Genomic DNA, 72,089 nt, shown 5'->3' with positions numbered 1-72,089 from the left:
CATCTTGCCTGTCAACCTTTGGAATTCGGCAATCTTCACAGCCTGTGAACAACAGCCCTGCTCTCTGACCTGCCCATCTTGGGTTCACCAGCCCCTGTGGCTACATGCATTAAAAGAAGCCTCTATCCTGACCCACAGACTATGGACATTTCAGCCTCTACAGTCATGTGAGCCATTTCCTTGATATAAATCTTTCTATATATATTTATACGCTTTACTGGCTTAGCTTCTCCAGAAAACCTGGCCTAAGATACCATTCAAACCTGAGATGGTGCATGGTGGCATTTCACTAGAAAATTTCTTTACTTTAAAATTTAGTCCATTTATAAATACTTTCTCTTGGGTTTCTCCAATTTTACTTCTTTTTATAATTGAGGCATAAATTGTGTATTGTGATCTTAAGTGAACATTTTTATCAGCTTTGACAAATGTATACACCCTCATAGTCCACACCCCAATGGACTATGTAACAAAAAGATACAGAACAATTCCTTACTCTAGAAATTTTCCTCTTGCCCTTTCCATCAATTACCCACAATGGGGACAACCTCTACTCTGATTTTTAATCACCATAGATTAGTTTTCCCACTCTTTTGCGTATGTTTCTTTCTCTGCTGATCCTCTTCTGCAGGCCCCTTTTGTGTGTATCTTTGTCTCACGCATAGTCTGCACCTAATGGTTACTTCTTTACGTCAGGAGTCCTAAACTTTGGAGATTTAGTCAGCTTGAGCACTGACTCAAAAATCATTTCAAATATTGAGTTGTGTTGACAGTTGTTTTGAGATTGGTTTTATCAAACATGGCCTACAAAATACTTGGCACTCACTAGTTATTATCTGAGGAATGGTTTCACTTTCAGTCGATATGTTTTCATTCTCCAGTTGATCTCTGAAAGTCTCTCACTTGGCTTGCTGTGGATGGGATTTTGCCCACATTGAGTTACCACATTAATAAAAACAAGGACATAACTGACACCCAGTTAAATCTGAAGTTCTGATAAACAACAAATAATATTTTAGTATAAATTGTCTTTTTTTTTTTTTTTAGTATAACTATGTCTCATATACAGTTCCTACATAATGGAAACAGTTAATATGCTCACTGCTAACCAAAAGCTGGTGGTACAAATCCACACAGAGCACCTCAGAAGAAAGTCTTGGCAATCATAATTCTGAAAGTTCAGCAATTGAGAACCCTATGGAGCCCAGTTCTACTCTGACACACGTGGGGTCGCTATCAGTCTGAAATGACAAGAATACAATGGCTTTTGTTTTTTTTTTAAACATCTCAAATATTGAAAGGTACATGCTTACACTAAAAATATTATTTGTCATTTACTGGAATTTCAAATTCAACTGGGCATCCTGTTTTGTAACAAAAAATCCTATACTTGCATGTGTTTCATTCCATCTACCTTACAATAATAAATAAAACATTATAATCCTTTTGGCAGAAAAAGCAACTTCTCTGAGGGGCACCCAACTGAGAAAAGATTTTTCTGCAGCAGGCTGAATGATAAGGCCATCATACTTGCCATGTGTTATGGATTGAATTACTTTCCCCCAAAATGTGTGTCAATTTGCCTAAATCATGAATCCCAATATTGTGTGGTTGTTCCCCAGTTGGTGATCTTATGTGATTATCCTATGTGTTGTAAATCCTCTATGATGTTAGTGAGGTAGGATGCAACCTACAGGATTAGGCTGTATCTTGAGTCAATGTCTTTTGAGATATAAAAGAGAAGTGAGCAGACAGGGACCTCATTACCACCAAGCAAGAAGAACCAGGAGTGGAGTGTGTCCTTTGGACTAGGTATCCCTGCACTGAGAAGCATCTAGACCAGGGAAGATAGATGACAAGGACTTCCCCCAGAGAAGACATAGAGAAAAACCCTTTCCTTAGAGCTGGCACTCAAATTTGGACTTCTAGCCTCCTAGACTCTGACAGGATAAGTTTCCGTTTGTTAAAGCCATTCATTTGTGGTATTTTTTTATAGCAGCACTAGATAATTAAAACACCATGTAATATGATTAATCATGCAACCTGGCTGTAGAAGATCATTGATTAAGATTTTCGGCTTTGTCATAACCACTGTCATTGATGGAGTTTCATTGTAATGGAGTTATATAGAAAGTGAGTGGCAGTCTAAAACAAAGATCCCCAATTTGGTTGGTGCTCAACAAAGACTTCTTGGGGCAAGAAATATTGAAACATCAGTTCTGTTTCCTTGCTGGTCCACATATTACTACCACCAATACTATTTCTGTGAGTTGCCTCCAGCCCTATGCTCAGTAGTTCAAACCTTGGTTGAATATTGAAATCCACCAGGGAATTTTACAAATCTTAATACCCAGATTATATCCCAGACCAATTAAATCAGAATCTCTGGGGGTGGGCTGAGGCATTGATGTATTTTAAGTTCCCAGGTGATTGTAATTTGTGAACAAGGGTAAGGAAAGGTGCTCTATCTCAACCCAACACCTACATTCCATGTTGCTCCAACTGTCCCCCTCCCCAGTAAGCTATTTAGAGCAATTTCTTAAGATCTTTCTTGTTTCCAATTTGCTTCTTTTCTAACCTTGTCCTCATCTGGCTTCTGAGTCTTGGCTTTACCCCTGATTTTTTCATACGGTGTTTGAATGTGTTCTGTCCAGGATTTCACTCCCGATGATCTCTCAACGGCTTTCCCCATCAGAATACATTGACTAGCATATTTTCTCCTAGTCAGCCCCCCAAGACCCACGTTCGGGTCTGCAGGGAGCTAAGAACATTCAACAACGCAGCCAACATACCCAGTCCCCTGTGCAGGGAGGAAATTTTGTACTTCAATCCCATGAATTCTGTGGTGATAGCCATTCTCTTATTGCTTCCTAAGCACTGATGAAATATTCATTCTGGCTAATTATAGAGAAGATTGATGTCCTGTGTATCCCTCTAAGGACTTCATATCTTAAAATCTCTGGTTCATGGGTACTCAATTTGGGCCATAAAATTACAAATTAAGTCACAAATTATGTAGTGAAAGAGGGGGCCATGACCAAAAAGATAGAGCCAAATATCGTAGTGAAAATGTCGAAGTTTTCCAAATTCTTGTAGATGCTCCATGTGCATGGCTGGCAGATGCAGCATTTCTTCAATTAACAACACAATGTCTACGCTACAGAGACTCAGGAAGGAAAGCTGGCTCTACTCCTGATCACATTCTCTTCCAGTCTGAGTAAATGAAGGGCATCCATTAATTGATATTTGTTATTTACGCCTTAACTGTAAATTTGGGCCTTAAATTCAAAAGAGAATCTACCGTAAGTTAAAAACTTGTAATCAGAAAGTCATAGAAAATCTAGTAATTAAAGTGTAAGTGGACAAGACGGGATAGTTCTACAAGAGAAAGCTATGTTGAGACAGAAAAGTGATTTCTTTAAGTATTTTTCAGGTGGCTTAAGAGGGAAAGAGAACAAGAGTAAACTTGTAGAAGATTGTCTTTTTAACACTTGATTTGGATAACTCATGAAACCCAGGTCTCTCTTAAGTGAATTTTACCTATATGGATTTTTCAATGCACTGACTAATACCTACATTTCTCAGAATTATTCTTGGCATTGAAGTTCTTTAGATAGCACCTTTAAGCCAAAAGAAACATTCACCGTCATATGCCTTCATAGACTTTGTACACAAAAACATTTCAAAAGCACAACATAGTTTTATGTATTAAATGCTATCATACCTGAAAAATCTAAAAAAGTTCGCTTCACCTTACGTTGAAATGTATTTCTCTATAATTTGAAAGAATGTTTCTCCACAGTTAAGAAATAATCTTTATGCCGTGTGTCACTTCCTCTCTAAAGACACTAATGCAAATAATAATAATAATTTTTTAAAAAATCTATTGCCAGTTACTTTACACACATGTATAAAAAGAAAACAGAATGAATGTGAGCTAGAGGCATATCCATATCCTGAAATACCATTAGTCTAAGAATGGAGTGATTTTTGACTATTTATTTTCACCTGTATGGTTAGGAAAACGTAATATTACATGTAAATTTAAACAAAACTTTCTCTATGGTAGACCATGCACATATATATATTCAAGGTTTAATTCAAGGTGTTGACATCATCCTTTACATCACTCCATGGAGTCTGGATCTCGGTTTCCTCAGGGATTACTTCAGCAATAACTAGCAAGATAACTTGGCTCAGGGCACTGGCTCCAGTATTTAACCTGAGAATCCAAGGCTCAAGTGTTTTAAATCAGGTTCTACCAAGGACTCTTACACTTAAAACAAATTATCAGCTTCCTGGTCTTATTTTCTCCAAGGACTGTTCTCTCCTAAATAAAGTATAGAGCTCGGCTGCTGGTCCTAATCTAGGGGAACAGTTACTTATGTACCCTTAATTGAAGGTCTGTGACATACTAGGCAGGCGAATATTTCTGACAGAAGTGTGATATCAAAGACACACCTGGAAAAATGCTGAAGTAGCAAAAATGAGTCTATCCTTCCAGGCAGATCAACACAACTAACTTTTTGAAGATAACATGGCAACAGATATTGTAGGTACACTGTTCTTTATTCTTTTAAAAATATTTACTGAATACCTACAGTGCTAATGTCTGTGCTATGGGCTGGTGACACACCCTGCCTTCCATCTTAAAGCTTTCGGTTTAGTGTACACTCATGTCAGCGGTCACTAAACAGTAAGTCAAAGTTAGCTTTAAAAAATTTGCAAATAACCACATATTTTGCTTAAAAAAGGAGCCCTGGTAGTGCGGTGTGAAGAACTCAGCTGCTAACAAAAGGTCAGCAGTTTGTATCTACAAGCCACTCCTTGGAAGCCCTATGGCGCAATTCTGCTGTGTCCTCTAGGGTTGCTATGGGTTGGAATTGACTTGACAGCAACGGGTTTGGTTTTTTTGTTTGTTTGTTTGCTTAAAATAACAGCCATGGTGTCAACTACCCAGAAGTTCCCTAACACCTTAGGGATCTCTCTCTCTCTGTCTTTTTTTCTCCCTTTTAATTTCAGAATCATACAAACTCAATTAAATGGGAATAGGAGAGTTAAAAGGCTCCTGAAGGAATTGATGCACTAACAAGAAAAATGGGCACCTACCACACCTGTAAATTTAACTATATTGTCTGCATGATACAGTCATCTAGTGAAGAGGGAGATATTTCACTAAAAACATTCTCAAACAAATATGGTTTGGCTTGATATTTTTTGATATAAAACAGTGGTTTTACTCAAACCCTAACTACTGTTTAGCTCATTCCTAAAGATATAATCCAACCCTGGCTGCAAAGATCTTTGGTCAATTTTGGAGAATTGCCACATGGAATACTGCAGGGTGTCAGGGTAATGACATATTTGTAGAGAGTGAGAATTTGATTAATGTTCTGAAATAGCCCTTCAGTTTAACCAGGTTACATCCAATGTTTTTCAAAAGATAAATTGAAACATGGATTACAAGAAGGGATAAAGATTTGAGAGTATCTTGAAATGGGAAGAAAGAATTTTACACACCTCTTAGAATTCCAATAGGCCTAATGCAAGTACAAATTTAGTAGATGATCAGGAAAATTAAAGCTAGTATTGCCACTGAACCAGAATCATCCTTGGATAATTATTCCTCTGACTAAGAGGATTTTTCATACTGCTTCTGCCACTTTGTACACTATGGGTAAAAGCACAAGGTTCCTCTTAAAATTCAGTATTTACGTGGGTAAGGTAACAGTCTCTTCCTGTTGACAGTTGCAGTCAAGTAGATTCCAATTCATGGCGATCCCGTGTGTGCAGAGCAGAACTGCTCCACAGAGTTTTCAAGGCTGGGATTTTTTGAAGCAGATCACCAGGCCTGTCTTCTAAGGCACATCTGGGTAGGTTTGAACCACCAATCTTTTGGCTAATAGTTCAGGACATAACCATTTGCACCACCTAGAAACACCGTAACAGCTCCTTAGAAGAAATGAAGTGGTAGATAAAACTAACACATTTTTCCTGGGGTAAGGAAAGTAGGTGAACAAATCTAGGAGATGCTGTCTAGAATGGCAGATTCAAGAGAAATGACACAGTGGAAGCACTCTGGGAAGCCAGGAGATAAGAAAAGAGAAAGACAAGGAAGACAGATCATGTAAACTGATAGTTTTGTTTAGGGCTGGGGAGAGAAAAAAGAGGAGCCCTGGAGGTGCAGTAGTTAAGCACTCAGTGGCTAAGCAAAAAGTCAGCAGTTGGGACCCACCAGCTTCTCCACAGGAGAGAGATGTGGCAGTCGGCTTCCAAGATTACAGCCTTGGAAACCCTATGGGACAGTTCTACTCTGTCCTATAGGATCACTATGAGCCAGGATTGACTCAATGGCAATGGATTTGGTTTTGTTTTTTTTTTGGTTTTGGTTTTTGGGGAAAAAAAATCCACTTTGCCTAATTCTTTGGGAATTAAGGCCTTCCTAGTGTTATATAGGAGCCCTGGTGGCCGAGTGGTTAAGAGCTCGGCTGCTAATCAAAAGGTCAGCATGAGGAATCCACCAGCTGCTCCTAGGAGACCCTATGGGGCAGTTCCACTCTGCCCTATGGGGTCACTATGAGTTTTAGTGGTATACAACGTGATGCCTTCAGTTCACATTGTTTTTTGCTTTTTTGAAAACTGAACTCAGTATACCACACCTCTCATTTAGTCATTTACTCTGTGACTTGGGTCAAATAGATCCTACTTAGCTACTTTTTATGACTTTAAATGACGTTTATTTTAAAAACAACAACGGTCAAGAGTGTAATAAAGAGCACTGGAATGAGACTCTCAAAGAGGCAAGAAAGAAAGTTCAGCCAACCTTTAGAGTCCATTCCCACAGTTTCCATCTTTATTTTGAGTTTTTCATATTGAGATTACCCCTGCTACCACCAGATACCCTCTTATGCTGAAATGCCATTGTCTTTTAGAAGTTTTGGTCTAAAAAAGAGACCAAAAAGTCCCTTAGGGACTTCAAGATAGACTGGCATTTTCAAAAGTATTTTAATTAAATACTAAGAGCAAAGAAAAACAAATATGGAAGATTTCCTAAGTACCAGTTAAGATCATACAGTAACTGGCATTTATTTTCAAAGAAATGATGGGAACTTCCTGAGACATAGCTTTGAGAATCTCCTGGCCCTCACACTGCTGGTCTGTTTCCCACTAGACAAGAGCTATCGGTCTTCTTGCTGGAACCACTGACTCTCCCCTCAAGCCAAAACCCAAATTCACAGTGTTTGGGCTGTAAGGCATAGTGGACATTTTCCAGTGGTGAATATGAAAGGCTATGGAAATGTTCTCTGTATCTCTGGAATCTACCTGAATGCATTTCTTAAAAGCTATGTTTAAGGAAGCTAAACATTTTGCATTCACTGGGGGTGCTGTTTTCCTTGGAATCCCTTAAAGTGAAAATTGAGGTATCTATCTGGTCAGCAGCCAGTGGTACTGAAGGAAGAGGTCCAAGCTGCTCTGATGGCATTGGCGAAGAACAAGGCTCCAGGAATTGACGGACTATCAATTGAGATGTTTCAACAGACGGATGCAGCGCTGGAGGTGCTCACTCATCTATGCCAAGAAATATGGAAGACAGCTTCCTGGCCAACTGACTGGAAGAGATCCATATTTAGGCCTATTCCCAAGAAGGGTGATCCAACCAAACATGGAAATTATCAAACAACATCATTCATATCACATGCAAGCAAAATTTTGCTGAAGATCATTTAAAAGTGGCTGCAGCAATGTGTGCAGCAATATATCAACAGGGAACTGCCAGAAATTCAGAAGAGGATGTGGAACCAGGGATATCATTGCTGATGTCAGATGGACCCTGGTTGAAAGTAGAGAATACCAGAAGGATGTTTACCTGTGTTTTATTGACTATGCAAAAGCATTTGAGTGTGTGGATCATAACAAATTGTGGATAACATTGCGAAGAATGGGAATTCTGGAACTCTTAATTGTGCTCCTGAGGAACCCTGAATGAGATGGATTGACACATTGGCTGCAACAAGGGGCTCAAGCATAACAACGATTGTGAGGATGGGACAGGACTCTGCAGTGTTTTGTTTTGGGGTACATAGGGTCACTGTGTCAGAACTGACTTGACGGCACCTAACAACAACATATGTTGCCTATATTTTGCTACTAAAGAGACCATTTTGAAAAAAAAAATGTTTTTAAGATGATTCTGACTCATGACAACCCCACCTGTTACAGAATAGAACTTCTCCATAGGGTCCTTTTGGCTGTAATCTTTAGGAAAGCAGACTACCCAGCCTTTCTTTTGTAGCACCATGGGTGGGTTCGAACACCTAACCATTAGGTTAGTGGTAAAGTGCAAACCATTCATGCCACCCAGGGACCTTAAAGAGATCATCGCTTAAGCAATTTCATGTCTTCTCTCAATTTTCCTGCCATAGAATAAGCAGTTAGCACAAATTAATTAAATCCATTCCAATAATCCAAACCAGCAAAAAAAAAAAAAAAAACCAGGATGCTTCTGTTTAGGCTTTATATTATATAAGAATTAAATCCTTCATACCTTTATAATAATATTAGTAATTGCCCAATAATTGTCTATTGCCCAGGGGAAAAAAAAATTGTAGGGACTTTAATGATTATAGGGGAGGCCTGGTGCCCTAGTGGTTAAGAGCTCAGCTGCTAACTAGAAGGTCAGCAATTTGAATCCACCAGCCACTCCTTAGAAACCCTATGGGGCAGTTCTACTCTGTCCTGGAGGGTCGCTGGGGGTTGGAATCGACTTGAAGACAATGAGTAATGTTTTTTGTTTTGTTTTTATTAGCTCATGAAGCATCTAAAACCAATGCCACCGATTTAACAATAGGAAAAAACATAGTTTCACCAATTAACTTTGCAAAACACTTTAAAGAGACAGGTCTATTTTTTTCTTTGGTTAAATAGTGAAGCCTAAAAATGGCTAGAAACTGACTTCCAACCCTTTTCAAAGGGACTTCCTTTTGGAAAGTGAAGTCACCTGTGAACTCACGATGTATATATAGTCAAGTAATCAACTGCCCTCACACTTCCTGTTTCATTCACTGCCTCACAGTCAGGCTATGGAAACCACTCTGTGTATTTCCTTTCATTATTTGCTTTATGCACTGTGAGCTTCCCCTCGATTGTCGTGTTTGCGGCAGGAAACAATGGCGAACATAAAAGTATACCATATTCTGCTCTTTCCTCTTATTCATAACCTTTACACGGAACAATCCTTTTTCAGATTAAATTTCAAGGGTTGGTCTCAATCCAAAGGTAAATTATCTTGGAGAAGTTGAAGAAAATATAACCAGATGTATTTGGTGTACATGATATTTTTTTGATTTAAAAACCATCTAAAGCAGATGAAACTCTGGTATACTGATAGCCTAGCAATGAGTACACGCATTTTCATCAAATTGTGAAGAATTAAAAGTTAAATAGTGCCAAGACAAGAAAAAACTCCTTCCAAAGATGGTGATTTTTTAAGCTGTAAGCAAAATAAGTGGCATAATCCCTGTGCAACCCTCTGGTATTTCAAATTCTGTGTGAGAAAATTAAAGAGCAAATTAAAAGTAAGAAGATGTAATAGAGTTTCCTTGAATAAAGAGCAAATATGCTAACACTTATGAGTATATTGTAATAGCAATGTTTCATTTTATAAATCACTGACCAACTTCAGAAGCTACGATAAAAGAAATTCGGAGAAAACTCTCATAATTGGAAAATATAGATTTGTTCTTCCTCAGATAAAAGTAAAACAAATACTAAAGAATGAGTGCTTGGACATTACAGATGTGTTGTTTTAAATGACCAACATTACACAAGAACCTTACAAATAGCCAAGTCGGTAAAACAATGAAGTCATTTAAAGGAATACACCTTCCTTTATTGAATTTAGACGAGCAGAAATAGAAACGTTTCTCCCCACAAATTTTGTTTTCCTACTTGCTCTTTTTTACTTGGAGTCCTGTTGGTACAAACAACCAACATGCTTGGCTGCTAACCAAAAGGTTGGAGGTTTGAGTCCACCCAGAGGTGCCTTGGAAGAAAGGCCTGGCTATCTTTGTCTGAAAAATCAGCCATTAAAAACGCTATGGAGCACAGGTCTACTATGACACACATGAGGCTGCCATAAATCAGAAGGGATTCAACAGTGAATGGTTGGTTTCTTCTTTGTTAAAAAAAAGGCAGAATAGTGCCTGCTTTAAAAAATAAAATGTGAATGGAAATCTATGTTCTGAATTCTTTTCAATACTATCGACATTTGCTATTGGAGCCCTCGTGGCACAGGGGTTAAGAGCTTGGATGCTAACCAAAAGGTCAGCAGTTTGAATTCACAAGGCACTCCTTAGAAACCGTATGGGGCATCTCTACTATAAGTTTGGAATAGACTCAACAGCAATGGGTTTGGTTTGCTTTGGTTATGTTTGAGATCAGGGATCCCTGATTGGTGCAAATGGTTAAATGCTTGACTACTAGCAGAAAGGTTAGTGGTTCAAACCAACCCAGAGATTCCTCGAAGACAGGCAGGAGATTTGCTCCCAAAGGTCACTGCCTTGAAAACCCTATGGAGCAAAGTTCTACTCTGCACACTTGGGATCACTGTGAGTCAGAGCTGACCGGATGACAACTAACAACATATTTGAGATTCCTTGGTTAAAGAGATAGGAGCTAATCTGTCCTTGGAGTAAATATGTGTATTCATTTTCAGAAGTGAAGCTACATATCTGGAAAAATCATTAATTTTATGTTCCCCTCATATTGCAGTGTTTTCAGGAAAACACAGTGGTATTCATGAAAGTATATCCTATCACACTCTGCTGTTTTCACTTATAACTTTTCCACAAAGAGATCCCTTCCAGATTAACTTTCTAGGCTTGGTTTCAATCCAAAGCTAAATTATCTGGGAAAAACAACATTCTTCCCAAAACCAATTGTTCACTTTAGCAGGTGGATAAGAACAACAAAGATTAAATGCCTATTATATATGCACCACTGGCTTCTTGGACTTAAGCCTCACTCAGCCGAGGGGATAAAATAGAACCATCACCTCTAGAGAAAGCTTTCAGGCCAGGTGGAGTACAAATTTTTCGGTACCAGGAAACAAATCATTTTACTTTAGAAGATGAAGTATGGCACAAAGTTGGTGAGAAGACCCATTACCTCATTTTGCATAAAACCCAAAACTTGGGAGTATTGACTTCTACTGATCAGTCAAGATAGAAGCCCTGGTTGCACAGGCTCTAAGAACTCGGCTGCGAACTAAAAGGTCAGCAGTTCAAATCCATCAGCCAGTCCTTGGAAACCCTACGGGCCAGTTCTACTCTGCCCTATAGGGTTGCTACGAGTCAGAATTGACTCAATGGCAAAAGGTTTGGTTCTAGATCAGTCAGGATAGGTTTGGTTATGCTGTGGTAACAAGTACCCCAAACTAACAACAACAAAGGTTTTTGTTGTTGTTGTTGTAGTTATTTGTTTGTTTGATAGATTGATGGTTTGTTTTTGCTCTTTTGATTTCACTATGTGGTTTACCAGGGACCCCTGCTCCACATCACCTTCCAAGACCCAGGCTGATAGAATGGCTTCTTATAAAGGACGTTGCTTATCGTGGGGTAAAGGAAAGAGGGGTAATTCACAATTTTTAAAGCTTCTCCCACATTTGTTCATACACTTTATTGCTAAAGGAAGTCATGTGGCCAAGCCTTATGTCAATGGGGCAGAAAAATAAAGCTATCTATTCCCCTGGAGAAGTAGTAAATTTTTTTTTTAATTTTGTTTTGTTTTGTTTAAATAATAATAATAATATGTCTACAACAGGAATAGTGCTAAAGTAGACATGGTGAGATACTCTGCAGTGGTATCAAAGGAAACAAAGAGAATCTCCCTTAGAGCCATACAAATGTAGCTCTTGCCCTGACCCTTCTAATGGGGCAAAGAGTTTACAAGGCCAAGAGGCAGTAAATGCTATCTTGGAGTACCTTTTTCCTCCGGCACAGTGGTTAAGAGCTCAGGCTGCTAACCAAAATGTCTGCAGTTGGAATTCATCAGCTGCTCCTTGGAAACACCATGGGGCAGTTCTCCTCCATCCTATAGGGTCGCTATGGTTGGAATTGACTTACAGCAATGGATTTGGTTTGGTCTAGACACTCTTAGATACCCAGGGCCTGACTGACCTGGAACCTATGTCCATGACAAGTGTTGACTTCTCTGGTCTGTCCTCCCAAGTGTGGAATGCATCACCAGTAGGGTGTGAAAAAAGCTCTCTGGAGTTCTCAAACAAATGCGGAAGGTCCCTGAAGTGCAGGATAGAGACAGGGAAGGGAAATTAAGTTTCAGGAAGAGAGGAACAAGTAAGGGCTACTTTCCAGCTCTCCTTTAGCCAGCTTGTTTGAGTACAACAGTATAAGGAGACTGGGAATTCTATATTTGAGCCTGGTTTTCCAGATTTCTCTAAAAGTTTATTTTTCAAGGGACGAAGAAACATTTTTTTGCTCAATTTAACATTTTGCTAGCTTGATTTATAATTTAAATATTTAGAAATATATATGAGCCTATAGTGGTATTACTGTTCTGGATACCAGAGGGAGACCTGAAAACAAACATCAACAGTTGGCAAACAAAGAAGAGGGAAAATAACATAGAGGTTATACATAGTGACTATCACTGATAGATTATTTTCTCAGCAGAGGTGACATGTGATGAACCTCTTTGGGGACCCCCAGAAATATTGTGGAGGGGGAGGATTTTAAGGGTCTGGGGGTTTCACATGGAGCAAGGAAGTCAGTTATAGAAATTTTGGATCACTTATTTGTACCCACGGACTAGGAAGGTCTGGTGAAATTTTAGTTTTATAGCTCCAATGTATAATAGAGACATTAGGAAACAGAATATGTTGTTTTATTAATCAGTCATGAAGTATTAACCGAGTATCCACTGCCTTGAAGAGCCTTAAAGGAATTTTAAATTATTCATTGTTTCATCTGTGTTCCCAAGGATGTTAAAAATCTACATAAAGAGAGAAAACATATATGAATGTAATAATATGTAAGATCATATATGATTTAACATAAAAGATGGTTGCTTATTTATCTAATATGTGCTCAGAAAATATGAGTGGTCTATAATTTCAAACAAGAGAGTAATCCTTTCCAAGAGAGTGACAAGGCGTGTCCTATCACTAGCAGAAAAATCTAGGTAGATCTTGAAAAATAAATGGCATTGTACTAGTACTTATACTAGAAAAAAGAAAGGTAGAAAACCTATAGAAATTAGAGAAAAGGAAAACAAATTAAACCTAGAATAAGGAGAAGGTAGGAACAAATATAAAAGCATAAATGAATGAAATAGAAGCAAACCATAAAGGAAAGTAGAAATGCTAAATGTTGGTTCGAGAGAAAGTTGATTTAAAAAAATTGTAAAACTCCTAGCAAGACTGACCAAGAAAAAAAAAAGAGAGAGAGAGATAAAACACAAAAATATCGGGAATACAAATAAGAAAATGACTATAGATGCTACAGACATTAAAAGGATAATACAGGAATATTATGGCTAACCTTTGTGCTAACTTAGATAAAAAAGGACAGATTCCTTGAAAGACAAAACTTACCACAACTGAAAAGCAAGAAGTAGAATCTCTAAATAAATGAAGATGCGTACCATTTTCATGGATTGAAGATTCAGTTTTAATAAATATCAACTCTTCTCAAATTGATCTTTATAGTCAGTACAATTCCAATCAAAATACCATTAAAAAAAAAAGTTTATTCTAAAATTTATGAAGAAATGCAAAAGATTTGGCCAAAACAAATTTCAGCAAAAAAGAACAAAGTTGGAGGACTCACAAGTCAGACTGATTTCAGGATTTTCCACAAAGTTTTTGTGATCAAAACTGTACGGTATTTGTGTAAGGGTAGACAAATAATAAATGGAACAGAAAAGCAACAGACTAGAATACATATGAAAACATATTCAACTGATTTTCAATTGAGGCACCAAAGATATATTCATCAGGGAAAAAGTCTTCCCCTAGAACAACTAGATAACTATATGTTAATAAATGGATTTTGACCACCTATCTAACATCAATACAAGAAAAAAAAAATTGGTATAGACAATTAATTTAAACTTAAAATCTAAAAAATATAAAGCATCTAGAATACCACATAGTAAAATATATTAATAACATTTGGATAGGCAATGCTTTTTAGAAAAGACACAAAAAGTATTAAACATAATAGGAAAAAATTGAACTGCATGAAAATAAATGTAACATTTATTTTCTACTAAAATGATTAAAATTAAAATAAAAGTGACCATAGTAGAAGTTTTGACATTATGGAGCAATTGGTACTCACATTTTTCTCTGTGGGAGTGTAACATAGTACAACAACTTCACAAGAAGGTTAGGCACATTCTTAAAAAAATTAAAGATATACCTACACTCTGATTCACCAATTCCTCTTCTTTATGTTTTCCAAGAGAAATAAAACTATGTGAACACAAGAAGATATGTACAAGTATGTTCATGTCAGCTCTAGTCATGATACCAAAGAAAAGAAGAAAACCAAACTCATCACTGTGGAGTGCATTCCCCCTCTAGCAACCCTAAAGGGCAGAGTAGAACTGCCCCGTAGGGTTTTCAAGGAGTGCCTGGTAGATTCAAACTGCCGATCTTTTGGTTAGCAGCTGTAGTTCTTAACCACTACACCACCAGGGTTTCCCTATTCATGAGAGCAACAACTAAAAAATAAAAGCTAATCAACAAAAGAATGGAAAATCAAATTGTGGCATAATAAACCAATGAAACTTTGGTGGCATAGAGGTTAAGTACTGTGGCAGCTAACCAAGAGGCCGGCAGGTCAAATCCACCAGGCACCCCTTGGAGACTCTATGGGGCAATTTCTACTTTGTCCTATAGGGTTGCCATGAGTCTGTTCACTTCATTGTATAAATTTTACCTCAATACACCACGCACACACACACACACGCTTCTCAGGTTTATATAGAACAGTCTTCAAGGAGGACCATATGTTAGGCCATAAAAAGCCTCAAATTTAATTTTAAAATGAAATCATACAATTTTTTTTCTCTAACCACAATGGAATTAAATTAGAAATCAACAGTAAAAATAAATTTGGAAAAATCATGAATATTAAACAACACTCTATTAAATAACGAACAAGTCAAAGAAAAAAAATCACAGGGAAATAAGAAAATATTTTGAGATGGACGAAAATGAAGATACAACATAAATTTGAAGAAGTACTTAGAAGGAAATTTATACCTGTAAATATCTGTACTAAAATGAAGATCTCAAATCAATAACCTAACCCATCACCTTAAGATACTGGAAAAAAGAAGAGCAAACTGAATCTCAAGCAAACAAAAGGAAGAAAATCATAAAGATTAGAGTGGAAATTAATGAAAAAGAGAATAGGAAAATAATAGAGAAAAACGAACAAAGTCATAAGCTTGTTCTTTGAAAAGATTTTTAAAAGTTGATAAATGTTTACTCAAAGACACACACATATCCACCCATAGAGACAAAGACTGAAATTACTAAAATCAGGTATGAAAGAGAGAAAATCACTATTGATCTTAGATGAATAAAAAAGATTACAACAGAATATTATGAACAACTCTATGTCAACAAATTAGAAAACTTATATGAAATGGACTGGATATGAAATGGATAAGTTCCCTAAAAGAAACAAATTACTGCAACTGACTCAAGAAGGAATAGAAATCTGAAGAGATCTGAAGAGATTCAATTAGTACTTTGAAAACTTCCCACAAAAAAGAGCCCAGGCCCAAATGGTTTCAGTGGTAAATTCTAGCAAACATTTAAAGAAGAATAAGTACCAAGTCTTCACAAACTCTTCCAAAAAATAAAATACTGAACACTTTCTAATTCATTCTATGAGGTTAAAAAAAAAAAAAAAATTGCCATCAAGTGGATTCCGACTAATAGTGACCCTATATATAAAAAAAAAATAGTGACCCTATAGGACAGAGTAAAACTGCCCTACAGAGTTTTCCCTTAGGAGCAGCCGGTGGATTCAAACCACCAGCCTTTTGGTTAGCAGCCATAGCTCTTAACCTCTGTGCCACCAAGGCTCCTTATGAGGTTAGTATTATCTTAACACTAAAGCCAGACAAAGATATAACAAGAAAATAAAACCACAGATCAATGTCACTCATGAATGTAAATAAAAATACTCTCAGCAAACGAAATCCAGCAACATATTAAAAAGCATTATAGGCTGTAGCCAAGTGGGGGCTACCCCAGGAATGCAAGGTTGGTTAAACATTCAAAACTCAATTGAATGTAATACACATATCAATAGAATAAAACAGAAAAACCATATCATCAGTGCATTAAAACCTTAAAAAGCTTTGGTCAAAATCCAAGGACTTTCCATAATAAAATCAGTCAACAAACTAAGAACAGAAGGAAATTTCCCCAACATAGTAAAGGGCATTTACGAAAAACCCACAGCTAACATCATACTCAGCAGTGAAAGACAAGTTTTCCCTCTAGAATCAGGAACAATGAAAAGATATTCAATCTCACCACTTCCATTCAAAATTGTCCTGGAGATTATCTCCAGAGAACTTAGGCAAAATAATTAAATAAGAGGGATCCAGTTGGAAAGAGAGAAGTAAACGCATCTATTTGCAGATGACATGCTCTTGTATACCAAAAAGAAAAAAACATCTTACTGACTCCAATAAAAAGTTATTAGGATGAATAAACAATAATTGTACTCTTTAAATGAGCGAATTGTATGAATTATATCTCAATAAAGGTGTTAAGCGCACACACATCCTCCAAACTTGGTAAAGTAGAAGTTTCTGGGTTGGGAATAACACAATTTCTCAAATAGAAGCCTTTTCTAGATGAGTTGTTCATTGTCTCAACACCACCTAGCACAGAGAAATCGGTGGGAAGAAGAATTATAGAGGAAAAACCACAGAGCTGGGAGACTTGGTTTGCAGTCTTACGTTGAGTTAGCTACTTCTATTTTGGCAAGTTGTTTAACATCTCTGGATTTCAATTACCTCGCACATCAAGTAAGGTCTTTGGACCAGAAAATGTGTGAGGTTGCCTCTATCTCCAAAATGCTATGCATTTTCTACTTAATAACTGGATTTATGCTTTCATTACTGGGATGTTAGTCGTGTTTGGCATGCCTCCTAGAATTTTTTTCCATTTAATCCTAAACTATCTGAAGCTGTTCTTTTTGTTTGTTCATTTGTGCTGATATAGATATTGTCTTGCTTCTAATCAGGACATACAGCAATCCATGATTCGAATGTTCATTTCGGTTATTTACTACTGGCCAATTTTCTTGGAAAGGACGGACTAGTTAGAAGGAAAACAGTGGGGAGATGGATAGTAGAGCGATCTTTACACAGCCAGAGAGCCCTTAATGCCAGATTTAGCTGCGTTGTTGAGAAATATATGCTAATGCTCATGATATTTGCTCACATTTTGGAGCATCTGAATATCACTTGGCCAGTAACACAGATTTTTGTTCTTCACACTGTTCTTGACACATAATACATTTGCAAACATAAAATAGCAACTTCCAACCATGCAGAAGAAAATGGTTTCTATGCATTACCACGAAATTGAATACTGTGACAGCAGAGCTGGGGACGGACTTTAGATGTAGGGTGCTTCAAATTGTGTGTAGTTGTCTGTAATATCGAGTCTCAGGGAGGGATGGGGCCAGACTGCTTAAAGACTTCTCCCTACAGCAAAGGTCAGTGCTTCCATAAAGGGGGAGAAGATGTACTCGGAACATTTTATTACTAATAGTTGGGTCTATTATTATGTAAGTTATTGAGGCTTTTGGTGGAGAGTCTGGAAATTGAATTTTCTGAATTGAGTTTCATGTACAACCACAAAAATTTGTAGCAGATGTATCGCGTATTGGTTTAAAAGAAAGCTCCGCTTAGAATCATATCCATCCTCTTTACATTTCTTTTATTTTACAATTACTGAATAACAATTGGACTAGATCATATTTTGCTTAAGAAGCTCTGTTTGCTCAGATACAAGTCTTGCTGAGAGAATAGATTCAGTTTACCTGCAAAGCACGTATCACTTCTGAACCACAGTTCCTTTCTAAAGGGTCTGATTCTGTGACCTGCACGTTAGAGGTCAGGCTGCCATAAGCCCTTTGAGAGAGAAATACTGTGTCGTTCTATAGGGGGTGACAATAAGGGCCTTAATAGGGAATGGAGCTTCCTTCCTTAGGGAGCAAGGGGCACTTGAAGACATCACACAGTTGGTTCTTTCTCCCTCATTCCCCATTCTGAATAATTACATACAAATAAAACCAAGTCACTCAGGTAAGTCTTTAATGAGGAAAACTGTCACAAAAGAAAGTTTAAGGGTTAAGGCTAGAAAAAGAGGGAGATGGGTCCTTGGTTTTTTGGGGATGATGTTTATGAGCTGACGGTCTGTAGAAGAGCTTAAAGGCAACTCCCACCATCATCTTTATTCTAATTAAATGACACAGTGACATGTTTTAGTAACTTTGAAAGGGTATTGAAGGGAAGGAAGAATAGTTTTAATTACAGGGCTATAAACAATCATTTCAGCCTACCGTAACTGAAAGAAAGTGTTATTTGTGTTCATTAATTTTTATTTCTAAAAAACCACAGGAGTGGGTGATAACTACTTATTGTTCATGCGTCACACTTCCATAAATTATTTGAAAATCTGCAAAAAAATTCTAGCAATTGCTGAAGATAGGTACTGGGTTTAATATACTACCCTCTCCACTTTTGTGTATGTATGTCATTTTTCATAATAACAAATTAATATGGATACAATTCTTTTTTCCTCTCATGAGGGATATGTTTGAGCTTTTGCCTCTCCTTGTGAGCTGAAGGGAGCCCTGGTGGCTCAATGGTTAAGAGCTCGGCTGCTAACTAAAAGGTTGGCAGTTGGAATCCAACAGCTGCTCCTTAGAAACTCTACGGGGCAGTTCCACCCTGTCCTATAAGGTCTGTCTGTGTTGGAATCGACACAACAGCAATGGGTTTGGTATGGTGAGTTGAAAAAGTTTTAGGACCATGTGAAAGAAGTTTACACCACTATTACAGTCTAAATAATTAGCCAGCAGAACTCAGTAATGAAAGAAGATATGAAGAAAAGGATTTCCATTCTGGATCAGAAATGTGCCTTTCCTTGATGCTCAAAAAGTCTGTTCATATTGGAATTCCTGAAACCTGTAACCAATATAAGAACACTTTGGGATGTTGGAGAATTAGATAACATTATAAAACCTCTCCAGAATTTTCATAGCATTTATCCAGTCTACCATCTCTGTGTGATGGCCCAATGTGTATCTCGTAAATAGGCAGGCTATAGACTCTCTTTTCATTCATAATTTTTGGCAATTGAGCAGACTACTCTTCCCCTAGTACGGCACACAGTAATCCATTGGTGGCACTTGAATACTACACAAATGTTGGCAGTTCAAATCTACCCAGAGGTGCCAGGCCTCAGAAGGAAAGCCTGAAGACCTGCTTCCAAAAGACCACAGCCGTTGAAAGCTCTACGGGGTGTAGGTCTGCTCTGAAACACATGGAAGCACCATAACTCATAAGTCAGAACTGACTGCAAGGCAACTGGGTTTCTTTTTTAAAAAAAGTATGTCTCACTCCTTTTTGAAACATCAAGCCTCATCCCCATTCCTGGAGCACTTCATCCCCTTCTCCGATTAATCTTTCTCTTTACCCCTTATCGTCCCATTTTGCTCATTCATTCATTTATTGTCCTCTCCTTGCCCCAGAATATAAATTCCAATAAGGCAGTGTCTTTTTTCTGTTTTATTCTTATCTGTAGTCCTAGCACCCAGAAGAGTGCCTGATATATAGTCCATACTTCTATTGGATGAATGAAAAGATGATAAGTTTGAGAATGAAGAAAACCAAAGACACAAGGGAAAGATTAGTCCAAAGGACTGATGGACCACAACTACCACAGCCTCCACCAGACTGAGTCCAACATAACTAGATGGTGCCCGGCTCCCACCACCGACTGCTCTGACAGGGATCACAATAGAGGGTCCCAGACAGAGCTGGAGAAAAACATAGAACAAAAGTCTAACTCACAAAAAAGACCAGACTTACAGATCTGACAAAGACTGGAGAAACCCCAAAATTATGGCCCCCAGACACCCTTTTAACTCAGTATTGAAGTCACTCCTGGGGGTCACACTTCAGCCAAAGATTAGACAGGCCCATAAAACAAAATGAGACTAAGTGGGCACACCAATGTGGGGGCAAGGATGAGAAGGCGGGAATGGACAGGAAAGCTGGTAACAGGGAACCCAAGGTTGAGAAGGGAGAGTGTTGACACATCGTGGGATTTGTTAATGTCATGAAACAATTTGCTCTGTAAACTATCTAAAGCCAATTTTTTTTAAAAAATGGTAAGTTCAACAACAGAGATAGAAATCAGCCACAAAGATGATAGTTAAATGAATGACCTGTAGATAAAAATTGCTGATAGCATTAATATTATAACCATGATATGATGTTGTGAGGAAAGGAAGCAATTCCGAGTAAAATGACTTTGTCCAAATAAATTTCAATATCACAGAATCTTGATGTTAGAAGGTATCTTAGGATCATTTACCTTCATCTCCCTACCTGTGTAGGAAAGTCTTCCACAAGATCCCTTTTGAAACACCCTGCAGAGCACCGTTTCCTAACCCTGGCACAACTGACATCTTGAGCTGGCTAATCCTTTTCTGTGCAGGGCTGTCCTGTACGCTGTAGGATGATTAGCAGGATACCTGGGCTCTACTCATTAGATGCCAGTAGCAGCTCTCTCATTGTGACAATCAAATATGCCTACAGCCACAGTCAAATGTCTCCTGGGGGGTAAAATGCTGCATCCCCAGCCACTCCTTCCCAGAACCACTGTCCTAGAGAATCTAGACCTTGTGAGGATGCCTAGCTCTTCGCTGGAGTCTCTAATGATAGCAAAGACCTTGCTTGCACACCACAAATCCTCCTGGCTAAAATTTCCCCCCTCTCTCCTGCCTTTTGCACCAACCAAAAAAATTGTCAGCTTACTCCTAAACAGCCCTTCAAATATCTGAAGACAAGCATCATATCCATGGTAGGTTTACCTCTAAGTATGGTGATTTGTATGAATATGTCTTGATATTTGACTGCCTGTTGATCTTGGAAGCATTTTAAAACCACTCCCTAAGTCAGTTGAAATTGAACTGTCAAAGATCTCCAGTGATGCCTCAATTTTCCAAACATAAGCCTTTTCCTCATTTTGCACTCTCTTTTTACAAAACTATTGGCCATCCTTTGAGTCTTGCAACTTCAATAAAGATCAGTTCACTTTTTTACTCTGTTTCCTTTTCTTGCTCAACTAAATGGTTTTATATATTGTTTTCTTTTTAATTCCATCATTCTTACGCTATGATTCTAACATCTTAGTGTGATGGGAAAACTGTAAATTGCCCCACTCTCACATCCTAAATCAACTAGTACCCATTTCATAACCTTTGTCTCACAAGTGTCATGATCATCATGAGCACTTGCTATGTGTAACACACCACACAAACCAAACCCGTTGCTGTTGAGTTGATTCTAACTCATAGTGACCCTATAGGACAGAGTAGAACTGCCTCACAGGGTTTTCAGGGAGCAGCTGGTGGATTTGAACTGCTGGCCTTTTGGTTAGCAGTAAAGCTCTTCACCACTAGGCCACCAGGGCTCCACGCTACACAAAACCATATATATATATGTGTGTGTATAATACATGTGTAAATATCATGTGTATGATATTTACACATGTATTATACATATATCACATGCACATATACACGTATAAACACACATATGCACAGCAAATTTCACTAAGCATTGTATATGCATATATTACTTGGTCTCATAGCACTATGCTGTTGTTGGTTGCCATCGAGTTGATTCCGACTTATGGTGACCCTACACACAACAGAGTGAAAGGAGAGAAATGTTGCCCAGTCCTTTGCCCTCTTCGTGATGGTCCATTGTTGCAGCCACTGCATATTTGGAGTGTCTTCCAACATAAAGTCTCATCTTCCAGCACTATATCGAACAATTTTTTGTGATCCACAAAGTTTTCACTGGCTAATTTTTGTAAGCAGATTGCCAGGTCTTTCTTTCTAGCCTGTCTTAACCTGGAAGCTCCGCTGAAACCTGCTCACCATGGGTGACCTTGCTGGTTTTTGAAATACCAGTGGCATAGCTTCCAGCATCATAGCAATATGCAAGTCACCCCTGTACAACAAACTGAGAGACGGGGGCATGGGGGTCACACTATGATAGACATACTATTATGTTTCCATTCTACAGAGGAAGCAAATCATAGAAGAGGTCTGGTAACATGCTCAAAGATGTTCTGATAGAAAGAAGTTGAGCAAAGATTCAAATCTTGGTCTGTCTGACACTAGATCTTAATTCTTACAAACCCCTTTTTTCCATTGCCTGGTCATACCTAAAGTGTGATTGCTATTTCTGTTAAGGTATCATGATTTTTCCCCATAAATAGGCTCCCTTCCTCAGAATAACCTTTATCTCTCCGGTGTCTCTAACATTTATGGATCTTTTGCATCTATTCATGTCTCTGTCTTCATTTGTATTCTAGCTGCTGTAACCATAACTCGGTTCCTGAACACATCACAGTTGCCAAAAGCAGGCCATCTGGATTGTTTGTGTTTTATTCTCTTCATCCTTCCACTGTAATTTATTAATTTTTCTGAAGAGCACATTGATTGCCCCGTTTCACAGCTCAAAAGTTTTCAGTGGATCCCCACCAACTGTAGCAGTGACTCCACAGAAGTTCAGCTGGTCTGTACCTACCCTGACGGGTCAGTGGCCACAGTTGCCAGCAGTTAAATATTTTCAGTATCATCCAGATGTGCATGAGGGTCACCTTGGTGACCTTTCTCACTCTAAACTTAGACTCCACTTGAAATTCTCACTTGGTAAATGGGCTTGAGTCATTTGTCAAGGAATCCCTGATACCCTTTCTCTATAGACACTTATTGACCTAAAGGATTGCTTTCAAGATGACTCTCCTGTCATGATTTCAGTTTTGGTCTAATTTTCCAACATTTTTAGTCATGGTTTTTCCATGCAAATTTTCTATTCTAGTCAAATAAGCCTTTGTTCCAGCTCCTGAGCTCACTTTGTTGCCTATTCTCTACTCGTTTCCATATGCCAAACTTGTGACAAGTTCGGGGTGGGGAGCTCTGAATCCTTCTCTGCTTATCAAAACCCAACCCATTCTCAATGTCCAGCTTAAAGCCTACCTTCTCAATGAATCTTTCTAGACCATTGGTGCTGAATGCTACCCCTTCTACCAAACAACTCTTAATAATACATGCATATATCATATTGTTTTGGAACGTATTTTTTATGCATATGTATCTTTTCAACTCAATTATATTGTACACCCTCTAGGTAACCTACACAACTTAGTTATTGTTGTGTTTCTCCAAGGCCTTTGTACATGGAGATATTCAAGAAATATTTATCAATAAAAATGCTCAAGGCTGTTGTCCAATTTTAGAAAGTTAGTACTGACTGTAAAGCTAGAAGTCTTGAAGATATGAGGAGTATGGACCATTTTATGTGTACCAATTAGCACAACTTCACTATTTTAAAAACCTTAAGAATTCCTGCCCATCACATGCATTTTGAATACCTCCTTTGCCAAATGCAAATGTTCCAAAAATTGCTTTTGTACTAAAAAACTACAGAAAGCTTTTACTTTCTTTCCCAATTAAAAAATAAATGACATAGAGTGCCCTCTGTAATTGCATAATATAAAAACCAAAAAAAAAAAGCCACTGCCGTCGAGTCAATTCTGACTCGTAGAGACCCTATAAGACAGAGTAGAACTGCCCCATAGAGTTTCCAAGGAGCATCTGGTGGATTCAAACTGCCGACTTTTTGGTTAGTAGACGTAGCTCTTAACCACTACGCCACCAGGGTTTCCTTGCATAATATACTTACCAAAAATCATATGGAATTCTTAATTGATGGTCTTAATTCATCTTGTTTTTTTGTTTGTTGTTTTCGGTGTGTGAGAGAGAGAGAAACATCAAAAAGTAATTTGATAATTTATTTCAGATCACTTTATGACGATCTTTTCATGCCAAGTTGAGATTCCAAAGTTAATGACGAGTTTTAATTAGGACAATTTAGGGTTCACATAGCTTGCATTGAAATGAGGTTGAAGACGTTCAATGGCTAAATTATGTTGCTATTTCAGATAGAAAATATTTTCCTACAATTTTGTTTTGTACCCAACATGGACATTCAAACTACCTGGTTTTATAAAAGTTTTAAAGGTTATTTTTCTTATAACCCAGTTTCCTAGTTGCATATCACCATTATCGGTGGTTTGAAACAACGTTGGGATGAGGACATTTAATTGTTTTATGTTAAGAAACTGTTCTCTGTTTGTCCCTCCGCCCTCCAGGGGTTAAGGTAGTATTTACCAGTTCTGACTCATTTCAATCCATGCTTCTTTTGAACTGTGTTTGCCAACTCCCAAACCATGCCAAACCTCAATGAGTCTCGGGCCAAGGCATAAACGTTGGCCCTTTGCACATTGAAACCACCTACCTTTCCATGTATGAAGCTGCTTTGATTGAAATAATTAATGATCTCTTCACGCACGGTGATTTGTGGCACCAGTGAACTAAGATCAGAAGTGACCAGATCATTATACCCAGCAACCTTCTGAAAAGTTCCATTGAGCAAAGAACTACAGAGAATTACTTCCCGTAGCACACCATGTAGCTATGTACCGCTGCTAAAGCTAACAGCTGACAAAAGAGAAATAAACTACTGAATTAAGCTTCAATTTTAAAAGCTAATTAGAAAAGAGGTTTCTTAGCAATAGCTTTTTAATTTCTCGATGATGTACAATTCCGGCAGAAAATGCTTGGTTTTCCCTTTATCTCTTCCTTAGTCTTGGTTACCCTTCAGGAGCCATAGTTCACCTAGCTGAGATTCATTGCTACGGGGTTGTGGGTTTTCCTTCCATTTAACATGGGCACGGCACTGCCTAAAGCTTAGTGCCCAAGAAAATTTGGCAGATCTTTCAACGATGTCTCTATAAAAGAAGTCAACATTCATTGGAACAGACTACTGGTAGCATGCTTAATTTTGTTGGCGTAGAGAGGAGGCTATAATAGTTTCCAAAGTTTTGATGATCACATTTTATGAACTAGTTATTGAATTTTTTTTCTAACCTGCATTTAAAAATTTTTTTCAGATTTTTCCTTCCATTTATCTAGCAGTAAAAGTATTCACATATGTCTGCCATTCAAGACAAAGCCAGGTACTTGTCAGTCCTCATAATGAAAATGGAAACACTGCAAAATGATAGCCACAACAGCTTAATGAGCACATCCTTTTCAAAGCAGAAAAATGGAGTCACCTGCATGTTCTCAGGGAAGAGGCCACGAACTTAATTGTGGATAGATTTAATATTATTTATTTTAAAATTTATTTATAACTATTTAGTGCCTTTTGAGAGATGCTTTAATTCTCTAGTGAGTTATATGGGGCAAAAAGCCTGGAAACACAAATGCCACTCTGTACAGCATTAAGTAGTATATGTCGGTTCCAAAAAAGAGAGAAGAATAAATAGGCCAAAGAAACCAAACCCAGGGCTGTCGAGTCACTTCCGACTCATGAATAGCAACTCCAAAATCAAAAAGAGATCCTCTAATGCATGCTAACGTTGGCATATTATGGTAAAATATTTGATATTTATGAAATAACCCTTACCCATCAAAGAATGCTTCACTGTTCCAAGTCAGCAAAATAAATTATTTAGAAAGGTCATCATCCAATTTTTGACACTTTGGGTGGTAATCAGTAAACCCTAACATCTCCCAGTTGAGAAAATTGAATTCTTGACAATACTGGGCGACCGAGGTCTCATTCAATGTCTCATCATTTAGTACAATTCTGGCATTATTTTCCCCAAATCTCTCTGTAGAACTATCTCCCATGCTACTCCAATGGAGATACTGGGAACACGGACCATGTGAAATCTCCGTATTTTACCAAATAATAATAATATCAATCATAGAAGCACGTGTATGGTGCTTACTTGCCATTGTTAAAAGCACTTTACTGGTATTAGCTCATCAGATTCTCACAACGGCCTTATCGTGAGTTAGGTCCTCCCATTAGTCCTCTTTTAAGAAGAGAAAACGATGCACAGAGAGGTCATGTAACTTGCCCAAATTCACACAGCTAGTATGCTGCAGAGCTGGAGTTCAGATGTAGGCAGCACAGCTGCAAAGACTATGCTGAGAACTGCTGTACGGCCTGCCTGTCTAATATGATGTTTCAGAGTAGCTGAAAACCCTCCAGTCTTCAAGGGCAAATATTCACCAGGTCCTTTGCTTTTAACCCTACGTGAATTTAACTCAAAATGTTAATAACGTGTGATTTAGTTGGCTATTGCCTATTTAAAATGTGCTGCCCTCAAGTCAATTCTGACACACAGCGACCCTAAAGGACAAAGTACAACTGCCCAATAGGGTTTCCAGGTCGTAGCTGGTGGATTCGAATGGCCGACCTTTCGGTTAGCAGCCGAGCTCTTAATCATCGCGCCTATTTCAGTGTGTTAAATGTGTGTTTTGGCTTCCTCTGAAGACAGAAATTATTCTAGGCTTATATTTATTTGTTTGTATTTGTTGTATCTTTTCAGGGAGAGTGGTAAAAAAGATTTATTAGTAATTAACAGTAAGTTTGAACACAATAGACAAGATTTTTCAAGCAATTGTTGAGCACCTATGCACTACATTTGAATTCCTTCTACCATTTCCCCACCTGGTGGTCACACAGCCACCATGAACTTGCACTGAGCCTACAATCCATTAAAATAAGATAGTTGCTATGAGTCCAAATTGACGCAATGGCACCTAACAACAACACACACATCTGTACTATCTAAAGAAGAATTACACAGCAAACATTTGTGTAGCCACCATTTATTGAAAAGACCATCCTGTCTTCATTGCTCTGTTATGCCATGTTTGTCATAAATCACGTATCCATAAATACAAAAAAAACAAAGTCTGTATTTTAATTTCTCGGAAAGTCCTAATTGACCAAAATTACAAATTCAGATGTCTGTTACTTGAAGGATATTGGCCCTGTGGAATTTCAAGAAATGCCAGTGTGCATACCTTATTTCCAAGCTCCAAAGATCAATATGTACATACTTAGAAATGACGTACCTTTCTAAGTTTCCCTTGGAAAACTCAGCTTCATAAACCGTTCTCTACCCCTGTCTAAATATCCTGTCATCAGCTGAACGAGTACTCTCTGGTACAGTTGTATAGAAAGCAGGCTAAAGCATCTGGTAATCAGAACAGCACACACACACACACAAACACACACAACACACTCATGCACACACACACTTTTTTTAATTGTACTTTAGATGAAGGTTTACATCACAAACTAGCTTCTTGTTAAGCAGTATACATATTGTTTTGTGACATTGGCTATCATCCCCATGCCATCTCAACACTCTTCCCCTCTTGACCTTGGGTTCCCTATTACCGGCTTTCCTGTCCCCTTCTGCCTTCTAGTCCTTGCCCCTGGGCTGGTTACACACACACATTTACCGTAGTTGTAAAGATTGAGGGGTATGGAATTGCTTAAAAATGAGTGGCTCCATGTATAAGAGTAGTCTAGATAGTGATGAAATTGTATCGTTTCTTCAAAACAATGTCTACATGAAAAACATTAAAAAGATAAAGGAATTCTAATGAATTCAAATCAAAGAAATCTTGGGAATAATAGGATAGCTCGATGGAGGTTTACTTTGCGGAAAACTCTGCTAGAACAATTTTAAGTTATTTCATTAAAAAATAGCTAGAACATAGATAGCCCTTTCTCCACAATTAGGGGGTCACTAGCTTATTGATTAAATACTGCTTCCGATTCTTAATAGGTATATACGTAATAATCTTTAACCACTTTGACAAATAGGTTTTTGTTGCTATTCTCTTAAATAATCATCAGAAAGAGGAGGTTATCACCTTTAGGTCAGATCCAGCTGGGCACACTGTGAAATGGACTGGCCAAATGGTAATTACCCTGTGGATTTAAGCAGCAAAATTAGGCAGCCAAGGTAATTCAAACCCTAATCGTCTACATTTTCCTCAACCAACTGACTATTTCAAGGAAGATTAAGACAGGCATAAGGAGATAAAGCAATGACTCTAAATTTTATGGGGGCGGGGGTGAAAAGAGGATAAATATGACATCTCCAGGCTGTGAATAAATACGACGCAAGCACTCGGCCTTTATCCGGGAGCAGCATTGCTGCCTCCAGGAGAAACAAAAGCAAATATGGGTGTGTAGAACAAGATATTTCAGGAAAACATTGTTCAAACTAGTCCGTTCACTAGGCATGAGGTGAGGCTGCTGATTATCTTCTAGATACTTTTGATAGTTTTTATGTCAATAACGCATTGGCATAGAGAGAAAGAAATTGTTTTACTATGGATTTGCATGAACTGCCTTCCCTATATTAGTTGGCCTTCTTAGTTCTGTAGGCTGATTTTCCAACTTCTAACCGTGTCTACAAAGGACAGCAATGGAAATGATCCAGGAGGGTGATTTCAAAGTGGGAGATTGGACGTGAAGATATCAGGTAAGGTGGGAGGACTGCTCACTGGTGAAATCTGATCCAGACTTGTACACTTGTCATTTTCATCATTTGAGCTCTCATAGTTTATCGTGCAACTGTGGATTTGTACCGGAAATATATATATATTTAGGTGCCTTCTTTTTTTTTTTTTTCTATAGCTATAGGGCAGAGGTGAATAAGATACAGTGTCTGTCATTGCAGCTCCAAGAACATAGAATTTCAGGATTGGAAGTTACTTTCTTGACCAATTATCCAGCTAAGACATGAACCTCTTCTATAAAATATCTGCCAACGTTTTATATTACCACCATAGAGTTAGAGTTAGTGGCTAAGATGTATTTGTTCTTTGACAGATACTACTGCTAAACCACATTTCCTCCTTCTCATGTTTATGCAGTGAAAAGTATTTTTACTTAAATTTGAATATACTATTGTATACTTGGAGCCTTAGTGGTGCAGCGGTTTAGAGCTACGGCTCCTAACCAAACGGTCACCAGTTCTAATCTACCAACCACTGCTTGGAGACCCTATGAAGCAGTTCTATCCTGTCCTATGGGGTTGCTATGAGTCAGAATCAACTTGACAACAACTGGCTTGGTTTGATTTTTATCTGACATGTGTCCCCATAAAGCATGAACTTTAAAAAAAAAAAAAATGTTCCATTGTTTTAGCTTATTAAACACCATTTGGATCCAGGATATTTATTGACTCTCTGAACTTTGTGCTATTGGCATCTATGGCAAGCCGATCTGCCATAACATTGCCTAACTCGTCATAAAAATGCTGAGAAAAGGAGAGTCTTAATTCTGAAACATAAGCAGTTCAGGCTGAACTTCTGTTATCAGTATTTGCATTGGGATCACCAAGTTCCACCACCAGGCTCTTAACTGTGTAGTATTTTTTGTAATTTATTCATCATCAATCAAATTGTAAAATAAATGTTAAAAATATCTATCAATAAAATGGTGGCAAATTATGCAGAAAAGAAACTGCTTACTTAGTCCCCCAAATGTGTCAGTTATGTACAGACTCTCTATGTGTCCTTATGTGTCAAATACCCTGCGGCTCATGGTAATTATTAAACCAAGTATCCTGTTTTTGGTAATAAATAATATATATGTGGTCCCCTGAGGACTGGCTGGAGTCCTTGGGTGATGATAACAGTGAACACGCTCAGTTGCTAACCCAAAGTTTGGAGGTTTGAGTCTACCCAAAGCTGCCTCAGAAGAAAAGCTTGGAGATCTATTTCCAAAAAGTCAGCCACTGAATCAAACCCCGTGGCACACAGGTGTGCTCTGACACACACGGGGTCACCATGAGTCGGAATCAGCTTGATGGTAACCGATCTAGTTTGGGTTTTGGAGGACTGGGCAGTAGATCCAATAAGCCAAATTTCTACAACTGACTCCTCCTTAAAATTCCTTGGTCACCTTTCCAGCAGGATCTAAGGAAGACATTTTCTCTCCTTCTTGTAATAATACCTGAGGAGCTTTTAGGCACCTGTGCCCTGCAGAACAATAAATATTTGAGGGTGAAGATCGTCTCTCCTCATCATCGTTTCACTCTTGGCAGTTAACATGGTGCCTGGAATACACAGGTGCTCGATATGTATTTATTGAATGAAAACTGAATTAACGAATATTCCTGTTAATCAATGCCCTACTCTGTCTGGTGTGATTCTATTACTTTGTCGTTGTTGTTATGTGCCATCAAGTCAGTTCCGACTCATAGCGACCCTGTGCACAACAGAACGAAACACTGCCCGGTCCTGCGCCATCCTCACAATTGTTGTTCTGCTTGAGCTCGTAGGTGCAGCCGCTGTGTCAATCCACCTCGTTGAGGGTATTGCTCTTTTCCGCTGACCCTGTACTCTGCCAACCATGATGTCCTTCTCCAGGGACTCATTCCTCCTGACAATATGTCCAAAGTATGTAAGACGCAGTCTCACCATCCTTGCCTCTAAGGAGCATTCTGGCTGTACTTCCTCTAAGACAGATTTGTTCGTTCTTTTGGCCGTCCGTGGTATATTCAATATTCTTTGCCGACACCACAATTCAAAGGCATCAACTCTTCTTCCGTCTTCCTTATTCATTGCCAGCTTTCACGTGCATCTATTACTTTAAGTAATAGAAATTTTAAGCCAGTGAGGATACTCACACCGGAATGTTAAGTCTTGCCCACCTGGACTTTATTTCACCTTTTGGCACATCCATTCTAGAGATTTTATTTGCTCTTCCCTTGCACCTTGCTGCCTGTTGGCCTGGCCTTCCAGGTAACAAACAGTGTTTTCCCTCCTGGCCTGAGTCCCTTTAGTCTTTCTTTAAGCACTAGGTCCCCTTGCAATGGTCGTAAGCCCCCCATGACTGAGCTAGTGGGCAAATGGCTTCGCATCCTTGCTCCGTGTCTGGCCACATGGACCACTGAAGCAACTGGATTCAAACAACTGGACCTGTAACCTGGCACTACCAGGCAAAGATGGTGGCTTCTTTCTTCTCTTCACTCATATTTTTTCACTTACTCTTTGGTTGTCATTTAACATCCTACCTTGTTTGTTTCCCATGACATGAGTAACAGTTATCTATAAAAAAAAAATTTTTAAACGTTTGAATATGACATGTTCTAACTTTGGGGTAAAATCTTACATTTGGTCTCCTCATTACGGTCTGTGATCTGAGGAAGGCACAAACCATTATCTGCTGCCTTCAGAAAATATTTAATTTAATTAGACAATCATTACTGAGCCCCTGCAGTGTGTAACATATATATTTTCCTATACCTTCCGCACAGTAGAAAAAGAAAATATTCAAATGATGTGGCATTTTTCCCTAAGAGGGAAAACCTTGGGAGATGCGATCTCAGTGCACTGGCTAGCAGATGCTGAGAATACAACTTATTTTTAGAGTAATTTTAGGCTCACTACCGAAAACAGTTGTGTGCATTTTCATAAAGTCCTCCAGTTTCCGTGGCAAATGGGGCCATTATTTCTTCTGAAACGGAAGGCTTTCACTTACACTTTCCAAATGCTTTTCGCATTGTGCCAAAAACTCAAGTCAGTCCAGAAACAAGCACACTAGTGGCTTATTGTTAAAAGCAGTTCTTTAGTAAAAATGTGCAGAAGGTCAAAATGACCTTTCACTGAGGCCTGGGGAGAACTCCGAATAACACACTCCAAACGACATGTGTGCATCCTGGACATAGACACTGGAATACAAAGAATTTGAATGATTCAAACCACTTCATCATGAGGGGATATAAAAACAATAAGTGTAGATATTCTCCCTGAAAACTACAATGAGTCATTCCTTAAGTTATAAGACGCAGGCTCTAAAAATCACTTGTATTCTTTATTCAAATCTACTTAATACCCCGTATACATTATGCATGTTAAAACATAAAAAACTAAAAAAACAATGCAATTTTGTAAACTCTGCTTAATTCCGTGATAGGCAATGATATCTCTTCTTGAGAGAACCGTGGACTTTTTTTAATATGAAATATTAAATGAATTTTGGTAAAGCAACCTAATTAGACTAATAAAATAGCAACATGATGTTTATATTGTTTACCATGTCTTTGCTTATAAAAAAAATTGTGCAATAGTTAGTGAGAAATCGTTGCAAGTTAAAACCTCTAGATTAAAATTGAAGTTGAATCACTTTTTCCTTTTGGTATATAATTAGCCTACAGCATCAATTTTAAAATGAGTGTGATTCAAGCTATAATAATTTTAATACTGTTGTTCGTGTTACTGGGTGCCGTCAAACCGATTCAGACTCATAGTGACCCTATATGACAGCGTAGAAGTGCCATTTAGGCTATAACCTTTAGGGAGAAAATCATTAGATCTTTTCTCCTGTGGAGCAGCTAGAATTTTGATATTAAATCACACGAATCTCAGTGTGTTATGAGTCATATTTTAACTGCCTATTTAACTACATCTATTGAGATTGCCGTGAGCTGGGGGCCAATTCATGACAGCTAACAACAACAGCAGCAAAGTCACATATTAGTTTTCATATATTGCCCCGTCTCATGGCAACCTCATGCACAACAGCCTGATACAGCACCATCCCCATGACCGGTTATACATCCAACTGTTGTGATCCATATGGTTTTCACTGGCAGATTTTTGGAAGGAGATGACCAGGCCTTTCTTTCTATCAGTCTTAGCCTAGAAGCTCTGCTGAGAACCTGTTCAGCATCATAGCAACACTCTAGCCTCCAATGACAGATGAGTGACGGCTGTATGTGAAGTGCATTGGCTTGGATTGAACCCAGGTCTCCTGTAGAAGGGGCAAGAATTCTACCACTGAACCATCAGTACCCTACAATATATAACTAGTATTTATATATAACTAACATATAACTGTTCAGAGAAGGACTTTCAAAGACTTAAATCTTTCTTCGATTTATAGCCTAGACAAACTAGTAGGGTCAAGTATGAATAAAAATCTCTTCTGTCTGCTGAACGCTGACCAACTGAACAAAAGCTTCAATGCCCATTGTTAACACTTCCTCAATCGTTACTTCATCCTTTTATATCCGAAGCTTCAAGCCAACCTCTCCTTTCATGCTCCTTTCTCTATATTACCGTAGTTCTACTTTCATTCATTCATGATCTCAAATTACATTTGATGATCTCCTAAACCCTAAGCTTGTCTCTGTCATTTTTCTATAAATTAATTTTTTTTAACTATGGCCAATCCAGTATGTATGTGCTAAGATAAAAATCCAAAACCAAACCCATTGCCATCGAATCAATTTCGACTTACAGCGACCCAATAGGACAGAGTAGAACTGCCCCATAGAGTTTCCAAGGAGCGCCTAGTGGATTCAAACTGCTGTCCTTTGGGTTAGCAACAGTAGCACTTGACCCCTAGGCTGCCAAGGTTTCCTTTGTGCTAGGATAGCTAGTACTATATGTTACAGAGTAAACTTAAATTGTAAAAAATTGACGTTCATTTCAAAATTGTGATTCAGAGACACAACTCTGTCCACTATAGCATCCACCATGAGCCATGTCCAGACCTCAGTAATATGAAATCAATGTAATCGCAGGTATGCAAAAAGCTTTAATTCATTCGCAGAATGAAATGGTTTCACTTTTTGAATAAACATCCCCATCTGTGCTGCTCAAAACATTTCTTTCCCACAGGGACATCTTTCCCTTAATGACATCAGGCCAGAGTACTTACTAACAGCCACTTTGAATTATTTGAAGAGTGTTACCATAGTATTTAACACTCAGTCCTTTTTCCTTTTACTGTTGTTCTTGTATCTGACTCAAAACACTTCTCCTCCCCTCTCCGCAAGCAGGCTAGGATAAAATCCATTAGAGCTGTAGGGTTGGGTGGGCATGGTTGGGCTCTCTCCTGCCTCTATCTCTTCCAGCCACAGAGTGAAGGGGAGAGACAGGAAAACAAAAGTTCTCCTTAATTTACTAGGCAAACACGTAATCAGCTCTGTTTCTGTTTTTCTGTCTAACATTCGTTGGCTGTCAACGACGTCTGTGTGGCATGTGCTGAACTACTGGCTTTCTTTTCTTGGAGCTCACATGTCATTGCTTCGGGAAGTCCTTGGGGAACTTCTGTACTGCACATTTTCTTGAAAGAGAGATCAGGCTTTGGCTACCTCTTTTGCCTCTTCCTTAGTATGCACTCCAGGTAAACTAACCTAAAGTTACTTGGAGGTACCTAGGATCAAAGTCACTCATCTCCTACATTGTCCATTTGACAATGAGCAATTCACCTATCTTTGGGGTACTGATATCTTCAATAACATCTCTCTTGTCGTGGACTGAATCGTGTCCCCCAAAGACGTGTGTCAATTTGGCTGGGCTACGATTCTCAGTTTTTTGTGGTTGCCTACCAATTTATCATCTGATGTTTTATAAATCCTAAACTTTAATGTTAATGAGGCATTCAGAGACTGTTATGTTAATGCAGCAGGACTCAATACACAAGATTAGGTTGTATTTTGCGTCAATCTCTTCTGAGATATAAAAGAGAGAAATGAGCACAGAGGGACCTCATTACCACCAAGAAAGAAGTGCTAGGAGTGGACTGCATTCCTTGGACCCGGGATCCCTGTGCTGAAAAGCTCCTAGGCCAGGGCGAGATTGATGACAACAGCCTTCTTCCAGAAGCAACAGAGATAAAAAGGCTTCTCCTGGAGCTGGGGCCCTGAATTTGGACTTCTAACCTCCTAGACTGTGAGAAAATAAATTGCTGTTTGTTAAAGCCATCCACTTGTGTTTTTTCTGTTATAGCAGCGCCAGAAAAGTAAGACACCTCTCTTCTTAGCTGCTTTTGAATTGGTCCTTGACTCATGGCAATCCCGTTTATAATAGAACAAAATGTTGATTGGTCCTGTGTCATCCCCATGATCACTTAGGGATCAGATCATTGTGATGCAAAAGTTTTTAATTTTTGAAAGTAGATCACCAGGCCCTTGCACATGAAGTATATTGGCCCGAAACTGAACCCAGGTCTCCTGCATGCAAGGTGAGATTTCTATCACTGAAACACCAATGCCTCACATCCATCTGTTAGAGCCACGAATTTTGTGTGGCTGGCCGTTCTGTCCCCTTGGGAACGTTAGACACTGAGCAGGTATAGTGGCTTACCAACCTTTAACTCGGCCAATCACTAATTCTGGCTTAGTGGAAGTAGGGTGCAGTTTGGGTTCCCTCACCGACTTCTCTGGTGATTCTACCAGGTCCTTCCTGTCTTAATTTTGGGGAGAGGAAGCACTCATCTCTTCCACCATAGGAGAGGAGGAGAGGGAATCTCAACACGAACACTGCACTACTATAAAATTGACTTTCATGTTCCGTCTCCCCATCTATATTGACTGGGAGGCAATGATTATGATGATGGGGCTGGTGATGGTGGTAATAATGATAGTGGAAGGATGAGATTTGGAGCTTCTTTTTAAACCTAAAGAGGAAGTGACAGTCCCAATTACAGGAGGCTCTCTAAACTTGGGGATATAGAACCCCTTTTATTTTCAAATTAAATTCTTGGTTAAATGTACAGATTAAAGGAAAAAATCTCACAGAACATCACATTGGACAGACGATCTTTTCCTTCTCAATCCAACCCTACCAAACTGTTTTTCATTCAAAGTTTTAATTCCAGAAAGTTGTCAGAGAAATAAGTGACACTTTAAATTGGTCAAATTCATATTAAGATGTGTGTGATTAATAACATCTTAAGAACTTAAGTGTTCTTTACCTTCCTAAGATGAGGTAGACCAAAGGAAGACTTCTTCAGTAATGACAGTTCAGCAGTTGTGGAGAGGAAATATTTGAAATGGTGCCCATAATACTCATTTCAGCCTTGCATGAGGCTTGCTTTGCTACTACTATGTATCTGTGTCTTCATGCAAGCTTCGTTAAAACCTTTTTAAAGATTAAGACAAAAATAAATAGTATGATCTAATATGTTCCACAGCTTTCTTCCAGATATAATGTTAATGGTATCTTTGAACAACTTTTTCACTTCTTAGTGTAAAAAGTAAAAAATTCACAATTGCTAGCCCAGGCAGTGCTTGGTTTAGGACACTAATTGGGTAAGTGTCCTGAGGTCACAAAATCTCTAGGGTAAGAATCAGGCTGCAGGAAATAGACAGCAAAGATTAAATTGAAGACAAATTTTGCTATTAAAGATCCAAAGCAAGAAGTCAAAACATGCAGAAGGAAAGAGATGGTTCAATTTGGGGTTGCCTACCACATTTCTATCTAGAAGAAACAGAGGGCCAGAAATAAACTCGGGGTGAGAAGGGTTGAGTGGCAGTTAAGTGATTAGTCCTGAAATTGCATTACATGGATAAACTTAATTGTTTTTACCAAAATCACATGTTTATTTTGGGTGTATGAGTAGAGAAGCCCCAAGAGAGACAAAGCATCTAACCCATCACCTTATGAAAAACAAAAACAAAGTCTCTCAGTCTCCACTAACTGGCTAAGCTGTATAGAGAGGTAAGAGGTAGCGGAAGGACCAGACTTCACTTCAAAAGAAATGATTAGAATAGCTAGCAGGGGCAGACAAGTGTGAAGCAAATATAAAACCTACTGCTGTCAAGTTGATTCTGACTCCTAGTGACCCTATAGGACAGAGTAGACCTGCCCCACAGGGTTTCCATGGAGCACCTCATGGATTCTAACGGCCAACCTTTTGGTTAGCAGCCAAACTCTTAACCACTACTGCTCTAGAAAGTAGAGATAAATCAGCATCCAAGGTGCTCTTTGTAAATCAGGGTCATACGTCACCTAGAAGGCTAACTCATGGAGCAAGAGACAGACGACTACCTGGAGTTCTGATACTAGAAAGGATGAAAAGAGTATTGGATCATCCATTTCAATGTCCCTTTTAAATTAATAAATGCCATTTGTAATGGCTGTTCTCTCAATTTGAGAAAAAACTCCAATGGTTTTTATACGAAATAGAGTATATATTTTGGGAAAGTCAATAGAAGACATATTGTCATTCATCTTACAGATGGAACACCAGGTATGTATACTGCCTACTGCATCTTATGTTAAGAGTTGATGGCTACATTAAAATTTCATAAGCAACAATCCCAATATTTGGAAAAGTGGAAGCTCCAAGTATTGGTCTGGAACCCAGGTTTTAACGAATTCTTGTTTATATTTATTGCTTTTAGTCCTCATTTACTGCTTACAACATATCTATCTGGAATAGTTCATTAGCTTTGCCAAGATTTCCACGTAAAGGCATAGGGTGAGTCTATCAGAACACACGAGGCACTGTGAGCAATTCAGAAAGAAGGTATCATTAAATGCATAGGCACCTTGGTTGGCAAAAGTGATCAACAACTTCCTACTACACAACCCAAGTATCCCCCAGTAAATCATATGGGGGAAAAGTAAAAATTTAAGCCCAAAGTGTATAATGATTCTACTTCAATTGGAGAGAAGCATTGAAATCAACTGAGCAATTTCAGTAGTTTCAAGATGCCACTGAGACATGACAAGCAAATTACAATCTAACTTGAATTGCCTCAGCTCATCTCTGCTTGTTAATTTGATCACATAGAGAGTATTACCACCTAATCAAAAAAGCCAATTAATACAGGCTGCCATAGAAAAATATAAGCATGTTCACATCTCATGTGATAATAACTTGCCGATAGAGAATAACAAGTCAATATTTGCCTTTAACATTTTTAGGGACAAGCTTTTCCTTAACATTGTTTGATTTAACTGGAAGCAATCAGAGAAGTCTTAGCCTAGGTTTCCATTCCCCAGTTTTCCGAACATTGGGAGGGAAGTTCCTTTGAACAGCTTACCTGCTGTGTTGCTGTTGTTGTTAGGTGCCAGAAAGTTGATTCCAACTCATTGAGATTGTGTGTACAACAGAATGAAACATTGCCCAGTCCTGCACCATCCTCACAATTGTTGCTATGTTGGAGCCCATTGGTGCAGTCAGTGTGTCAATCCATCTCACTGAGGGTCTTCCACTTTCTCGCTGACTCTTTACCAAGCATGATGTCCTTCTTCAGGGATTGGTCCGTCCTGATAACGTGTCCGAAGTACTTGAAACATAGTTTCACCATCCTTGCTTCCAAGGGGCATGCTGACTGTACTTCTTCCAAGACAAATTTGTTGGTTCTTCTGGAAGTCCATGGTATATTCAATATTCTTTGGCAACTCCATAATTCAAAGGCATCAACTCTTCTTTCCTCTTCCTTATTCATTGTCCAGCTTTTGCATGCATACGATGCGACTGAAAATACTATGACTTGGGTCAGGTGCGCTACCTGCTTTAAAAAAAAAAAAAAAACCCTGCTTTAGGAGCCCTTATATAGATATCTAATTCACTCACAAATTACACTCCTTTATTTCCTATGCACAGAAGATGTAATAAGCCCACTTTTTCCCTAAGTCCTAAGACTTTGAAAAATGATACTACATATATGTATTTTTGTCTGAAATATAAAGAATGACTTTTTGTTGTTGTTGGTATTGTTGCTTGTTTTTTAATCAGATGGGAAACTAATTCTCAAGGACTGTTTGGAACCATTTGTTCCAATCACTATAAGCATTTTTTTTAGCATAACCAAGCTATCGTGTAGTGCCTAAATATTGCTAATGAGAAGAAAAATAACTTTTAAAAGTACTGATATAATATTAAGTAGGTGTATTTTGGCTTTAAGATTAAGAAGAAAAATGTTAAACAAAAAGAAGCAATGTCTAAATTTATCCTGTGATATGTTCTAATACGTTTATTTGTCATCATTGTTTGTTGCCCTCTGTCAGCCACTGACTCATAGCAGCACCATGCACAACAGACAAAAGGCTGCCCAGTCCTGTGCCATCCCTCTACAGATGGGACCTTGCGCTCTATGGGGTTTTCACTGGGTGATATTCAGAAGCAGATCACCAGGCCTTTCTTCATAGATCATCTCGTTCTGGAAGTTCCACCGAATCCTGTGCAGCATCGTAGCAACATCTGAGCCTCCACTGACACAGAGGTGGTGGCTGTGCACAAAGTGGATTGGCCAGAATCAAACCGGGGTATCTGCTTGGAACACGAGACTTCTACCACCACTGCCCCCAATAAGTACATTAGTGATTACATATTACAGGAAATCTACATGAAAGGAACATGTATACCTTTGTAAAATACCCTTGATAATTAGACCTCCTCTTTTTAAATTAAAATAGTTTGAATAAACTAAAGAATGCAAAAAAATTACAAAGGAAGAAATATGGGATTGTGTTCTAGAAACACTGTTCAGTAACTTATTAGGTGTTTGTTCTCCTACAAGTTAAACTCCCTACTTTTCTATTTAGTTATCAATAAAAATAAAGACAATAATAACCACCCTACAAGGGTTTTGTAAGGATTTAATAAAAAGATGTTTCTAAAATGGTTAGCCCAGCTCTTGTTGTTTTTGTTGTTGTTGTTAGGTGCCATCGAGTCAGTTCCAACTCATAGCGACCCTGTGCACAACAGAAGGAAACACTGCCCAGTCCTGAGCCATCCTTACAATCTTTGTTAGCTTGAGTTCATTGTTGCAGCCACTGTGTCAATCCACCTCGTTGAGGGTCGTCTTCTTTTCTGCTGACCCTGTACTCTGCTAAGCATGATGTCCTTCTCCAGGGAATGATCCCTCCTGACAACATGCCCAAATTATGTAAAATGCAGTCTCACCATCCTTGCTTCTAAGGAGCGTTCTGGCCGTACTTCTTACAAGACAGATTTGTTCATTCTTCTGGCACTCCATGGTATATTCAATATTATTCGCCAACACCACAATTCAAAGGCGTCAACTCTTCTTCGGTCTTCCTTATTCATTGTCCAGCTTTCATGTGCATATGATGCGATTGAAAATACCACGGCTTGTGTCAGGCACACCTTAGTCTTTGTTCTTCAATGCTTTAAAGAGGTCCTTTGCAGCAGATTTACCCAATGCAATGCATCTTTTGATTTCTCGACTGCTGCTTCCATGGCTGTTCATTGTGGATCCCAGTAAAATGAAATCCTTGACAACTTCAGTCTTTTCTCCATTTATCATGATGTTGCTCATTGGTCCAGTTGTGAGGATTTTTGTTTTCTTTATGTTGAAGCGTAATCCATACTGAAGGCTGTGGTCTTTGATCTTCATCAGTAAGTGCTTCAAGTCCTCTTCACTTTCAGCAAGCAAGGCTGTGTCATCTGCATAACGCAGGTTGTTAATGAGTCTTCCTCCAATCCTGATGCCCCGTTCTTCTTCATCTAGTCCAGCTTCTCAGATTATTTGCTCAGCAAACAGATTGAATAGGTACAGTGAAAGAATACAACCGTGACACACACCTTTCCTGGCTTTAAACCAATCAGTATCCCCTTGTTCTGTCCGAACAACTGCCTCTTGATCTATGTAAAGTTTCCTCATGGGCACAGTTAAGCTCTTGGTGCCCCATAAATGGTGGCTAATTATTATTTTTAAGTAAAATGGAAATTGAAAATTTAAATGTATATACACATAATGCTCACTGTTTAGCCTTGATCAGGTTTCCCATAGAACTCAAGTAATTAAATTATATTTTGAATGCTCCAGAAAATGAATTCTTGGGATGTTCGTTGAGAGCAAAAAAAAAAAAAAAAAAAAACCTCAAAAATTAACACTGACCCTGAATGGAGATATTTGCAAATCACTAAAAGTGTCAGGGCTATTTTTTAATTCCTCAGATGAATGATTAAATTAACTCAGACTAACTGTAGGTGGACTGTAAATGGAGACATTAAGATAATAGAAGAAAATGGTTTTAGGAAGAATTAGAGAGTAATGGTTAAAAGTATAGGTTGCTACTGCTTTAGTAGATAGATAAATAGGTACATGATAGATAAATGGCAGATAAATAGGTAGATGATAGATGGATAAAGGGATGGATGGATGATAGGTAGGTAGTTAGGTAGATAAATATGGATGGATGGATGGATGGATGGATGGATGGATGGATGGATGGATGGATGGATGGATGGATGGATGGATGGACAGATGGATGGAAGGAGGATAGATAGGTAGGTAGATAGATGAATAGATATAGATAGATAAATAGATCTATTTAAAGATACATTTAATGTTTTAAAAACGTGATGGAATACATTCTGAAAGGAGTTGTATTTAATAGCTCCTTTTTCAGTGTCATAAATGAAAGAACCATCATTTTATCCTATTATTCCCACCATGGGGTTAATTACATTTTTATGTTGTCAGACACAAGATTTATTACTGTTTCAAAAAATTATCGAAGAACTGAAATATAGATTGTTCAGTATAATGACAAATTACACAGACTATTTTGGAGAAAAAAAAGTCTACGATTTTCCTTTATTTTATTAAGACAGGATTCATCGAAGATATAGTCTAAATTACATCAGATTCCTTAGAGAAAAAAAAACTGCATGTCCACATATAATTATTATATTATGAAATTTTGTTTTCACTGTTAGTTTTAGTAAAAAAAAAAATCAAATTATAATAGTTCCTATAAGCAATCCAGTTGGCAGATAATGACTTATAATGGCTTTCTTTGTGCCTCTTACCCCACCACCCCTGCCTGGGGATCATGCATGCACACGCTTAGTTCTATAAACACATACACACAGCTGTGTGATGCACACCAGCCCAAAAATGAAAGAACGTTGCAACACATTACAAATCCCTTCCCAGGGCTCTTTAATGGGTCTAAAATTAGAGAAATCCAGACTAAATTCAGAGCAGCCATCTCATAACAACTATAGTCAATGACCACAGCTGGCTACTTAAACGGGAAAAAACAAACCTGGAGACATCACTGGCACTGACTGTAGAAGACAGTGTGAATAGGGCCAGTCAGCAACCGCCAGTGTGAGCTGCTTAGAGTCATCTGTATGCCTGTCGGCTCCAGCAGCCCATGCCCATTCAGTCAAGCATTGCCCCATGAGGCACGGAAAATACCTAGTTTATTCTCTCCTTTTTATTTATTTATTTATTTATTTAGTAGCTTGAGGCCCAGAGTTCGCTAACTCCGTCTTGGGCAATAATCTCCTCATTGTTTTAAGGAGGATTTTTTAATGAGCTAGTATTGTTTACTTCAGCTTGCCTCTTCTGGAGCTGATGGCCAAATTCACATCCTGTGTGAATGAATTCCCTCACAGGGTTACAGAGATTGTAAATTGACTCTGCAACCACAGCCAAGTGCTTCTATTGTCCAAAATATCTAAACAGTAGAAGATTCTAGAAAGTTTATACAGCTGACACCGATTTGGCAATACTGTTCAGAGTCGCGGGATTCTGCAGAACCTTCCAAATATCAAGTTGAAAAAAAAAAAAAAAGTGACACTGTGTTTCTAAATGTCTTACAGTTGCTAAACCTACATTTCAAAGCTCTGGGAATATGAACATAGGCCACTCTTCTTAGAGATAAAATTCAGCTTTGCAATGTTCCAAGACATGTTTATAGAGTAAGTGATAATGGATTTACTAAGGTAGATCTACTGTAGAGTTAGTCAAACAATCACAGTATGCAAGAAGTTGGATCTTTCATCTCTACTGGAGTCTCATCACTGCTCAGAACTTTCCCAACAAATTGTTCATGGTCGAAGTAAAGGAAATCACAAGATCTTACTGGACCAGCTGAGGACACAGCTCCTGCCACGTGGCTGTGGTGCCACAGCTAGAGAAATGGAAGGCTCATGGTTCAAAAAGCACTGGGAATCAGAAAATCTGAATTCTAGAATCTGTTCCATCTCGGACTTGCTGTGCAACTTTAAACAAATTAACATTTGAGGGCTTCCATTCTCCATCTGTAGAACAGTTCTCCACCTGCAAAAAAAAAAAAAACAGAAAAAATACTAAATCATGTTCTACCTACTCCACAGCATTGTTGTGAAAACTAAATGAGATATTTGATGTGAAAACACAGTGAAAATGACAAAAAGCTATAAAAACACGATTTAAGATAATTCACTCAAGCTTGAAAATTTAAGGCATTTATTAATTCAGCAATGTTTATGCTTGGAGCCCTGGTGGCACAGTGGTTAAGAGTTTGACTGCTAACCCAAGAGGTGGCAGTTTGAATCCAACACCCCTGCTTTGGAAAGAAACCCTATGGGGCAGTTCTACTCTGTTCTATAGGGTCTCTATGAGTCAGAACTGACTCAACAGCAGTGGGTTTGGTTTTTGGTTTTGATTTTATGCTCAGGTCTCCCTGGGTGGTGCAGACAGTTAACCATGCTCAGCTGATAACAGTAAGGTTGAAGGTTGGAGTCCACCCAGGGGCACCTTGAAAAAAAGGCCTGGAAATCTACTTCCAAAAACTACCCATTGAAAATCCTATGGACACAGTTTGTACTCTAACACACATGGGTCTCCATGAGTCAGAATCAACTCCATAGCAACTGGCATGTGATTAGGTGCTGGGCTAGATGTAGACTGGTAGGTGGGTCTCTGCTTAGATAATTCTAATCTCCTGACCTCTTTGTTTGACCCTAAGATCTGCTTTGAGGTCATTTATCAAGGCTGAAAACCACGCACGCTAAATATTTCCTAAGCCACCACTCAATAGGTAAGGTCCATGGGTGCATCTGTCGTATTGTTCAGAAACTTTCTTTTTCCCAAGAACAGAAGAAAACAAGTGGGAGAGATGAAACTCAATGAGCTTGTTTCATAGTTAGTGAATAAAATAATGGGTATTGAACAGAAATAGAAAGGAATGGGAGGATCAATAGATAGCTGATACTCATGATACAGTAGAGAAACATAAGCCATCAAAGTTCTAAATATTCAAGATACTCTAAATATGGGTGTGATACGACACACCGAATATACCAGAAGAATTAGGTAGTCAGGATTCTTGAAATATATGAGAACACTCAGTATCCATGAAACTTGAACTTAACCACCCATTGGTGACACCTGTCATGGTGTCTTCTCCCCGATAAATCCTGTGGCTATTCGACAGGCCGACTGGCAATCTGCAACCATTGTATGGGTTTCCCTGTCCCTGTGCCTCTCTAATTGAAAAATGTGTGTCATTGACCAGGAGCACCTTACTCAAACCTCAGTAGTCCCATCAGCAGAGGAGACTGATACGGCAGAGAGAGACAGAACGTTTGTGCACTAAGATTTAGGCAGCCTGGCCCTTCTACCTTGTCTGCAACCTATCCTAAGTGTTAACTTGCCCCATTTATTTCCAATCGCTTCTTGCTGTGTGTTTTAAATTGATTTAATAGCCCAGGTGATGTGAGCATTTTAAATTGGTCCGTGAGTCTTTCTGTTCTGTGACCCCTGGGATGGCTTGCCTGGGACTACACTTGAAGACTAACATTGCAGCAAGGTAATTTCCCATCATGGTGTCCCACAAACGACACCACTCTACTAAAACAGCAGCATAATTTGACTCTAATCCCCAAACCAAATGTCTTTCCACGTACACGCAGTCCTCATCAATCCTGATAATGTTCCTTAGCACCCATATACAACACCCATTGCCATCGAGGCAATTTTGACTCATAGTGACCCTGTAGGACAGAGTAGAACTGTCCCATAGAGTTTCCAAGGCTGGAATATTTATGGGAGCACACTGCCACATCTTTCTCCTGTGGAGCCACTGCTGTGTTGGAAGCACCAAGTTTTCTGTTAGCAGTCGAGTGCTTACCCACTGCACCACCAGGGCTCTATGTTCCCTTTAGGACAAAAAAATACATAAAAAACCATTGCGGACCAGTTGATTCTGACTTGTAGCAACCCTATAGGATAGGGTAGAGTTGCCCCATAAGGTTTCCAAAGAGCAGCTGGCGGATTCAAACTGCCAACATTTTGGTTAGCAGTCCTAGCCCACCGTAGCTCTTAACCACTGTGTCACAGCGGCTCTAACATCTTATATTAATTGAGCTCCCTTCTAAGACCTTTACGTCTATGATTTCATTTACTTCTCATGAAAAAACCTATGATGTTGATAGTATAATTATCCTCTTCATGTTACAGACCTGAGACCATGAGGATTAAGTTATTTGTACAAGGTCATACTGGTGGTTCAATGGTTAAACACTCAGCTGCTAACCAAAAGGTTGGCAGTTCAAATCTACCCAGCGGCTCCATGAGAGAAAAGCCTGATGATCTGCTCTCACAAAGCTATCAACCTAGAAAATTCTATGAGGTAGTTCTACTGTGTCACCTGGGTCACTATGCATAGAAATCAACTCGATAGTGACAACACCCAACAACCACAACACAAGGGCATGCAGCTAGTAGGCGGTAGAGTTGAGATCCAATCCGAGCAGTCTGACTCTACAACCCTTGCTTTAACTACCATGTTTAAGGCTGCCCACAGCCTAGTGTGTGGACTTTGGACTTCACAGTCTTTTAATGCACGTTGCTCTTTTGAACCTGTCAATGAAGCTGAAGTTTTCATACTTCTCGCTTCTCAGTTTATAGTAGGTGATGGTGTGAAAAGTGGGAGGTTATTTCAAAGGAGAGAATAACAAGAAGAGGAGAGGCCTGTATCTGGGGCAGGTGTGAGGCTTGAAATAAAAAATACATGTAAGATCATGAGTGCTGATACAGTAGCTTATAGCTACTCTGTAGATATAAGCTACTCTCTAAAGGGTTAAAAAGCAAAAATGTCACTTTGAAGACTAAGGTGTGCCTGACTCAAGCCACAGTTTTTTCAATCACCTCATCTGCTTTCGAAAGCTGGACAATGAATAAGGAAGCCCGAGGAAGAATTGATGTCTTTGAATTATGGTGCTGGTAAAGAATATTGAATATACTATAGACTGCCAGAAGAACAAATTGTGTTGGAAGAAGTACAGCCAGAATGCTCCTTAGAAGCAACGATGGCACAACTTGGTCTCATGTACTTCAGACATGTTATCGGGAGGGACCAGACCCTAGAGGAGGGCATCATGCTTGGTAAAGAGGAAGACCCTCAGTGAGATGGGCTGTTACAATGGACTGATACAATGGACTCAAACCAGGGGTGGATTGACCAGTAAGCATAGTATGTACCCCTTGCACTGAGCAAAGTATGCACTGGCTTAATTGTATGTGCTCGCTAATCTGTGGCGAGCAATTTCACATGAGTTCTACAACATCTTCGATGTGATGTGGGACAGATGAAATTGCGCAGTACAGATTGAAAGCCACAACTGAGCCCTTGGGTGCCTTGCTTATTGGATAATCCAGCCCTGGCTCAAACAGCTACGATTGTGAGGACAGCACAGAACCTCGAAGTGTTTCATTCTGTTGTACATAGGATGGCTATGAGTCAGAACAGACTTCAGGGCACCTAACAACAGTAACATAGAGTAGCTAAACCCAGGAAGAAGGTAAAGCCAGATACCATGTTACCTTTTGTGAGCCACTCTTTTTTCTACAGCCCTTCATTTTCCAGAGAAGCCCAAGGGTAGTTCAAATAGCAAAAGACCTATAATGTAATAGCAAACGATGTAAGAAGCTTCGTAAGGAATTCCTTAGGGACCTTTCTTCCATCTCAACTAAACCCTTTTCTGTTCTTTCTGTTCCATGAGGCTCTTGCTGGCACTTGATCATGTTCACCCTGTAAAGACATAATACCTCTATTTTAGAGATGAGGCAATGGAGACTCAGAACATGCAGTAAGCAGCCCAGGATTGTGAACCCAGGTCTGTCTGACAACAGTACCTCATCATGGTAGCCCATACTGATAAGAGAAGCCAAGAGCTGTATTGTCACACTGACCTTTCACCTCACTCTGTAAGACACTCCCTGCGATTCATTTCTGCTGCAGTCTATTTCCGGGTGGTTGGGCTTTATAGGGCCGAGTGGCTGACTTCCTGCAAGACCAGGACAATGCAGGTATCACCAGAATAAAGCGTAGGAACCACAGGCATAGTTTAAGGCATGAATGTAAGTCCTCTGAGAGCAGTCAATCTTTGTGAGTTCTGGACATTTTCCCTGCCTCCCCACACCCCCACCCCCATCCACAATCTTTGATTTTGGGGCTGGATCAGCATATCCAGCAGTCAGCTTTCAAAAACATCTCTTTGGCCACATGCAGCCGACATTTCTGACATTCCGGAAATGTACCGGGGGATTCGTACATCCCCACACCTCACGGGTCACGCAGGCAGTGCTGACATGTGGAGCAATTTCCCCAGCATGTCACCTACCATCTGGGCTTACCCTTTGCAAGAGGCAAGGAAATTCAGAAGATAGCCGGGGGTTTCTTCCTGATCTATAGAGCCATAACCATTAAGGGGACAAATAGCACTAATAGGCTTTTAAAACCAAGGCAAATTATGCATGTCTATAATCCCAATTATTTCATCAACTGTTTGATCATAGTTCTTTCGGGGGATTGTAAAACAAGTAAACTGTCCATAAAATTTGTAATTTTATGGACTTTATAATATTAGCATCATAGAGCGTTTGTAGATTGTAAATTTCTCTACCAACCCCTTGATGGAAACCTTTTAATTAAATCTAAATCCGTGGAATCTAATGTACAGGAAAGAGATCCCAGGAGGCTTTGGAGTTGTCACAAGAGGTCCGAGAGTCCACATAGATTCAAAAATAATCGTAATAGCCTTTTTGCAAATATATGTACTACCATTTTTCAAATTTACGCTTCACAAAAAGCAAATTTGTGCTGAACAAAACGTAAATCCACATATATTGACATTAAATTAATAATAATTCTACTTATGATTGATTCTAAAGGTACACTTCCTGTAGGTGGAAAATTCTTAAAAAAAAAAAAAAAAAAAAAACCAAATCAGTACTAGAGAGTGTCAATTCTAGAAGTCTGGGAACTACTGGTCTCGTTGGATTATTTTTTTCTGCTGTTGTACCCCTTTGACTCATCTGTAGTGAAACTTTGACAAAAGTTGTCAGGTTTTTTTCTTAGGCAAAAGTGATCTACACCTGACTCACCCTGGGAATTCTTCCTTTTTTTTTTTTTTCCCTGTGATTTTGTCTGAACAGATCAGCTTTGTAAATGATTTTCCAGTAAATTGCGATAGGGGCCCAGGGCAAAGATCACTTCCTTTTTCTAGCCTCCCTGAACCTTCCTAAGAAGTTGCTTTCTCTGTCCTATGTGCCAATACCGTGCCTCACAATCCTTCAAGTTCACCACAGAAGCATGTAGCACTTTTAACGATTATTTATGTATTTCCACAACATGGATGGGAAAGGGCTAAGATCCTGCCACTTGGAAGACATTAGTTATTAATCCAAAACGCTTAGTATGAATATGTTATACTGGTTATCACATAAGTTGCATCTAGTAACCACTGAAGAAACCAGGCTGTGTTTGTTAGGTGCAGTCGAGTCAGTACCAACTCATGGCCACCAGATGTACAACAGAGCAAAACACTGCCCAGTCCTGCACCACCCTCGCAATCGTCATTATGCTTGAGCCCATTGTCGCAGCCACTGTGTCAATGCATCTCCTTGGAGGTCTTCCTCTTTTTAGGACTGCTGAAGTTGGTAAAAATTGTTCAATTTCCTCGTCTTTGGCATTAGTGGTTGGTGTGTAAATTCGAACAATAGTCATATTAACTAACCTTCTTTGTAGATGTGTGGATATTATCCTATTACTGATAGTGTTTTATTTCAGGTAGATCTTGATATTTTCTTTTTGACAATGGGTGAGACGCGATTCCTTTTCCATGGTCACTCCCGGCATGTGGACCATATGATGGTGTGATTTGAAATGACCAATACTCGTCCGTTTCAGCTCACTAATGACCCACTAATGGAACTTTAAGTGCTCAGTTTCATTGTTGATGACTTCCAATTTTCCTTGATTCATACTTCGTACACTCCATGCTCCAATTACTAATGGATGTGTGTAGCTGTTTCTTCTCATTTTGAGTTGTGCCACATCAACAAATGAAGGTCCCGAAAGCTTTACTCTATCCATGTCATTAAGGTCGACTCCACTTTGAGGAGCCAGCTCTTCCCTAGTCATCTTTTGAGTGCCTTCCAACCAGGGGGGCTCATCTTCTGGCACTGCATCAGACAATGTTCAGCTCCCATTCATAAAGTTTTTACTGGCCAATTTTTTCAGAAGTAGATTGCCAGGTCTTTCTTCTTACTCTATCTTAGTCTGGAAGCTCCACTGAAACATGTCCAGCATGGGCGACCCTGCTGGTATTTGAAATACTAGCGGCGTATCTCCAGCACCATAGCAACACGCAAGTCACCACAAAGTACAACAAACTCACAGATGAGTGGCTGGAACAAATCATTGAGAAAAAAACTGCCATTGAGTCTACTTCGACTCATAGCAACCCCGTACGACAGATTAGAACTACCCCATAGGGTTTCTGAGGCTGTAAGTCTTTAGGAAGCTGGCTGCCACATCTTTCTCTGCGGAGCTGCTGGTGGGTTCAAACCACTGACTTTTCAGTTAGCAGCTGAGTGCTTTAATCAGTTCTCTTCACACCACTTCTTGTTAATGTCCCTGTAACATGATTTAGAGACATCATGAGTTGAGGGACATTGACACTAAACATGGGAAACAGTGATCCAGGAGAAGGTGATGAGGAAAAAGTGCTATGGTTAGGAGCTGGCTAGATGGAAGGGGAATATGATGCGAACAATGGAGTGGCAAATAGGGTCAGGTTACATGAGTGGCAACAATTATAACTAAGGCTTATGAAATGCATATAACATCACTGTACTTATTATTAACACAAGTACCAAATTATTTAATTCCCTCAGTGACTCAATGAGTACCCATTTTACAGACAAAAAAATAAAAGAACAAATCTGTTGCTGTCAAGTTGATTCTGACTCACAACCACCCCATAGGACACAGTTGAACTGCCCCATAGGTTTTCCAAGGAGTGGCTGGTGGTGGATTCAACATGCTGACCTTTTGGTTAGCAGCCAAGCTCTTAACCACTGCTCCACCAGGGCTCCAACAAGTGCGCTTAAAACTGAGAGCTTAAGGAACTTGTCCCAAATCCTACTCATACTTAGTGAGCGGCAGAAAAGTATTCATCCCCAGGAAAGCCTGGTTTCAGAGATGTACCATCAACCATTACAAGGGAGGACATGGGTTTTCCTAACCATCTTCCACCGTCTTTAATCCCTTGGTATGTCCTCACAAATCTGGTATGATGGATATTGAGCTGAGAGAGAACTATTTGTGGGGTACACGCTCTGAGACATATTATTGTTTGTACATCCATTTAATCCCTATGGTCATGCTGTTGGGAAGGCACCAGTAATATTGCCTATTTAAAGTAAGAGAAATGAGGCCCAGGATAATTCACTAATTTTCCCATCATCACACTAGGAAGAAGTGATAGAACCACTTCTGAGGAAGGACTATAATATTTATTTTTTCCATCCTATCACAATGTTTAAGTGTTCAATAACATATTTTGTAAATTAATTAGGTAATTAATTTCAAGGACAAACATGCCCTCTGCCTACATGTAATACAAATGGGGCTGGAAAAGAAGAGAAATAGGAGAAAGGGATTCATTCTTTTTTTTTCCTTTCCTCCTTCCTTAAACAAATATATACCTAACATCTATTATTTGTCAAAAATTCCATCAGAAAGTCTAATAAAATGTAGCTGCTTAAGCCCCAAAAAGCTTATAGTAAAATAGGGATAGAAATTTTGAAATAGATAAAATGCAAACAACAACAACAAAATACAGTGGATAAATAGCATTCTAGAAGTTTCCATGGGTGGTGACAGTTTAGATAATACTAAATGGTGAGTAATAAAGTGAGTAAGGAATTAGAAAGACAAAGAAGTGGAAGAAGGAGATTCCATGTTGAGAGACAGACATGGCAAAAGGCATGTGGTCGGAAACTCTGATGGTGTAGTGGTTAAGTGCTACAGCTGTTAACCAAGAGGTTGGCAGTTCGAATCCGCCAGGTGCTCCTTGTAAACTCTACAGGGCAGTTCTACTCTGTCCTATAGGGTCGACTCTGAGTCAGAATTGACTTAACGGCAGTGGGTTTATTGGGGGTATGAATCTGTATGATACAGAATAACAAAGTCCTTCAGTATGGCTGAAGTGAAAGGGCCATGTGATGAAATGGTGGAAACATTAGGCTAGGAAGATTTTGGTGTGCTTAAGCTAAATAATTAGAACTTCATCATGAATACTACTGAGAGCCATTTAGGATTTCAACCAGAAGAATATAATCATGATCAGATTTCCATTCAAAATTTCTATTTCTATTTGAAAATATTTCTAGCAGAAATATGAAGAAACTGGTGAAGGAGAGAGGTGAAGTTGGTGCAGGGAGACCAATTGGACCATGTTTTTTCCTGATACAGTGCTCACTGGTAATGGGCTGGAAGTAAGAAAACCCACTAGATCATTATGGAACATGTTTACAGAGTGTCCAGCTGTATTCAGTGATGTGTAGTTTAAAACACGGCTAGACTGTGTATCATACAGCAGAATACATAATACAAATCAATATTTAAAGCAGACTAAAAGACTTAACATTTTTCCTTTTGCTGGAGATCATTTCAGATAATTTCTCTGGATCGATCTCTGGTTGTCTCTCTAGAATTTCTTTCTAATTGAAGAGGGACTAGAAAGAACATCCTAGAAGTCTTAAGAAGGGAATATTGTAGTCATCCATATAAGAAGTGATAAAGACTGAGCAGAAAACAAGTAAGAGTGGAGAGGAATGGGTGAATCCAAGGGACTTCAAAAAATTAGGGTCTATAGGACTTGGAGAGAGTGGTCGAATGTAGAGAAAATTCAGAGGGAAAGCCCAGGATGATGGTGGTTTTGGCAGGAAATGTTTGAGGTGGAAAACAGGCACCATATGTAGAAATGGAGAGGACTAGTTCCTTGTGCACAGGCCAAGCCAGGGGACATTGAAATGAACCAGTAGAGACATAAACCTGAATCGTCTGATGCATTGGCAAACCATAGATGTGAGTGAGACTCACTCCAAGGACATAAGTCAAGGGAAGAAGAAAACCAAACATGGACTTCTTGAAAATATGGTATGAGCCATGGAAAATGAGGCAGAAAATGTAATGAAGAAAGAAAGTTCAGGGAAGAAGCTGGAAAACCAAGGGCAGGGTTGTCTCAGAAGATAAGGAAAAGAGGACATTTCAAAAAGGAGGAAGGCCAATTTTGTGACATGTTGCTTGAGTTCAAGAATGCCCACCTGCTGTGAATCCAGAAGAGTCCATAATGACTCCATGCAGACAATTGCAGTGGGGTGCGTACCACCAGCGAGAGAGTTTCGGTAACTACTACAGAGTGAGAGGAAGGCTGGAAACCTATCCAAAGCAACTGGGTCAAAGTTCAATGAGGTGAGTGTTCATACTATGGTTGTCGGCATTGCCTATAATTTCTTCTGAAAGGTCATTCTGAAGGTCATACAAAACACAGGAAGTCCTGTACTGGCATTCTTTTTCAACTTATTTTACATATAATTCCATTTTTCTTTTAAAGCACAGGTGGAAAGCTCTAGGAACTGCCTTATAGTGCTCCTCAGGGAAGGCCAATCGTCTACTGTAACTTGTGCTGAGTGTTAACGGAGAATGCATCCAGCAGATGACCTCTTATTTAATCTTTCCAAACACGTCAGAATTCTAAAAGTGGAAACCTACCTCTAAAATAATAAAACAGGGGGAAATGTATCCCTTAATTTGCATTGTCATATACCACTTCATAAATTTATGGACACTGTCCTGTAATCAGAGCCCTGGTGGTGCAGTGGTTAAGTGCTTGGCTGTTAACCAAAATGTCAGCAGTTCAAATCCACCAGCAGCTCCTTGCAAACCCTACAGGGCAGTTCTGCTCTGTCTTATAGGGTTGCTATGAGTCAGAATCTACTAAGGGCAATGGGTTTGGTTTTTCTGGTTTTTGCTTAAAGGATAAATTGCATTCCCCATCTTCCACACCTAAATGTCACTGAGCTTGGATTGAAACCCAGTCTATGACTTCTAGCCCTGTGTTTGGTCTCTGGCATTCCATTACTCTAAAACAGTCAGGATTACAACAGTGAAACAATACCAAGCAAGAAATCCAAAGTAATCTTTATTTAACTCTAACAGAAACACCCTTCCCAGCACTTTCTACCAGTGTTATTGCTGCCATATAATTGTTCCTCCACACAGGGTTGTAGCACAAACAGCAATGAAGGCCATGTCATCGCTGGCTCCATTTGGACTTGGAATGAGTTACAAAATTTTTATACTACCTCATAGTGGAGACTGAACGTCCCGGTGTCAACAGCATTTTACATGGGAGAGAAGAACCCGTCTATGTTGTGTGTAACACCTTCTTCCTGGCTGTTTTTCAGTAAAGAATTGCTTGAGGTACAATAATTATTTTTCCTAGCTAATTTTTCTTAGCTCCCTCTCTGTTTTTGTTTTGTTTTGTTTTGTCTTTCATTCTCATTCAGGAGAAAAATTGTAATTGCTATGTTGAGGGAAATTATAATTATTATCCATCAGTGTAGGCCTTTTGTGTTTTCTCCATAAGTTACTGAAAATGCTTGGTCTTATCTGGGTTTGTCAGACCGTTTAAAGTTTAACGTACATGCACAGGCACACTCATGCACTAACACACATGCGCAAGCTTTCATGTATTGGATAGAGAGTATAATTTTTTTGTTTGTACATTTCTGAGGTAACCACTAAAGCGTGATCCGTGAGTCATTCTGGGGGATCACTTTGCCTTTACTAGGCTATAGAGATACTTAGGCAATTTTGTGCGATTCTTGGCATTGTACAAATGGGTGTAATCTCATTTCTATGTCTGGAGGCTTTTTCAGTACAATGACTATTACATACTTTAGCGGATTGATATGACACGTACTGTAGTTGAATGATTAGGCCTTGGAAGGGAATTTTGTGAGTGTCTTGTTTTCCTGTTCTGTCATGCACTGCAGACCTCTGTGATACCTTTTTAAGTAACTCTGACGTTTGGGGACCTTCCATAGCTATCCTCCATGCTCTTTTAGTCCTCTTATTCATCTCCTTACCTAGACAGCCTTGTTCTTTGCAGATCATTTTTCATCAGGGAAATGTTCTTTAATTCCTGTCTTCCACGGTGTCCACATGTAGCCAACACTTTTCTCTTCATCTCTTTAATTTAAAAGGACACCTGAATTTCTTTGTTGGGCATAATGTCAAATTCTAAAAAAAACAAAAACAAAGCAAAACAAAATTTGTCAGGCAGGATTCTTAAGATCTCCAGAGAGTATGGGATAATTCAGTTTGCTGTATTCCATTCACCTGAACTTGTAAAGTGGATTTCAGTTTCTTGCAAGAGATGATTATATTATTTCAGTCTTTTGAATGGGATATCCCTGGACTGATATTGCCTTTCTTGCTTTGCCTGTTTTGCTTCCGAATGCACTCTTTTCTCTTCTGAACCATATCTGAAATTACTCAGTGGATTGGATTCTCATCAGCACATAAAGCCACCTGGACTAAAGGTGTCACCAATGTTTGCTTTAAGTCCACCGTCATACTCATAATTTGGTGTAAAACGCTCATATGCAAATACCACTTTATGGAGACACAATTTACAAACAATTTCGCAACGCCTACTGGTTTCACTTGAAAAACAAAGGGATTTAACGCAAACCTCCCCCACCCCCAAGGCATCTTCACTGTCTTCACATCGACTCTTAAATTATGATAATCTTTTCTACATTTTGATATTGGTTTGCTTAGAAAAATCCCTTTCGGGTGATGTTTTTGGCAGAACAATGACACAATAATTTGTAGCCTACAACATTCCAGGTAAGAAGGGAAAAAAAAAGAAAAAGCCTGTGAAACAAATAACAAGATGAAGTGAGAACAAAGGAGTTCCTCAAAGCCAAATATTTAAAAGTCACCCTAAAGTGTCAGAGGAAATTCACAGACCCCAGATTTACAAGGGATTCTCGTGTCAGAAAGCAGCTTTTAAGTTTAAACAGCTCAGAGATTAATTAATTCTGGGACAAGTTGGTGCTCTATCCATAGAGTTTAGGCACAGACAGTTCTCTGGTGCAGACAGACAAAGCTCTGAACAGATACGATTAAATCTTAGGGCAAATGAATCAATACCTTGTAGTGCTTTGGGCCAATTGAGATAAAGTTTTTGTTTATGCTATGAGTGTCTTTTTTTTTTTTAATAGTAGATGAGTATCAATTCTTTAAATGTTTTGTTTTTGCCCTCCTTCCCCCAATTTAGGGCAGTGGTTCTCCCCCAGGCATGATTTTGGCCCCTCCCACTTTCCAGGGGACCTTCGGCAATATCTGGAGACATTTTTGTTTGTCACAGCAGGGGGTGGTGGATGGATGGACGGTACTTCTGACATCTAATGGGTAGAGGACAGAGATGTGCTGCAATGCCAAGGACAACGCCTCGGGAGAAAGATTTATCCAGTCCAACACGTCCATCATTCCAAGGTTCAGAAGCCTTGTTTTAATGGTAATCATGCATTTGTGTTATGTCTTCACTTTATAATAATTAAAGATGAATGCATAAATTAATAATCAAAACCATACCCTGCAGTTACAAGCGCTGCTTCTATCAAAGTCACGAACATTCATTCAGGTTCCGATAGCTCCTCAGCTCACGCTCACCTCATTCAGGAAGAGAAAGAAAGTACCATTTTGTGGGATACAGTGATTTTACACAGAACAGATTTTCATTCTTCAATGGAGTTCAAAGCGAAACTAATTTTTATAGTAAGTTTCATTTCCTTATTGATTTTTAGATAACCTCTGTGTTAATTATGATCAAAACCTAATAATATATATAATTGTTGATTTTTTTTCCTGATGTAACACTACAAACCAATTATTCATTCTCGGGCAGCAGCTCATGACAGATCCAGTGAAAATAAGCACTGTGTTTTCTCAATGTGTGGCTCCATATTTTTTACAAATCATAAAAGGAACATGTGTATGTTCCTGACAGGGACCTTGGAAATGAAACCAGAGGCAATGCGAAAATAACTAAGAATTCCAAGTTACCTAGTTTTCATATTTGAGAGCATTTTCCTCACTCAGTAATCAATAACTAGCATAAATTTTTGTATGGTGATGAAAATGTTCATTCTCTTTTTAGTTATTAAAACCTCAAAATTGCTATCTATGGTTTCCATGTCCTTAGCTAATAAATGGACAGACAATATATATATTGTAACTTCTAAATTATATGGTATCTAGTTTCAGAACGTGTAATATTGCATGTTAGAAAAAGGTATTTTGTCTTGTTCAAATCAGATGCAGTACAATGTCTTGAGATCTCAGCTCCCTTCAAAAGACTGGGTACTGGAGTGACTTCTCGTGGCTTTGGCCCTTCCACGGTGGAGGGTTGGTTGCTCAAGAAATCCCTGTCCAGGCACAGAGCAGAGGTCAGAGAAGCACTGCTCGTGTGTCCACACAAGTGTGCAAGAAAGTGTACTTCCTTCTTATTACTCTCTTTTGAGCATCACATTTTCCCAAAGCAGCTTCTTCGGTTTTCTCTGTGAGCATTTTATATAGCGAAATCTTAAAAACGATTTCTCTAATATAGTTTCCTGTCTAAAATACTTCTTCACAAGCTGACATCTGCTTAATCTAGGGATCCAAAGAAAACAGTGTCGCAGTATTCTCCTGTACTGAATCCCGAGGACAGAATGATGGAGCCCTAAAAGCAAGCATCTCTATCGCGACTCTGGTTTCTCTCTAGAAATTTAATTGCAATTTTGGCGGCTGTAATAGGGGTTCTTCAAAGCTCAGGGAAGCAAAGAGTAATATTAACCACCTGTTAAATGGTAACTTGAATAGATTCTATTGCCTTTTTTCTTTTTCCTTCCTGTGGTTATTTCTGATGCGTCACTCTCTGTGTTAAATTCCTTGCTTATTAGTCAAGACAATTTATAAAAAGTCAAAGCTTTCAAATGGGTCTGCAGTGAAAACCACTTTCGTGGCAAGCCTCTCTTCATAATGATCTGATCAGCTGTTTAAAAAAAAAAAAAAAACGCATTGCTGTCGAGTTGATTCCAACTCCTAGGGACCCCATAGAGTTTCCAACGCATAAATCTCTGGGAGTAGACGCCACATCTCTCTCCAGTGGAGCTACAATGGTTGTTAGTAGTCAGTTGCTTTAACCGCTGTGCCACTAGGGGTCCAACGCTAGAGCCATTACCTCTCAAGAATTATTCATCCCTATTTTCTTGCTTTTCTCTGTGTGTTCCAACACTGACCATCACTAGTTTCAGAAACACAGCACACCGAGCCTTCCTTGAGAGACAGAAACTCGCGCCTCACCCACTGCTTTGGGTGCCCTCCAATCCTGGACATGACTCAGTCACTGCTCCTTAGCCCCTTAAGTTTTCACTGATATTTTTTCACAAGCTGCCACCTCCTTGGTGCAGGGCCAAAGAGACTGCAGGCTGGTCACAGGACCTGTGTGTTTTCTGTGTAGACTCAAATACTGTGCTCACCCCACCCCCCCATGAGCCTCCTGAGGCAAAGATGGCTCTTTCTTTGTTTCCTCTGGGTTATTTAGCATGTTGCCCAGCACACAAGAGACAATATACCACTGACAAATTAGTACAAGAAGGACTGAAGGAATAAATGGGTTCCTGCTGAAGGCTCAACCTCTAGAGTAAGTAACAAAGCCAACCAGGGAAAGATACCATTGTATATTTAGCAGGAGAGAAACAAAGGTGATTTCACAAGTACGTATTGAGCGCCTACTATGTACCAAGCATTAGGTTCAAAAAACCAAACCAAACCTGTTGCCTTTGAATTGATTTCAATTCATACTGACCCTATAGAACACGGTAGAATGGCCCTACAGGGTTTCCAAGGCTATAATCTTTACAAAAGCAGACTGCCACATCTTTTTCCCACAGAGCAGCAGGTGGCTTTGAACCACCAACCTTTTGTTTAGCAGCTGAGTGCTTAACCACTGCACCACCAAGGCTCCTTGGCATATATACAAAAAGTCCCATTGCCACTCGCTCAATTCTGACTCATAGAGACCCTACAGGACAGAGTAGAACTGTCCCATAGGGTTTCCAAGGCTGGAAGCTTTGCAGAGACAGACTCCCACATCTTTCTCTCTCAGAGTGGCTGGTGGGTTTGAAGCACCAACATTTTGGCTAGCAGCTGAGCATTTAACCACTGCACCACCATGGATCCTTGAGACAAAGTTAGGCTCTGTAAACATTCTATCCCGTTTTAGCATCCACAGTAATTCCAGAAGATGTGTTAACAAAATGAATCACTGGAACAACCTTAAATAGAATCCTTCGTTAAAATCATTTTCTTCCTCTTGCGATTTGTGCCTGTTTAAAAGAAAATCAGGCCCCAGTATCTACTATCTAATTCAAAGTCTTTGACGTCTAGGCTTAATGATCATATTTTGTCAAGCAATAATTTTTATCGATTTAAGTCATAAATTCTTCTCAGGCTAATAGAATAAAATCATGAGAATTGATCACTAAAAATACATGTCTATTGATGGGCCAAAAAGGCATTTTGAAGTTATACATAAACTGAATACCTTAGACGTGCCATCCTGGTTTGGCAGACTTATGGAATTTTGACAGTATCTCTATACGGACTAGATGAGATGCCTCTGAGATGCCTCTCACCACACTGTATACTTCACACTATATTACTCATTCTTATACTTTCTTGTCCAATAGACTACACATTTTGTGAAAACAAGGACTGTGTTGTTCAGTTTCTTCATCTTTAAAATGGGGATTTTACAAACACCTGCCTTCTAGGCTTAAAAGAAATAATTGGTGCATGTAAAACACTTAGAACTGAGCCTTGCACAAAGTAAGGACTAGGTACATATTAAGTTTTGTTGTAATGATTGTCATCATCATTATTATTATTTCCGTTATTCCTCACTTTTTAATCATGTTGAGCACAAGGCCTGGGCTACCATAGGTCCCTTCTGTGTTTGTGTGGATGAATAATGAATGGAAATTAGTCAGTCTTAAAGTAGAGTTACTTGACTTCAGTTCACACATTATTATAAGTTCTTGACTTCAGTTCACACATTATTATAAGTTCTTGTGTTTGATGTTATAGGTTCTCTGGAGTGTGTATGTTTGATGTTGCTATTCTCCACTACACCTAGCCCAGTGCTTGGTATTTAATAGAAGTCCAGTCAACATTGGGTGGATTTAATTGGAAGGCTTAATAGTGTATGCACATGGAGGAAAGACTTCTGCAGATCGTTCAGCGGTAGGAAAAATTGTCCTGAGCCAATTCCCTCCCATACTAAGAAGCGCAATAAATTTATTTGTTCGTTTGTTTATCTATCTATTTATTCAACTTTATAAGTAAGTAACTTCTGGCTTCATGTGAAGTTTCTGTAGTAGCAACCTCGTTTCAGCTTTCTTAGCTTTTTTCCTCCGTGTCTAAAGAATAGTTACATGACAAATATTATTATTATTTACCGGAATTTGTATCTTCTTATATATTTATTGTAGCATGCCTCAAGGGTTATGTTAACCTCGATTCCCCAATATCTTTTTCTAGGGGTAACCTTTTAAGCTTCCTTAGTATTTTTTTTAATAATTTCACTATTTTGAGGTAGTATGTGATGAAGTGCAACAATGAGCTCAAGCATAACAACGATTGTAAGGATGGCGCAGGACCGGGCAGTGTTTCGTTCTGTTGTGCATAGGGTCCCTATGAGTTGGAGCCGACTCGACGGCACCTAATAACAACAACAACATGTGATGAAATGTAAAGTATTAACTTACAAAAAAGGTCTGTAAATTACTAATTATTATATTACAACATTTATGTAAGTATCATCTAAAATGTTCATTATATTTACAGATAAACTTTGGCTTTTTATCTAAGGACTGATACACATACTTCCATTTGCTGTTAATAATTATATAAGAAATAATGTATTTTTTTTTAGCAAATGAATACAAAATTGCATATTATATCCCTTTTGCCTTGGGGAATGAATACATGTACATGCATGCATTTTAAACACTAGATTAAAATTTAACTATAATTATAACTTCAAATATGTTTTTATAAACTGATGCTTATAATCGTTTTTGTGAAAAAAACTGGTGAATTTTTATAGTTTTTGTGTGCTGTTTCTAAATTAGGGCATGGGGGTTTCAGGCTGCTCTTGGCAAGCTTTTTTCTAGAAATAAGGTGTTGAAGGAATGGACAGTCTTTATTCTGAAGAAATGAAAAGATAATTTGTATATAATCATCACTACACTTTTTCCTCTGCAACATTTGTTTCCAGAGAGCTGGGGACAGCCTGCAACTCCATACAAGAGCTTGGATTAGAAGAATATAAATTATTGATCTGAGATCAATTCATCTTGAGGCAGATTTACAAAATTAGTATCATTTTTGTCCACTTCAGTGCTTACTTTATTTCAACATCAGTATTTAAAAAAAAAAAATAACACACTCAGAATAAAGACTATCAAATAACGTATGTTGGCAGCATTCAGCTGTGTGACTGGTTCATGAAGACACTTGTCTTTTTACCACTACATACCACACATGGGGAAACCCTGGTGGCATAGTGTTTAAGAGCTACGTCTGCCAACCAAAAGATCTGCAGTTCGAATCTACCAGGCGCTCCTTGGAAGCCCTGTGGGGCCATTCTTCTCTGTCCTATAGGGTCACTATGAGTCAGAATCAACTCGACGGCAATGGGTTTATCACACACGATCAGAGGTTCTCATACAACCCACTTTAAAAGAAAAGAAAAAATACAACTGTAAATCATTATCTTACTTATCAACTTGTTTACAAAGCAGAATTAGAAACTGAAAGTATTGCTGTTTTTAGTTATGGGAACTCCTGGGAGTTTGTGACTCAGCAGTTGGGAAGAACTTCTAGATTAGTCTTTCTCTTTCTTTGAACATGACTTATATTACAAGGACTGATAGAAGTTGGCCACCATTTAAAGTGGATGGGAGGTCGAGAATCGGTACTCCTGGTTCTGTTTTCAAAACAGAGAAAGGGAAGATATGAAGCCAGAGATTATAGTGAACACGTGTGCAGCAATATTGGCTTTTAAAAGTGAGTTTCTTAATGGATCCATTTTGTTTCTTCGGTTTTATAACCACCTCATGCCCAAAATGAACGTGGATTTTTCTAAAGAGTTCTTTGAGAATACTGGAGCCCTGATGGCACAGTGGTTAAGAGCTAGGCTGCTAAACAAAAGGTAGGCAGTTCAAAACCACCATCCACTCCTTGGAAACCCTATGGGGCCGTTTTAGTCTGTCCTATAGGGTCGCTATGAGTTGGAATCGATTCCACGGCAACTGGTTTTGAGAATACTACTCCTTTCTCTCTCCCTCTGTGTGTGTGTGTGTGTGTGTGTGTGTGTGTGTAAGAGTGTCAGCACCACTATAGCACCTGCACTTCATTTTTAAACCTGCAATTTGTCATGACTAAGATTCCAAGCTGTCCTTTGGAATCTGCATGAAGAACCTGCAATCTAATTCAACTCAGTGTCCCTGGGCCTGCCATTGGGCTCTGCACTGAATGTCGCCTTCTTTATGATGCCCCGTCATCTCCACTGGGTGCCCTAACCCAAAAACAAAACAACACCCATTGCAGTAGAGTCGATTCCGACTCATGATGATCATGTAGGACAGAGTAGAACTGTCCCATAGGGTTTCCAAGGAGTGGCTGCTGGTGGCTTTGAACTGTCGACCTTTTGTTTAGCAGCCAAGCTCTTAACCACTGAACCACCAGGGCTCCTCTGGGTGCCCTACAGCTCCTAAGTTCTATTAACATAATTGCCCTCTTTCCTTAACCCAGTTCTTCCACATCATTCAGTGTCTCCTCCCACTGGTCTAAACTTCAGACTTTTCCACTTAAGACCATTTCAGTGGTTCTCCCCTTCAGCAGCCAGTATTTCTCACCATATATTTTCCTTCTGGCCATACTCCAGGCAGTTCGGTGATAAGGAGCTCCCAGTAGTTAATCTCACCTTATCCCAATTTAGACTTTTTCCGGAAGTTGAAATCTATGTAGAATTCCTAAAGCATCATATTTCCAATCTTTGTAACCAATTTTAAAGTTCACCTCCTAAAATAGCTTTTGCTCCACGCGGTATACGATGAGTCATATGTAGCCATTTGTTGGAGTATATCTTGCCAGATTAATCTTCTACTTAAGAGGCTGCTTTTTTCCCCTTGTTATTACCTTGCTCACAATAAAGTCTCTGTCTAGATTTCAAATTCCTCTATCCATTAGTTCAAAGAACTCAGTTCAGTTCTTTCCCCAATAATAGGGTAGAAGATGAATCTTAAAAATTACAGAATTTTAGTGATTCTGTAATTTAGCAGAAAGGGACATGGAGGCAGTATAACTATATTGTTCTATTTAATTATAAATTATGACCCAAGGATTTACATTTCTCACCTGAGATTGACCTAGAAAGTTAATGACGCTTTAGAACTGGTACCTATAGAGCCAAACAAATATGCCACACTCATTCCTACACTTTTGGACTGTATTTTTTTTGCATTTGAAAAATAAATTTTGCACGAAATATTTCTCACACACACACACACACACACACACACACGCCTCTACTCAATACCCAGACCATCTCAATAAAGTCCTCCTATGGAGCGGAACTCATACTCATCATGAGTTCTATGAGTTCTGAGCAGAGGGTCGCTATGAGTCGGAACCGACTTGATGGCAACAGGTTTGGTTTTTTGGTTTATGGAGTAGAAATGCACTAGACTGAAAGTCTAAGAAGCAATACGATTCCTGGTCTTACCCTCAGTTCAATTACCTCCTGGTCATGTGACCCTGAGTAAACAAGTTACCTTTTTAACGTTCAATTTACTCATTTATTATCAAAAATCTCATCAATTTACAGGGAGTGCCAGTACGCACCATCAATATATAGCAAGAATGGCCCTCTTCAGCAGCTTAGAGCATACATATGGTCACAGCTCTTTGGGTTTGTCTTCTCCCAATTAATTATGTAGTATCTCAGTATCTTATTACCAACATGTCCAATTGCTTCTTCTTGATATATGCCCTAAAATCAAAGTATGCCAGGAATGACTTTGTTCAAAAGTGATGATTTCTATTTCCAAACACAAGCCAAAGAGAGAATTGAAGTCAGATCAGCCCATTAACATTGTTGCTTTGATTGCTTCCAGTTACATTGCTTTTAAACCGGCACTACGCAGTCATATAGCTCCTACTGCCCTGATTTGGGGTGCTCCGACTGGCCCACAACTCACCCTACAGCAGAGTGAATCCTCCCACTTGGAGCTGTGGAGGTGATATAAAGAGTAAGTATAACATGGACTAAAAACATGCAATTAAGTCTTAAAAGACTGCCAAATCTTAATGACCTTGGAGCTTTGGATGTTTCAAATTATACTGCCAAGCAGGCAAAGTGGTTTGTGGTTATGATGGAAGCCATGGATTTTAGGCTCCTCTGCTACAGTTATTTAATTGTGAGAACTCTAGGATAGGCTGGGAAGTGTGTTTTTTGAAAGTTGGTGCTTATTTGAATTGGGGCTCATGGCACTGGAAGTATACTGTGATTATTAATGCTATGTGTCAACTTGGCAAGGCTATGATTCTCAGTGGTTTGGCAGACAGTAGGCAATCATCTTCCATTTTCTGATCTGATGTGAGCAGTCTATCAGTTAAAAGAATTTCCTTGGGAGTGGGGCTGCCTCCAGTACAGAGATAGATGTTCCGGCAAAGGTCTTTCTCTTTTGATCTTGCACTCTTCTTGTCCCTGACCTCCAGTTTTTGGGACCCATGAAGCCTTCAGCCTGTTGTTTGACCTGCAGGTTTTGGACTTGCCAACCTCTGCAATTGCATGAACCAGCAAAAGCCTTCAGCCTGCCAGAAGCCATCAGCTTGCCATCTGACCTATGAATTTGGGACTTGCCAGCCCTGCAATTGTGTGAGCCATTTTCTCACAATTCCATGAGCCATTTCCTTAAAGTTCTCTGTACATATCTATACACACTTCACTGGTTTTGCTCCTCTAGAGAACCCAGAGTAAGACATACACCCATGCACACAATTGTGTGTATAAACGTCTACTTCTTCAGAGAGCTATTGTGAAGGTAAACAAATAAAGAGTCAAGGGACATTAACTAACACTCCTCAGGGAACCATACTAGCAACTTAAAATATAGATAGTACATTCTTTTTAACATCTTTAACTAGCCTCCAGTAGGAGGGAAGCAAGTATTACTTTCAGGTTTATTATTCTCATACTCCACACTCACGTGTCCAGTGTCTGTTCCCCAAAACATGGCACAGCCAGATTGGCTGGGTCCTCTAATAATTCCAGCTTCAACCTCATGATCTACAAAAGCCAGTCCTTTGCCCAAATTCTTCACCAAGAGTCGAGCCAACTAAATGGCAACTAATAACAACCATAACAAGTTGTGCTGGGTCCCTAAAAAAAAGGGGGGGTGCAAATTGTTAATGCATTTGGCTGATAACCAAAAGTTTGGAGGTTTGAGCCCATAACGTAGTGCCTTAATAGAAAGGCCCTTCAACCGGTTCTTGATATCAGTCTGTGAAGACCCTATGGAGCACAGTTCAGCTCTGACACACCTAGGGTCACCATGAGTTGGGATTGACTCAACGGCAAATGGCGGTGTGGTGGAAGTATGTCACACTCAGGTCACCAGACCTGTCTCACTCTTTCCTCTTGGGAAGTTTCTTTCTGGAAACCGGATCCTTTCCTATCAGCAGATTTTAGTCAAGGCCACCCAGGTCTACCCCCCCAAAATTTTGCTCTCTAAAAGCTCCTGATAAAAATCGATTCTTCTTCCTCACCCACATTCATCTCCCACAACCTCAGGAGTTGGAATAATGAGGAATGTCCTACTAAGTCAAACCAAAGGCTCCGTGATACCTATTCCCCAAGGCAAGGGGGGCCTCTTGCTTTACTTTTGACCGACTAGGAAGGAAGATTCTAAGGAGGTTTTCCAACAGAGAAATGGAAAAAGAGAGAAGTAGACGTGTATTAAGTTCACGTTGCCTCCTTCTTGTTACATACTTGTCCCTGACCTGTATGATTCATATCAAGTTATTGATATGAAATATATTGAAGTAAAAGTGCTTTGCTGCACTATAACGAAATGCATTTTCCACTCATTGTTCTCTCTTTTTTTTGAGATGCTAGAACACCTATTAAATGAACCACATGCCTTAGCACCTAATGCTTTGCTCTCACAGGCCACGCAGGCTTCCTCCCCATCTTGACTGTAAACACCCAGAGGAGAGAGATGATGTCCATACTTTTTATGACACTTATGTATTATCACAGCACAGAGGGCTTACGTAGGTTTCTGTAAACTCTTGTCAACTTACTGCTTTATAGATACAACTAACTGTTGCTTTCAAATTGTTTCTCTGGGGACATTTGGCATACAAGGCATATCCACGTTAGATTCTCCAATATTTGTTCCTCAAGGTTTTCAAAGATGGTAAAATATGTCTTTATCTATATTCTTACTTTCTTGGATTGTTCTTTGAGGACTGTTTAGCAAGTTTTCATTGACTCTGATATTCGTTTTCCTTCACAGTAGCCTTATGAAGAAACAGGCCTTTGCACACACATTTTGTGAAGATGTGCATTTCAAATAATATGAACCCCAGTGGAAATAAATACCAAGTGTACAAAGAGCAAAATTTACAGTCTACTCCACAGTCCACTCTCAATAAAATACTTCAATTTCCAGTTGCCTCCAAGTCAACTCTGACTAATGGTGGCCCCATGTGCTTCAGAGTATAACTGTGCTCCATAGGGTTTTCAATGGCTGATTTTTTGGAAGGAGATGGCCAGACCTTTCTTCCGAGGCACCTCTGGGTGGACTCATACCTTCAACTTTTCGGTTACTGGCCAAGAACCTTAACCATTTGCACTACCCTGAGACTAAAGACTTGAATACCAGCAAGTCAATTCCGACTCAGGGCAACCCCATGCGTTACAGAGTAGAATGGCTCCATAGGATTTTCTTGGTGTCATCCGTACAGAAGAAGGGCACCAGGCCTTTCTTCTGAGGCACAGGTGCGTGACTTTGAACCACCAGCCTTTAGGCTGTGCCACCCAGAGACCGTAAATTAGAAGAATGCAAATTCCACAGCTTCCGTTGTGAAGACTGAGCCTGCTGCCTGGTTTGCAGGACAGTACGCAAATCAAAAGCCCATGGTCAGTGAAATCTGGAGTCTTTTAAGCTCCAGCTGCAGCTTTCATGCCTTGCCAGCCTTATTTTTTATGCCATTCACCTATTCAATGATATGTCTGTCCAGGCTGCTGCAAAAGAGAAAATAAGCTTACGGTTTCCACAAAACCATATCGGACACGTACTTCAGGGTCCCCTTGCGTCTGGTAGCTTATTATTGCATTACATTTTCTGGTAAGAGCTCCATTTTTCACATGCACATCTAGCTGACTCAGCATTAAAATATCCAGGAACAGTGCCTCTGCCCTGAAGTGGAAATGCTTCCAGGGGTGTCCGTTGTGTTTGTGGGGGAATCACATGAAGAGAAACTCTGGGGCAGGGATGTTATCCTGTTTTTCATTTCAACTCATGAAGTCACATTTTCACTTACTTAGCAGAAAGCACAGTCGGTGAACATGCAGTTTACCCTTGGCAGTGAACCAACTCCGACAGCCCCCAAATCTCGTGGGATTCCTGCAGATAACATCAAACGGGACAACTAGAGCAAAAAACCAGGGTGAAATTGAATGTTTCTTGGGGAGGAAAACCCTAACCAAGATCAGAGATTTTATGAAAATTTTAAATAATGCAAACAGTGCTGGTCTCAGGGAGTTTAATGAACTGCGTACAAACCTCAGATAGAAAAATTCACTGTAAACTTAGGCAGTAGAAACTCAGCGTCAGTCTCCCAAACAGCCAATTTTTTTTTTTTTTCAATCAAAGGCAGGAAGGCATTAAGGAGGGAGGGTGTGATAAAGTTAAGGCATGATTAGGCAGAGTAAAAACCAAATAGAGCGGTAACAAAGAAACTGATTGAACTGGAAACCCCTGTGGGGAAAACCAGCACAGTGTCGGACCAGTACGGGTGTGATGTGGACTGGGGCTGGGGCAACGGGCCGCAGGGGAAACACACGCATTCACGATCATACTCACTGAAAAGATCAGCCCTGTAAGGGCAACTGCCTCGAACTCCTGGGTGGCACAAATGGGTAAGCACTCAACGACTAGCCAAATGTTGGCAGTTCAACCCCACCCAGAAGCAAGTCAGAAGACAGGCCTGGCGATCTGCTTCTGAAAGATCACAGCCTTGAAAACTCTATGGAGCAGTTCTACTCTGCACACGTCGGGGCGTCATGAGTCAACATCGACTCCACAGGAACTGAAAATGGTGACACCAGCCTAGAGTGTAGCATCCGTTTCAGGAGGCCAAAGACTGTCCCAATAAGATGGCTTTGACCAAGAAACTCGAGCAGAGTCTTGACTTCTGCCTTAAAGGCACAATGTGTGAGCTTTGTGCACTGAGCACACCCTGAAAGACGGACAGTGCCCCTTTCTTCCACCTTGAGAGAGACACAGACAACCCCACAATGTTCTAAGTGCTGCAGAGGCATATGACAAAGCTCCCGGAATGTACGCCACAGGATGTGACTTCTTGAAGGAGTAGCCTATGGTTCTGCCTCCATTTCCTCTTTCTCCTCAAATTCCTCCACTCTGGTTCCCACCATCACCTCCTCACAACCCAATGAAGTTTGATGGAGTCACCAAATCACATACACATTTGCAAAAGACTCACATCCACCCTCATTTTTCTCATCCTTCAAGGTCCAAGTCAAATGCTACATCCTGCAATGAGCTTCTCTGCTTCCCCTAAGGAGCCGAGTGCCAGCACCTCTGGACTAAGCCAGGGCTTCCCTGGGTACTGGGTGTGTACCCAGGAAGGAACGCAGGCCCAGGTGTGGGCTCAGGCACAGAGCTCAAGGGTTGCTGGGCAGCAAGGAAATACTAAGTCAGCAGCAAGGAGCTCTCCCTCTCTCTGCTCAGCAAGTATTCTGAGTTTGCTCCCCAGGAACACCACAAAAGTCCATCCCATCACCCCTCTTTTGCCACTGTTTTTCTCCTGCTTCCCTCTTACGTGTCAACAAAGCAAGCCGTCGGAGTTAGAAATAATGAGTCTTAGGAAATAATGTTCACATAAAGAGCAGATTTCTTAATCATTTCAAATCTCATAATTTAAGCCTATAGATGTTTTGCGAACTGAGGTTTATAGGTCTTGTGAGTTCATCACACTCAAGTTTAACAGCATCTTTCCCAGACACAGTCAGTCCTTCAATAGAGAAGTAAGATGATAATAAGCGTGAATAAGAATGTTCTAGCATTCCGAAAGTTGTTAATGCTGAAAGAGAAAATCCGGTTTTTCTCCTCCCACCCCCAGCCCAGCCCAGCTTCCCCACATGAAGCAACACTTCATTCCATGCATTCTTGAGCTGAGCATTCTTCAAAGGGAAAGAAGCACCAAGTGCAGATCAACCTGCGGTAGGAAGAGATTATTGTAGCATCCCTTGGATGATTTTTTCAGTTCAAATGCACCAGATTCTAAAAGACAGTAATTACTGTAATCATGACCCTATAGTCTTCAGCACCCACCCAAGTGTCCAGGACATAGAGAGTGTTTATTCAATGCTTTTTGAATAAATGAACAGCCATAAGACTTAGAGTTTCTTGGAGTAAAGAAAAGGGAAAATACTACCGGATGTTTTCACTTGTAATTAATAGTTTCTCTACCCCACCCATAGCCTAAATAAGTACATACATACACGTATACTCACAAGGCTGGTAAAGCGACATTGAACGGCACAGAATATTACTGAGAAATTACTGTTAGGGGAAAATGGTAGAATGCAATAAGAACTGAGATAATTATCAACTTAACAGTCCCAACTCTTGTGAGCTCGGTCAATTCAAACAACATGTCTGATCTCAGTTTCCTCACCTATTTTAACGGTATTGCAACTGGATTGAATTTCTTTGGTTTCCAAAGCCCTTTTAACTCTGGGATGCTACACATCTCTTGCTTCTTAGTAATCAGCATGACATGGATTTTAAATCTTTAAGCAGCAGAACAGTTTTGTCAAATGAGTTTTTGTGTGAGAGCATCATTTAAACCTACACAAAAAAAAAAATAAATAAATACCAGTATTGTTGAAGTTTCAGAGGAGGTCTCTATTTAAAAAAAAAAAAAAAAAAAAGTCCTCCCCTCCACATTTGTGCTTTAAATAAGGTGAGAAAAAAATAAAATGAAATACGAAGGCAAAAATATCACTTTTATAAATGGTATAGTAAGAGTAGGAGGGAATGACTTTAACTCTTCAGAGCTAAACAGACATGTTAATACTTAACCCCAGAATTAGGCAGACGTTCCCACCTGGCCCCGGGCAGCACTGGCCTGGGAAGATCTCATGTCTTGGGGAGCTCTGACATCCCCAGGTAAAACCTGGAGAAGCAGAGGAAGACTCGCGTCCTGTAGACAGGCTCACCTCTAAGCATGAGGAAAAAAACCAGGATAGGGTCCAGGAATCATGGTTATGCTTTTCAGAGAAGAGTATATAAATTATTGAGTACTCAATAATTTAATACTTAAACTCAGTGCCGTCAAGTCGATTCCGATGCATAGCGACCCTATAGGACAGAGTAGAACTGCTCCATAGGGTTTCCAAGGAGCACCTGGTGGATTCGAACTGCCGACCCTTTGGTAATACTTACAGAGTTAAATTTAGCTTAGCTCGTATTGCATTCTACCATTTGCACCCAACAGTAACTCCTCAGTGGTGTTCTATACCATTCATCGTTGCTTTGTCAGTCTTGTATGCATGTATGTAGATATGTATGTATGTATGTGCTTATTTAAGCTGTGGGTTGGGTAGAGAAGCTATTAATTACATGTGAAAAGGTCAGTGGTTCGAACCTACCAATTGCTACACAGAAGAAAGATGTGGCAGTCTGCTTCCCTATAGATTACAACGCTGAAAACCCAATGAGGCAGTTCTATAGACTCTGTCCTATAGGGTCGCTATGAGCCAGAATGGCAAACAACAACAACAACAACATACTATTTAAAGATAGGAACGCAGTTCTTGATCTAAACATGCACACACGTGTATACACACAGATATACAAGAATATTTCATTCTTAAAAAAAAAAAAAATCCACAGTGTTCTCAGCATTAGCACCCTTCTCTCATTCAGCCCATCTTCAGATTTGACATTTTACGCTGAGGTCATCCTGAAGGTCTAACCTCCAATGAAAAGTAAAGAAACTTACCCCCGTACTTCTCTGGCCTTTGCAGCAAATATAGACTCCTCTTTTGCTGTGTATTTCCTTTGAATATCTCACGTGTTACTTGATGAAAAAGGAAATCTAGACCTTAGGAGATCCTGGATCCTAAAACATGTAATTACAATCAAGCAGCAATGGAGAAGACCCTATGACAAACCATCACTGCTCTTTTCCAAAGAGAACTTTATGGATCAGGTGGTGGGGGGGGAGGTTGTGTAATGTTTCACAATGTGTGGGAATGCTCCTTCATTATTCCTAGAAATTTTATACATTTTTGGACTCAATAAGGAATTACATTTTGCCTCAGTGCTGGTACAGCAGTATACACAGAGTCCAAAAATAAGTTCCTGTGCTTATTTCTCATAAATTGTTACAAAACTATATTTTGCATACTGAGATTTTTCTGTCTGCTTTATGTTATAATGTTTGAAAATTTTTCCTTGAGTTATACAGTAATTTGAAATTTCAAAAAGGAATATACGTATGTTTCCATGTACAAATCACAAAAATATTCATTTTTACAAGAATCAAAACAATTTAATTTTCTATTTAATTTTAACAACAGAAAGGTTCAATTTTGTATCCAAGAAAACCCAGAAAACATTAGGACAAAAGTAAAAAACTTTTCTTTTTGTTCGTGAAAGAAGTGATCAGGATCATCTCTTCGATATATTAAGAGTCAGATTTATTCAACAACCAGAAATACTGGTCTGAATGCATGCCCTGAAGAAGTATTTCAGATGATCTATCATTTACAGCAATAACTCGCTTCAGGTCGAAGCAATGTTTTAAGTAGTGCACTGCGACAAATTAAGAATCTTTTCAAATCTAGCTGCCCAATTATGAAATTGAGTATTATGGATGTGGGGCTCGACTGTTTTGAGCTCTTGGGTTCCTAACTGAATAAAGAATTTTATGGTGAGGAAGTGGAGCCAAGATAGTAGAACAGACAAACGCTTCTGGCGAGCACTCTTTACAACAAAGACCCAAAAAAACAAATGAAACAAGTATATTTATGACAAGCTAGGAGCCCTGGGCATCAAAGGCAAGCTTAGAAGATGAACTGAAGGGCAGGTAGAGGAAGAGATGGTTCAGAAGCAAAGAGGAGTTACCCGACCTGAATCACGGGGAGAACTCAGGCACCATTCCCGGGAGTGGCAGCAGCGGGCTGGTACTAGCATTCAGACGCAGTTTCCTCAGGGGGAAGCAGCCAGCCACACAGCCTACTCACATTTCCAGAACCGGAGAATAACAGCACTCTCGGCAAAACTAAGTACTTGTGTATGTTTTACTGCACCCTCCACTGCCCCCAAGCCAGCTTCAGCAGCTGATTCCCTGGGCCTGAGATAGGCCCTGTTGAGCACCTAGAGCCATCCTCCCGGCCTTGGAGAATGAATAAATTTGCAATTCGGGCAAAAGATAATTTGCCAGCTCCACTAACTGGGGGAGCTCAGGAGAGAAGTGGCTTTTGTCCAGGTATAAACAGTCTGGTTCTTTGAAAAAATCAACAAAATTGATAAACCATTGGCCAAACTGACAAAAGAAAAACAGGAGAGGAAGCAAATACCCCGAATAAGAAACGAGATGGGCCAC

Source organism: Loxodonta africana, chromosome 23, assembly GCF_030014295.1.
Source record: "Loxodonta africana isolate mLoxAfr1 chromosome 23, mLoxAfr1.hap2, whole genome shotgun sequence".
Taxonomy (NCBI): domain Eukaryota; kingdom Metazoa; phylum Chordata; class Mammalia; order Proboscidea; family Elephantidae; genus Loxodonta; species Loxodonta africana.
Note: the sequence above shows the minus strand (reverse complement) of the source record.